The sequence below is a fragment of the Battus philenor genome, unplaced genomic scaffold (assembly GCF_028537555.1).
Source record: "Battus philenor isolate CCGP_79_NKW_IND1 unplaced genomic scaffold, ilBatPhil1.0.hap1 SCAF_19, whole genome shotgun sequence".
Classification (NCBI taxonomy): Eukaryota; Metazoa; Arthropoda; class Insecta; order Lepidoptera; family Papilionidae; genus Battus; species Battus philenor.
This window is the reverse complement of record NW_027181681.1, coordinates 13,721,504-13,789,086: the sequence shown is the minus strand read 5'-3', so window position 1 is coordinate 13,789,086 and position 67,583 is coordinate 13,721,504. Positions and strand designations below refer to the sequence as shown.

The window sequence follows — 67,583 nt, the reverse complement described above, 5'->3', positions numbered from 1 at the left end:
ACGCGAGCGCTCAAGATGGCGCTCGGGGAGTGAATATTAAGCGAGTGACAGTTTACGGAACAATGTTAATGCAATGGAATGAAGGAACGAGTTCAACGAATGAATAAAGAAAATGTTGCTATCAAAGAATTACGATAAAAGCGCATATACTCAAAAACATGTTGCCACTTTACGAAAATGTTTGTTCTATCTTTTCAATTAAATCAAATGTTTGTTATATCTATTCTTATTACATTTTGTAAAATAAATAATCTACCAATCTATTGATAACAACACAACACAAAAATAAAAATTTTATGAAGAAGGAAATTATTAATGTTTTTACTCATTGTTAGCAATAAATACCTATCCACATTTTTTTCTAGATTTTATCAAACTTCGAACAATACTTCTTTTACGAACAGAACTTCGTACTTCTTGGATACGTAACTATAAGCTGCCAATAAAACAGATTGTTGATAGAAAAAAATAGTACGTAGTATTAAGATTATAGATAGTATTCCTTTTGGCGTGAGAATGGTATACGAAACTTACTTGCTAAAATACCTATATCCCAATAAAAATATTCTTTAACAACTGCTTAAACACGTTAATCGCACTTCGCCTGTGCATTGGCATCGTCTGCCCCTTGCTGCGTTCTACTTAATCCTAAGTTTAAACTAAGCAGCAGATACCTTAGCGCAGTGAATGGACAGGTTAAGACGCATGGCAGTCAGGAGAACATATCGTATCTCGACTTGTCAATTTAATTTATTTTATGTCATTCAGGTTTAGGGGTCGACAAGTCGGACATGCGCCGCATAAAATTCCTACTTCATCGCTGTACGGTAAGGCGTCGCAAATACCCACGGCCTTAACGACGCAGCTGTTCCGAGGAAACTGCCTCTTGCATTCAAGTAGCTCGTGGTCTGGCTCACTCTTGAATGGTCTGCAAAACGTTTTAATTTGAACGCGTTCACGCCGGAGCTGTACGTCTCACCGCAATGGGGAGGAGATTCAAACGCTTTGGGCTGCCTCAATATTCAGTTAGCATTATGAAGCACCGAGACCGGCGCGAGCGTGTTATATAAAAAGGAAGTAGGTTCTGGAACTTTTTCACTCGTAGGGCGGAGCGCCAGTGAAACTACAAACACAATTTAACATCAATTTATTGTAAGTGCGACGCAGAGCGCAGCGAATTCAACTTCCGTTGCATATAATTTATTAAGGTGTTCTATTAAATAGTTATTAGTACAATAAAGTTAAAACGTAAACAAATCAATGATTAAACATATTTTTTTCATGTTTCTACATAAATAACATTGTGAAATAAATATGAGTGCGTGGCGTGTCCGCGCGGGACACGGCAGACTTACAAACAAAACATACTAACAATAATATAAATAAACAAATCTTTGGGATCGCGACCGGGTCCTGCTTCTGCTCCTAATTAAAATTAAATTAAGAATATTATTGTAAAACACACAGGAGAGGAGTCGGCGCCGTGGAGACACGTTTACGGGGGTAACATTCTTAATTATTTTGTCAATCCGCTCAAACGAGCGTGGAGGCTCGGGGGCTTCCGGCTGTCGAGTTCGTGTGCCATTTGCGACCTCAGCATATACTTCCCCAGCGCGTGAACTTGCGGTGAAATGTCGGCGAGTGCGGTGTAACGTCGCACGCGCCGCACGCACACGCGCCAGCCGGCGTGGGCACGCGAACAGTCGTTTTGACCGGAACTCTAAACTTATCAACCTTCAGCTATAACACTACGCTACGGCGGACTTCTAGATTATCGAACGCATCTCGGCATAAAATCTTACAACCTATCAAATCCTATTTGCGTGACGTAACACCGGTCATTATGCGAGTTCCTTTTCAAATGCAAGGAGCTGCGGCCGGGAGCGGTGTCTGCGGGGGCGTGGCTGCACTCAGCGTGCCTACGCCCAGATCTAAAACAAGAAAAATTGAATGCTGTAGTATATACGGCATATTTTCGTTGGCGCTACTAGTTCGCCACTGCAGCGGCTCCAGCAACGAAAGACGAACACAATGATGTTGATGAGGTGGTCGGTAGGAGGACGGAAGGACAGCAAATCACGCACCCGCAGCGTGGCGTCCCAGGAGGCGGTGGCGAGCGCGGTGCCGTCGGGCGCCAAGCGAACGCTGGTGACGCGGTGCTCGTGGCCGCACAGCACGCACACGCGCACGGCGCGCAGGGCGTCCCACGCGCACGCTGTGTAGTTGCTGTACCCGGCGAACAGCAGCCGGCCGCTCACCGACCACTCCACCGAGTTCACGCCGAATATTATGTTCTCCTTCGTGTAACGCGCCACCTGCCCGACACAAATCAGCAGCCTGTGTACTCGCAGCGCTCGGCACGACACCGGGGCGTGGGCGCGGCGGCTCACCTCGCGGTCGGCACGCAGGTCGAAGAGGCGGCAGTAGGAGTCGTCGCAGCCTGTGGCCAGCGAGTCGCCGGAGGGGTGGAAGCGCACGCTGGTGACGTCGGAGTCGTGCGTGTCGAAGGCCTGCACAGCGTGGCCGCTGCGCATGTCCCACACGAGCGCCGCGCGGTCGCACCCGCCGGACACGAAGGTGTCACCCATCTCCGACGCGGCTAGGTCCAGGCAGGTTACATCCGCGCCATGCGCCTGCCGAGCGCGCGCCCGTTAGCAGCAGACGCGACAAAATCAACTAATGTTTTTATAATTAACACAAAAGGGTCCAGCAAGAAGCCAATGTTATTACGGTCAGCAGGTGGCATAAAAAGGATTCATTATTAAAATCGACGTATCAAGAGGTTAAGAGGCAGCACGGGCACCTGGAAGCTCTGCAGCAGCTGGCCAGACTCGACGTCCCAGAGCGCGCAGGTGCCGTCGCCGCCGGCCGTGAGCAGCTGCCGGTCGGTGTTGGGGAAGCGGCAGCATGCCATGTAGGAGGTGTATGTGGCAACCGTGCGCTTGCGCGCTGCCGGCTCCTCGTCGCCGCCCAGCGGGAACACCGTCACCTTGTTGTCCAACCCGCTGCAGATCGTTCGCTATTAGTTTTACACCAAAGAAAAGGATGTCCTGTGTTCAAAAATCATGTAAGAGATTGGATCACTTATTATATACGAGTTTGATAAATAGGTCACGCGCAGCACCGCCGGGTTGCCCGCGCTTGCACTAAGAGCAGCTCGTGCAGCGATACTTGCGCCCAGTGCTTGCAAAGTTCCAAAATTGTTGTAATGTGCATCAGGAGAGTTTGGCGAAATCACTTCAATTTAACATATAATAGAATGATTGCAGACTTACCCGGCGGCCACCATGTTTCCTGAAGGAGCATACGCGCACGCCATCACCCATGTGCTGGGCACGGAAATTGTGAGCTCTTTGGTGGCAGTGAATGCATCCCAAATGATAATCTTACCATCCTGAAACCATGGCATTATTAAGCATTATTGATAACAACTAAGAACTTAACCAGCCCGTGATGGTATTCGATGATGGTACAAGTGTGGAGGGATCAAAGACTCTACAGATAACACTTTCACAACCATAGGAGCACATACTTGTCCAAAAGATAAGAGTTCTGGTCTTCTTACCTGTGATGATGAAACTATATGACGCTTGTCAGAGGACCAGTCGCAACACAGGACCTTGGATTGGTGTCCCTTTAGCAGACGCCGCAGCTTCAGATTGAAGAAGTTGATGGCTTCCAACCGTTCAGCAACGCATGATACTGTAAACATACAATTGTTAATGTAATGGTCAAAGTATCACCGCTGACTTCTACAATGCATTATATTAGGTGTCACATTTACTTAGCTAATGAATATTTTAAAATCATGGGTATTATAAAAGCACCTTGGACTTGAGGAACCAATGCTGGTGTAACAATTTGTCATTTTACCACTTATTAAAATCAGTGTTTTAGTACTAATGACTTGTCGACATAAAAGGCACTGTGGTGTCCATTTGGTCATTCTACTTCAAACCAAAAGCCACTGTTGTTAAGCTCATACGAATTCTGTTTTCCCAAAGCATTTTCTTTATCTCAGTATGACTGCAACACCTATAGCAATATGACATTCACCTACTGGCTAATTGCAACATACGGGAAATCTTTGACTCAACTGTGGAGCATGGTTTTGCCTATGGTAAGCTGATGTTGTTTGCATAGCAATCTACCTAAAAATTGAGTTAACTAAAACCTACACTTATACTGCCACACTTATACTAACAAATGCCACAATACAACATCATTATTTAGTTATTGTCGTTAATAATGCAATGGGTATCATATAGCAAAATTACAGACATCTCGGTCATAGGAAAACTGACAACCAAAAGGAAAAATGTGGTGAATTATGATGAACGCAACATAGCCTAGGTAAACACAGAGGCACATTCTCTTGATTGATGAACAGCGGTGAGCTATTGTTATGTCGGTCTACATATACATCCTATTGTCTAATGCGGGCTTTGAAGCATCCGCAGTGGCGCGGTGTCGTGAGCGCGGCACTCACAGGTCACGTCGTTCAGCTTCTGCCGCTCCTCTTCAAGTTTCTGTTTGAGCGCCTCCGCCTCTCGCAGCAGCGACTGCAGAGTCTCCTCGGGGTTGGCTGCAACCGCCGTGTCGGCCGCCATGGCGCCGCACCGCTCAGGTCCGCGCTTCAACACCACATTATAATAATGGAATGTGTAAATTTCCTAATCAGTTATACGCCTCAAGCAGCGTTGAACCATTCACATCGCGTGAGTCATAATTCAAGTTTAAACGATAAAATCGCCATAAACAACAATCAGTTCAAGGCAGAATCGATAACATTGGGAGTAAAACCCAAACACAGACCATCAATCGACACTTTTGTAGTTTTGATCACAGATCTTACAAATTAACCGTCAAACAATTGTTAGACACAGTTGCCTCAACTAAAAACGTAAGTAAAAGTGCAAGCGGTTAAAATTATTAATATTGGTTTTATAATGTATTAAACGTTGAATATGAAACAGAAAATATCTAATCCGCAGTTAAAAAAGGTGGAGAATTGTCACGCGTCTAAACGTCCGACAACTTTTTAACTTTTTGTGATTGAAGTTGTCGACGGTAAAAAATACTTATGTTTATATTATTACATAAAAATTCCTGCATAATAACGAACACTAATAAGAACAAGAAGAAGTTGGAAAAACAGCGATCGCACAGATCTCTATCGTATAAAAATTTGGTACTGACAACATTTACGTTCAAGTTGTCGAATCGACAGTTGCGATCGTTAAAAAGTTTTAAAGTTTAATTCTCTTTTCATATTTATGTTTATTAGATTTCTTAGTTCTTAAATTAGTCAACCCATACTTCTTGATAAATATGACGCCCCCGCTACATGTGGAAGTAGTGCAAAAAAAAGATAGTTTAATGGACAAAAACTATTTAAAAGAAATTGTACATAAATTTCTGGCAAATTTTACTAGTTTGACTCCTGGTGCTACTATTACTAACCGTGACATGGAGGAAAACGTGCTGCTGTACGAGCACGTGCAATGCATTACCTTCTGCGACGCCGCCCACGACTCCGACGTAGCCACCGTCGACACGGAGCTAGTTTACCATATTTACACGCTGGATTCGTTCGGAGCAGAAACCGATACGATGACTGATAATTCATCCGGTGAAGAGATGGCGGTAGCCGACGTGTGGGCCTTGCCGGCCGAAGAGTTCCACGGACTTTGGGAAAACCTGATATATGATTCAAAAATAAAGGAAGATACGTTGAGGTTCGTTGAAACCGCGTTCGAATTTGCTGATCGCGGTGTGGATCCCAATATCGTCGGATGGAACCGAGTGGTATTGCTGCACGGCCCGCCAGGCACGGGCAAAACCAGTCTATGTCGCGCGCTTGCGCAGAAGCTAGCCGTGCGGCTGTCCGAAAGATTTCCGCGCGCGCGCCTTCTGGAGATTAATGCACACGGCCTTTTTTCCAAGTGGTTCTCAGAAAGCGGCAAGCTGGTGGCCAAACTGTTCGAGCGCATTCGTGAAATAGTGGAGGATCGCAGGCTGCTGGCGTGCGTGTTGGTGGACGAGGTGGAATCGTTGGCGCACGCGCGGCGCGCAGCTCTCGCTGGCCTCGAGCCCTCAGACTCAATCCGCGCAGTGAACGCGATTCTGACGCAGCTGGACCGCTTAAAACGGCACCCTAACGCGCTCGTGTTGACCACGTCCAATGTCACGGGCGCGATCGACGTGGCATTCGTGGATCGCGCAGATATCAAGCGACTCGTGGGCCCGCCAACTGAACGCGCCGCCTACGAGATCCTGCGCGGCTGCTGCGGCGAGTTGATGGGTCGTGGTGTAGTGGCTCCACGTGAGCAGTTGTTTCCGCTGCGTGTGCTGGAGGCGGCGCGTTTCGCCGAAGGTGACGGCTCGCGCGCTAGCCTCCGATTGCGGCGCGTGGCGACCGACGCTGCTGCTGCCGGTCTGTCGGCGCGCGCTCTGCGCCGCTTGCCATTCCTAGCGCGCGCCCTTCACGCTGATTGCGCCCGCGCTCCCTCGCTGCCCACTTTCATAGATGCATTACAGTCCGCGCTCGTCCAGCAGATCCGAGATGCCAGCGATCTCTGCAGCGACGGCGTGGGACCGCCGCCACTCGTGAGAGATCAGTGATCTCCATTGTATATGTGTCATTGGTATAAACTAGCTTTAAGTCTAGCTAATAAAATAAAAAGATATTTTAGTAAATATTATTGGTTACTAATATTAATTAAAATAAATAATACAAAGTGATAATCCACATTTTTTATTCATAGCCTTAGTTTTGGAATTAACAATTTAAATCAATCACTTTGACTAAACAAGTGATGAGTGACCAACCGCAACTCAAGTCAACTTAATGTTTTTGGCACATTATTCCAAGTCTGCTAGAACAACCAGCACAGTACAGAAAAGTTGTACAAAGGAACTTTGTAATTCTTACAGCTAACATTACAAATAAGGTTTATGAAACATTGGTATAAATGATGTTGGTTGTTGATGCGTAAGATGGTGTTGAGTGCGCAGGGAGGGGATGACAGGACCCAGAGCGTGTTGAGGCCGCGGTCAGGACAGGATCCAGAGCATGTTGAGGCCACTGGGACCGAGCGGCGTGCGTGCGAGCGCGGGCGGGTCACGGCGCGCGGCGGCTGCCAGCAGCAGCAGTAGCGCGTGCAGCAGGTTGTTGCGGCCGGGCGCCGCGCTGCCCAGCGCCCCACGCGCCGACACGGCCCACTGCGGCGGGCGCTCGCTTACGCGCTGCAGCGACAGCTCGCCGCCTCCGCCTAGGTACTGCGAGCTAAACGGGCGCGGGTTGCCACTCTGGAGCATCTGCACACATAATAAAGTAGTGTAAACAAGTGCAAGTAAAAGCTTGATGTACAAGTGAGCCTAACAATATGGCTTCGAATTAGTATACTACTTATTTCATCAGATTAGTAAAGTATTAAAAATTCTTAGGTTGCTTGTGTGGTTGGTCACTACACAGAGTCCCAAAGACAGGACCTCTGCATGGTCGAATTAAGTTTAGTGTTGAAATTATATACAAATAATCATTAATTAATATACATATACCGCCATCTATTGGAACATAAATTGTATAGTGTTCCTACCGTCATTGTTATAAAGTGAAATGTAGGTATGTTTCTGAACGTAAATAAAAAGTTAGTTCTGTTCGAATCTCACAACCGGCGTTTTATTATCACATCATTTCATTTTGAATGTAATCTTAAGCTGATAGTATATTACTTTACAACTTCAAAGTGCTTTGAAAATAAGTGATGAAAGAATCTATAACAAAGCTTCTCGTAGTGGTGGTATCGCAGATTCCCACCGGTGACCCGGGAGAGCGACGCGATACCAAAACGCTTTACAATTTTTTCCAAAGGTTTTGAGACAACAGTTATGTTAAGTCATTTTGTTAGTGAGGCTTTAGGGTCAAAATGCCTCATGTGGCTGTCAATCCTCAGCGGAGGGACTGTGTCATGAAAGGATGATTTGTCTTAGCAGCCCACTTGTCTATCCACCTTTACTGAGTGGGCCATTTACATAGCTTGGACTGTGCCGGGGATGAGGGTACCTGTCCGTCGAGGTAGGTGGCGAAGAGGTGCAGGATGATCTCTGCGTCGGTAGGCAGCGAGTCTTCCCAGTCGGCGCCGCCGCCGTTCCAGCGGTAGCTGCTGAGACAGGGAGCTCGCGCCAAGTCGCGTATACGCCGCACCACGTAGCGCTGGTCGGCGAAGGGCTCGAGGTAGGGCAGCAGCGCGCCAAGCGCCGGTATCGTGCCCGACAGAGCACGCAGCCGTTCGCCGCCCAGCCGGCCCAGTTGCGCCTCGCCGCCCGCCAGCCGTGCTAGCGCCGCGTCGGCCGCCGCCATGCCCTCCACCAGCCTCTCCAGGATCGTGATGTGGATCCACTGCGGCACCAACCCGTCACACACGTCAGCCGACAACTATTTTGGCCTAGCTACATCAGCTTAATTGAAGAACTACTAATTCAAAAGTAATAAGTGTCAGCTAACTCAACAAGCCACCCTGATGGAAGAGCACTAAAAGGTCTGCAAAAATTATTAAAACAACAGAACATCATGAGAAACCAAAATTCGGTATCGAACATATGCAACCTGAATAACAATTGCATCTTTGCATCTCTGATAGAAATGGTATCTTTGCAGTCTTGCTGAGACCATAAAGGTACTATTTCTATTTATACTGCCCTCCATGGCACAAAGTAGCAGACAGTCAGTTAAGTGGTTACTTTGAAAGTATTGGAAGCTATTTTATAGCTAGAGGTGACTGGGATTGCAAACACCTTTACTGGGGGTCCAGCCTTATAACTATGTGTGGAAGAACCATAACACCTAGAACTAAAGAAGTGTTGACAATAATATACTAACAACGATCCCAACTGCAGAACCTACTCGTTGGCCAGCCAACCCTAAAAGATTACTATGTCTTGGATTTCATTATTACTAAGTGGTTGTCAAAGATGTACTTTTAAATCAATTCAAGCTGAAGGATTCTTTGAAACACAATCAGATATTCTTGATAGCCAGCATGACATTGCTCAATGTAGTGATGCGGCCTTGTCTTTACAAGAGGCTAATGAATAGACCGTCATTCAGAGACATAATGGGCAATAAATTACTGCAACAAATAGCACCTTTAGACAGAGTCCCATATATTTGAGGCTGCAATGATCTTTGCAATTACATTTCTGTGTGCATGTTGGAGATATACTGTAACGTTGCAAGTTAACGTCCCATAAATCTTAGTTAAAATTTTAACCAAAAAAATATAATCACGAGAAACGTCTCATAAATCGCAATACAGCAAAAAATTGTTCAACCCTTAGCGGGTAACGGTACATCTCAAGTGGCGTGGGGTCGTGGGAGCATGCTATTGGTTTAACGGATCTTTGTTTTTCTAACAAAAATTCCTATGCCCCGCACAAGCACACAGAGTTTACACCAGTGCTCGGGGACAAGGATCCAGGCCTCGGTCGCGTTCACTAGCTAGGTGTCGTCTCACGCACCGACGCACACTCTTTGTGTCGGTTGCGTACACCAGCTACGTGTCTTCTCACGCGCCGGGGCCAATTAGAATTTACGTTATAAATTCACGCCTTGGTCCTATTCATTCTCTGGGCATCATTTAGTTCACGCCACAACCGTTACATCGCCTCGCACCCCAAAGTGGTAAGTGTTGAGCAAATATTATAAAGACATTAATATTATAAGTAGCATTTATCTATAAGTTAGAGCTCAACATTTTGTCTGTGTCCATAGTTCCATCATTATGTATTCATTATTACTTTTCAATTTGTTTATTTGTTTATCTCTCCTATTATTGTTTTACATGCTTTACATTTTGTAACTCCGTTCTGACAGTAAACAATCACATCAACTGCTTTCGGTTTCTGCCCTTCTTTCATTGTAAGCCATCTCCGGACTTACTGTCAGCGGAGCAAATTGTACATATACTTATATATGTATATCATAACTGTGACATTTATTCACAGGTGCGTGTTTTAGACTGCAAGGTTTACACTGCGACTTTTATGCTGCGACTTTTAGACTGCAAGTTTTAGACTGCAAGTTTTACACTGCAAGTTTTACACTGTTGAAACTATATAACCGTGCACCGGAACCGACACATACTGCAACCTACCGGCGCTCCCTGCTCTCGACTTGCTGCCGCCTGACCAGTCCTGGGAGATCGTGCGGCTGGCTACCACCACCATCAGGGGAGTACCGATCTGCGGTTGAAAATTAGACCAGGCCTTCTGCCCACTACCCTTAGTTAATTAAATATATACATACTTTTCTTCTTGTGCCTTTTTGTTGCCCACTACCCATTTTTATTAAATATATATAATTTTCTTCTAATAACGGCACAATACTCCTGAGCCTAAGGACAGTTTACCAAGGCTTAATAAACTGGTGCAATAGCATCAGTGCAGAAGACTTTACAAGATAAGGGCACTGTAATAGATATCCAGAAGATAGAACTTCTTTACAGAGCGCTAAAATCCTCAAAGATTTGATCATAGAAAGGCACCCCAAGCTCAATATGATTCACAAAAAGTACCTAAAAAGCTGTCATCTGTTTGGTCATGTCTTTCAATAGCATTATGAGAACTGGATGTCGCCCTACTTTCCGAAAAACTTCATAGGTGATAGTGTTACAAAACCTGGGGAGCCAAGTCATCACTTATCAACATCTAGACCACTTGCACTTTCACAATATATGGAATTGGGGAAACAATTACTGCTTATTACCAGTGTGCACCAAAGTTCAAATAAAGCAAAGACCAACTTACGAGTCGCAAATTTAAATTCCACTGCGTGAGCTTGTGCGGGTCGACATCTAGCTGCCAGCAGGCCTCCGGCGCGCGCTGCGGCGAGCCTTCCTCGCGCTTACCGCCCTCTGCTGCGAAGAAACAAAACTGTGTACTAACAAACGGAGGCAGACACGCGCGCGTGCGGTCCGGGCGCGTACCTGCGTCCACGGCCGACAACTGGTAGGTGGGCGGGGGGCCGCGTGCACAGCCAGCGCCCGTCGCGCGCTGCGCCTCCTGCTGCACCGCCTGCTGCGCCTCGTGCTGTCTGCGGGAGTGAAACCAATCCTTTTCAATCAATTGCGGACAGTCATCTCAAGAGTAGCTGTGCGGCGTGTCGTGTCGGGAGAACAAGGGCAACGCCGAAGAGGAGTGAACTCACTGCAGATAGTCGCTGAGCGAGCGTCGGTCCGCGATGAAGCGGTCAAGCGCGGGCGCAGGGCGCGCGTGCTGCGGGGCGGCGGGCGAGGGCGGGCTGGGCGGAGCCGCGCCCCTCCAGCGCAGCGGCGACAGCGACAGCTGCGTGTCCGCGGCCGACAGCTCGTGGTCCGCGACGCACTCGCCACCTGCCTCAGTCTCGCTAGACTCCGACAGTACCAGCGATGAATCTAAACAAATAGCGACACTGTAGGATCATTAACAAAGAACCAGTAAACCACCGCGTGTTCTGCAGTATCGAGGTGGACGCGGTTTTGGTCCAGCTCTTCACGGGGCACGGGGGGTTCTCAGAGTACCTTCACTGGTTTAAGCCCACTGTTCTGCATTCGGAGGACTCCGTGTCGACCCTGAATGCCGGTCAGGCATGAAGATTTGGGAGGAGTTAATGGCCTCGCTAATAAAGGAGGACGAAAAGAGACCAAGTTCTTCGAACCTTGCAGCAAAATTGCAGAAAAGCAATCAGTAGAAATAAAAGTTAAAAATAAGAATATGTGAAATGTATAAAGAATAAAATGTATAAAATAGAGAAATGTAAAACCGAGAAACAAGTTGAGGAATGAATGATATCGAATGAAAGAGAAAGGCAGAAGAAATGTGGAAAGAAAAATGAAGTATGAAAAATTATAAGAAGGATGCAAGAAGAGCACAAAAATAAAAGTAATTACAAAAAAATTGTTAAATGAAATAAAATGACCCCAAAGATAGGAGTAAGAGGGGCTCCTAATAGCAGGGGCCATATAATAAAAAATAAGTAAACCACCTAACAAAGTGAGTTTACAGGCCAATAAATAGCGATCCAGCCAACTATAAAAAATCTGTGAAAATCTGATATTGCATGCATCTTGCCTGTTTTGATCCACAACAAAATAATACCTAACCATGAATTTGGTTTCCAACAGTTTTCTTTAATTGCCAAATTGATTCATAGTGACTGACAGTAAAAAAATGCTCTGCTACATTCCTTGACACACAACAGATGTATGGCAAGGTACGGACTTATGAATTCTATATAAAACAAAGCAATTCCTGCTGCATAGTTTGTAACAACTGGTGCAATCTATCTATTGGATAGACTGTTTTAAGTCTAGCAAGCAATAGTAACATCAATTTTCACAATATCTCTTAAAAACCTTAAGGAGTAACTATTACCACTTTTGCGGATGACACAGCTCTCTCAGCAAGCTACAATATCTCTATTATTGCGAGCAGACCATCATATTTAGAAGAATATGTCATGTCACTTGGTACACAGCCAACTCTTGAAATTCGCAAACACCTAAATATTGCAACAGTCAAAGAAGAGATCAGCCCATTAGTTAAATCCCGCCAATGCTGGCTTGCTAACAGTCAACACTGGTCGGCTATCCAAATTCTTACAACAGCAAATATTGTAAAACTGCCATAACATTTGGAAGTTAATGCAACAGACATAGCTGTGTGTGCAAAAGGGAGTATATAATTGGTAGTCACTGTACACACATCTAGTTACAAACAGTAGTCTGATTGTGGACTGCAAACGAATAAAAAGCACTTTTAGTGGTTGCCTCAATGTAAAGCTATGTAAGGCGCATAGTGCGTAGTGGCTGACGCGGCGGACAGACCCAGGTCGGCCTCAGCGAGCCCCAACAGCCGCAGCTGGCGCCGCGAAAGGCGCGCGGGCGGAGGCGCGCGTCGCACCAGAAGGCGAGCGCCGTGCCGCAACGCGCACGCGCATGCCGCGCCAGCCAGCACCAGCTCAGCCGCGCGCGCCGCCGTCGCGGGGCAGCCGCCCGTGCACGTTCTGCGACCACACCGTTACATACATTGCACACTGTGCAAAGCAAAACTAAAAACAAACAGTGCGTAGCTGAGGTTAAGTTTTCACATCAACTTACAAGTCATAGGTGAAAACGAGAAAAACAGCGGCGTTCACAAGAAACCATTTCATGGAAGCGGCACGTTTTCTTTTTTCATAATTAATGTCTATTGTTCTTTGAACTAAATCAAAATTTGGGCCGAAACACCTAAAACAAATCCAAGTATTATTATTAGTATTGCTTGCTCTTAACAAACATAATAATATTGTAGCACTTACATATTAACATTAAAAAAAACTTTTTTGTGAGATAACATATAATTTCTCTTTATTTCTATAAATTCTTCATTTTGTAAAATAAACTGCAAACAAAAACATAATATCAAGAATTTTGTAACTGTCAACAGCCAAGCCAACAATTTTTTTCATGACGAAAAAGGCAAAGGATATCAAACTCGAATACTTAATGCTTTATAATAGTAACGAGAACAAGCTTCAATGAATTTCATGGCACAAAGTAAATTAATCGTGAAAGTAAACTTAATAAATAATATATGATATCTATGAATTAAAATATATTTATAAATTGGTAAAAAATTCTCAATTCTATTAATTCACTTTTATATTCGCGCTTTGTAATAATAAAACTTGAGTTGTAGAATTTAAATGGAAATACTAGTTAAAGCAGACATTTTAAATAGAAAACGTAACGTATCTTATATATACACAAGTTTTTTGGACGTCGTTAATATTTATTGTAAGTTTAAATCATTATATATTTATAAAAATAAAAAAAAGGTGCTTCATTTTATAAGTCCCAAATCTTAGCAGTAAGGAGAAATTCTATAATATTGAGTGACGCGTTGTGCAGCGTCTGTGACATTGAGACTTAGAGCAACTCCAAGCGTCGATGCGGCGTTGAGCTGCTGTTTAGTATATGTATTTTCATCATAGTGTATAGATAGTCGAAGGTTATTGTTTCTTCATTTGGCCATCACGGCGGGATTATATCGAGGTCTCCACTTTAAGAATCGAGAACCTTATTGGTAAAGCGAGGTTCTCTATCCTATCTGAAATAAAGTACTTTTATATGTAGAGAACCCCAAGCGTAGAGTTTAAGAAAAGAGTACTTAAGGAGTAAAGGTTCTTTAACCGAATTAAAATGAAATGCAATCAAGTGGAAATTTATTATGAAATATTTGTATTTGTCAAAGTTACAGCGCTGTTTTTATAACTGAACGTATAATATCGATGATAATTTTATCGTCCTATTGTGCTTCAGCCGTTGCGCAGAATCCGATGTTTGTCAGCTAGACGATTATTTTGGCGCCGCCCGCGACTTGCGAGTTAGCGCTCGCGTGATGCTTACAGGTCCACGTGTGACGGCCATAAGACCAATAAGCAATGATGGCTCATTGTATAGAGAGCACCAGAATTTTGCTATTGAAGAGGCAGTCTTTTGTGGTTAAAGGTGTGACTATTTCAAAATCTGCGCAACGTTTTTAACAATTGCTTGTACATCTTTTTAAAATATTGAGAGAAATGTTTAGTGGTACTTAAAAAGAAAGTTTTACACGAGAGGAACGAAAAACAGAAGCGATACAATTGCCCACCGGTTCCAACAATTTTTTGAATTTTTTACTCAAATGATTAGCAAGTCTGATTCTGTTAAAGAACCCCTGCCGTGTTTGTCGGACACATTGCACATAGACGTACAGGGTGATTAGTAAAAAGCATCAACGGGGTGAATGGATACCTTTTTTTACACCTAGTTTCACTTTTCGCTCCATATAGTGTCCACTCTAAAACTCTATTGGGATGAGCCAGGCCAATAATTTTTGAAAGTTAAAAGTCTAAAAGAAGTGTTTTATTATTTCAAAAATTATTAATTTTTGGATAGGGCGCACCATACAATAATTGATAGCTAGTGAGGTATACATTGGATTTAAAACATTTACACTAATGTCCATTCACCGCGTGCACAAGCCTCGGCAGCTCCTGCATCGTGTGTGAACTCGTGTTGACGGTGACCAGGCAAATGAACTGCAGCTTAATTTCACGGGGTCGTGTAATAAACTAAGCCAATAATAATAAACAGTTTATTTAACAACGAAGCAGGTTTTAACATGTCAAGAGCGTCGCGGGCCGGGCAGCGGCGCCGCGCTCGGAACCGTCGAGTTTAATTCGCCTCTGAATTTCTCACAGCTTCTTCTCCAGTTGCCGCTGTAACACTTGAGCACCCCACAAATGTCAGATCTTAGGGATCAGTCATTCATGTGGTGGTCCTTTGGCGCAGCGGCGAGGCCGCCCAGACCGCCATGCTGCATGTTGCGCGTGGGCCAACACGTCGTCGCAATCGTTTACATAAAACAACATTGCAAAACTACTAACTAATATTGCTACTATAAAATAAAAACCCGTTCCAATTAAACTATACTACCCGCGTCCCAAAACCGCGCGACCAGCGACACTCCCCCCCCCCCCCCCAAACCATCAATACCGGATCCGTAACATGTCCAATGAAAATAATAGTGTATTGCTGAAAAATAACATTAGCCAATATCCTTAACGGTGCAAATCCTCTGCTCGCACTGCCCGCACGACCGCGACGGTCACGCACCGCCGGGCCGTGGCACCGGCATGGCTAAGGAGCCCTTGAAGGCAAGGGCGATAGGACGATTACCGGGAGATGTTAGTGATCAACACAACTAACACTCTTTTTCCAAAAAGCTTCGAAATGGATGGCTTTGGTTACTAAAATTACTGAGCGATGTGAAACTCTCACCACACTAGGAGACCGACAAGTTCTAAGGTCGATTGAGTCGACATCTGCGGCGTGGCGCCGGGGCCCGCAGTCGTAGCCGCGAGCGGAGGTGAGGGCCACGACGGCTCCGTCGACAACGACATCTAAACACCACACCTTAACAAGCAAACCCTAACGGAACATCAAGTCGGCCCCAATAAATTGCTTACGAGCGCTTTGTCATCAAAAAAGGTCACTACTGTTCGAGCTGCGCCGAGCGTTCAATAAGAGTACTTCCGCGGCTCGTTATTTTGTCTACACGTCAGGAGTCACTAGAGTGAGGGGGCGGCAAGCGGCACCCCTAGAGGGAGTAGAGGTGGAGGTCCACGCCCCAGCCGGTTGGCGATGTCCACGGCGGCAGCTGTTGCAGCAGGCGGCGGTGTTCATCCGACAGGGCCTGCTCGCCAAACAGGCTGTGTCCCGCTACCGACAAGTCCACCCATTTTTCTGGCTCTTTCGTCAGGTCGTGCTGAAAAACGAACATTGTAACTTCAGGTATTGAAATATACACATTCGAACAAATAGCAGGCGCGGGCGTGTCGCACCTGTAAGTGGAATTGAAGGCGCGCGCGGCCGGCTGGTTCAGCGCGGGCGTGGTGCACCGTCACGAAGTAGGTGCGGCGCAGACCCCAGCGCGGCCCCTCCTGCAGTTTTTCTAGCTCCGAGCACCACGACACCCAAGCGCCCTCCACCGGCGATATTACCAAAACCACGTGCTGCGGACCTGCACACGAGAGCGTTTCAGAGACGCGCGCGGTTGGAGCTAGTGGGGCGGGTGCCGAGGGGCGCGCACCTGCGAGGTCGAGCAGCAAAATGCGCGTCGTGCCGTTGAGGCGCTGCAGGCTCGGCGCGGCGCGCAGCAGCGTGCGCGGCGGCCCGGCGGCGGGCAGCGAGTGCCCGCGCGCGATCAGCTGCCGCACCGGCAGGTAGTATGGCGCGCCGCAGTACACCCAGCGAGCGCACTCCTCCACGCTGCTGGCGCGCGCTTCCTCGATGCCCTCCACTGCGTACAGCGATCCACACATAGTGAGAGCGCGCACACATATCAAGACTGAGGTGAAAGTTTCGCTAGATTGTAGCGTACCGTATCCCTCGAGCGAGTGCGGCGTGTTGGCGTCGATCTCCGGGATCCAGAAGAAGTTGTCGACGGAGGCGCGCGCGTGGTCTGTGCGGCGCGTGTGGAACAGCAGCACGCGCTGCGGACGGTCGGCGCTGTAGGCGGCGCGCGGGCCCCCGGTCGCAGCCAGAGCCGCGCCCGCCAGCGCCACGCATGCCAGCCCGCACAGCTGCACGCGGACCGTGCGCGGGATAAAACTTTATCAAACGTATCGTAGCGGCAGAGTACCGTAAGAACAGATTTGTGGGCAAAGCTATGGTCTGGTATTACTCCGCGTGCTATGCAAATCCAGACAGGTCACTGCATGCTCGCGATACCGCCACCAAGTAAATTTTCATTGGATGCGTTACTGGAAATTTTTGACGGACCCTACGCTCATTCTACAGCCTCTGCGTAAGCGATTGTAACATGGTGATTACCCAAATAATAATGCACAATACTGCACTTAGACTAAACTCTTGCAGCGCCTTGTTGCCACGGACGCTATAAAATTGTTAATGCTCCCGGCAAAGCACCCGACCGTGCCGAAACAAATGACAAAGTCGCGTCACTACTATCTGTTAATCCCCGAGCCACGGCACAAAAATAATCGTCATATTATATTTAAAAAAATCCAAAGCCTACCGTTCTCGTTGGTCTCAGGACACCGCCTCTAGAAGCTTTGGGAATAAGGGAAAACGGTTAGTGTGAAGACATTAGCAACCAACCATTTTATTGACATTGTCAGCGGCCACCACTAGCGGCAGCATCCAGCTTAGCGTGGTCAACGTCAGCAGCGCCACCAGTAGCGCCATCAGCACCTGCAACACTCGCCCGGCTATGAATTGCGGCGGTGCCGAACTTCGATACTTTTGTGCTCGTTTGTGTAGACTGCACTAGCGTCTGCCAAGTATTCAAGGAATGTCCCATTTTTGCAATTAAACGTTCTGATGCCGTTTTATTGCCGGGCACTCGGATCAAAGTCAAATCGAATCCGCAAGTAGGAGTCGATAGATTTCGTTGGACTTGAAACAAATTCTGTGTAAAGTACCTACACAGTACTCACGTCGGTCGGCAGCGGCGGAGTGCCGGCGCGCCCCATGATGGGAACAAACATCTCGATCGAGGCCAGCGCGAGGTACGCCGTGTGTGCGGCCGGCAGCGCAGCGCCCAGCGCCCACAGAAGCGCGCGCCGCCCTCCCGTAGTGCGCGCCGCGCTCGCGCACACGTCCGCGCCAGCGCAGCCCGCCACCCACAGCAGCGGCACGAAGCCCGAGCGGAGCCCGCGCGCCGCGCAGACCGCTAGCGCCGCGCCGCTCCACGCGCACGCGGCATCGGCGCAGGCGCGCGCGCGCCACCAGCCGCGCACGCCAGCACCTCGCGCGCCCACGCAGCGCGTCCAAGCCGCTCGTGTGCCCGCCCAGCACCCGCACGCCGCTGCACACAGCCCTCGTGAACGCCGCGTCAGCACGGCGCGCACCTCGCTCCCCGCCACCGGCACTCACCCGGCAGCACGTACAGCGGCACCAGCAGCCACGGCCGAGAGTAGAACGAAAGCCGCGCTCCCGCAGCGTGCAGCACCGCGCCCATCGCCGCGCTGGCCGCCAGCCCTGTCGCCGCTCCCGCGCCCACGGCCGCCATGCCACCGCCCACCACGCGCGCCCACGCGCCACGCTCCAGATACACTGCCGGACACTACGGCTCAGACGCGATAGACAGTGTGCGGCGGCAAGCGTTTAGCGTTTATTGAACTGTTGGCCAATTGGCTTTAGCAATTGCAGCGGAATAACATGACGGTTTACGTTGCTCCCGGGCGTCGCGTGCGGTCAGGTGTAGGCGCAGCAGCAGCAGCGCGCAGGTGAGCGCAGCGGCCATCATCGCGGCGGGCGGGCGCGCCGCCACCACCACCACGCCCAGCACGTCGAAGTATACGGGCGTGCCTGCGCCGCGTTCCGCTTCGCGCTCCAGCTGTGGGCTGCCCAGCAGCCCTGTGCACGCACACGGTTATGCTTCGTCCGGCCTTACGTAACGGTTGCTGTACAGCTGAAGCGGCGCACCTTGCAGCAGCGCGAGCACGTTGTCGCCGGTGCGCTGCAGCGCGGCCAGCGGCACCCGCTCTGCAGTGTCCAACCGTGTGTGATACACGTAGCCGTTGCTGCTCCACGCCAGGTCCACGCCTGTAAGCCGCCGCCGTGTCCCCGCACATGATATGTTTCCGTCGGTACTACGGTCGCTTGCCCCGTGTTCACGAGGCGAGAGCTGCCGTGCACGGACTCACCCGAAAGGCCGCCGAAATCCCTAAAGATGCGGAAGTCTGTGTCAGCGGGGATGAGCCCGCTCTGGAACAGCTCCTGCGCCAGCGACGATGCGAATGGGTGCGGCACGGCGCCCGCGTACACCTGCACAGGCGCGTATTGTATGATGCAGTCAGTGGGAGGAACAGTGGGTGGAAGCTCCGTGGGGCTTACCTCTAGCATCCAGGGGTCGTGTGGGCCAGCCTGGAACAGCACCTCGCGCCCTCCCGCACCGCACGCCTCCAGGTTTACGAACGCACGCACGTCGCGCGCCCACCTGCACGCGACCATTATAAGTATTGCACTGAGTCCGTACGACGCAGCAGTCGCTACACAGGCTTGCATACTTGTGCGTGGTGATGAAAGCGTGCGATGCCTGCAGGATGTTCTCCTCGGCGCCGTTGAACAGGCACACGAGGTCGTGGCGTAGTGGGCGGGGCGCGGCCAGCAGGGCGCGCAGCGCCTCCAGCGCAACCGCGCAGCCCGCGCCGTCGTCGCTCGCGCCTACGTACACACACGCACGCACGTACGTGAGCAACGACAACTTTAAATTATATGTCACGCACAGCGCTGCCACCCCGCGCTCGACGCCGCACGGTCTAAACTCGGCCGATGAAAACAAATGGAATGTTCGGCCGCATGGGCTGTACAAGCACAAGGCACGTGCGGCGCTGGGCGGTGCGGGGCGGTGCGGGGCGGTGCGGCGCGGCGCGGGGTGGCGCGCCGCGGACGGGGCGCGACTCTCACCGGGGCTGTCGGGCACGGTGTCGAAGTGACAGTTGAGCAGCAGCGCGGTGCGTCTGCCGCGCGCGCCCGCGCCGCTCGCCCGCGCCACCACGCTCTGCACGTCGCGGTACACGTTGTTCATGCCTGCCACGCGCACATGGACAATTATTCATAATGTTATACTTCTCGGTGGCAAATTAATGATCAACGGTCGTGTGTTATCACAATAAACGGAGCTCCCCTGGAATACCAATGTTCAGATTAATAATATAATAATAGTAATAATAATACAATAAAGCTACGTTCTAATCGTGTCTTGGTTTGTGAATCACAGTGAAATACAATGAAATTTTATTTCTGTGATCATTTTCACGACTGTCGCCCACGCTGGTCGCTGTGATGACCCGATGCGATTCATTTGAATACCCGTCAGTGAAGGCCGTTCACTCCTGATATTTTTGAAATTCTTCACCAGCTGTGTAAGCGGCATTAAAGCAACAGAGACGGAGAGGCGGCGAAAGAGCTAATTAGGTCATGTGCGCTGGATCTGCGATTATTGCGACTTCCATTAAACTATTGTCTGCTGCCCACGCGCCGCCCACGCTGTGCAGATGTTCATTCTATGTCCGCGCTCGCGCTGACGTCACGCAGGTTACAAATGACGGAAAAAAGAGATGAGGAATTTACAAGCCCGGGGGATTTGAAGAAACTACGAAACGTACATCGTTTGATAGTAATCTATAAACATAATCGTCCTGCGCAGCACGGCGTGTTTGAACAATACAAAGTATCGCGCATGGTGCTGACCGTCCAGGAAGGTGAGCGGGAAGGCGCCGCTGGCTGTGTGCACGTCCACCTGCAGCCGGTTGTGCGGAGAGGCGGCGGCGGCCACGCGGCGCAGCGCCTCCAGCGCCCAGCGCACCGCCAGCACCTCGTTCTCGTAGCTGCCCGCCACCTGACACAACATCACATCCGCACGGGCGATCAGCGCTTCGGCTCATGCCTCTCCTCCATCAAAGAGATTTAATTTACAGATGGACAACTAAATCTGGAGAATTTTGTTTGTGAGAATGAATCCAATGATTGCTGGGGCAAAGAAAAATGGCACCAGTTTGGACAACTTCACCTGGGGCTGTTGCCGTTCCGGGGCCGCAAAGTTAAATGGACTATCCGTACAATTGCGTGTACACGTACGCAAATCCGGACGTGTGTGTACACCCGCTGCTCGTTACTCACATCACATCGTCAACTTTCACTTGTGTTGGGCAGCAGTGAAAGTTCGATCGATGGCAGTATTTGCCGGGTACAAGGCAGGCCAAGGTCTCTTTAAAGGTAGCGAAGCTCGGGGACTCTTGGGGTAAACTCGGCTCGGGTTCCTACAAACTAATAGTTTACCTTATTGGGAGGTCACCGAGCTCTTAGATCGCTTCGTCGGATGTTCCATGGAGTGACTAAGTTCAATGGTTCCCTAGAGGGGACCTCGCCTTGTCCTGTCCGACACGAGAGCGCCCGAGAGGGTCGAACCTCGACTCGGTGGCTTGCTCTAGTCTGGCTCATAACACTAGTATTGAACGCGCTGGAAGGTGCCGCGTACCCTGGGCCCGATAGCGGTGAGGTTGACGAGGTGGGCGTGCGCGCGGAAGGCGCTGAAGGTGTGCGGCGGGCCGGCGCGCGGCAGCGGCAGGCGGTGGCCGGCGTGCGCGGCCAGCAGCAGCAGCAGCGCCGAGCTTAGCGCCGCGCCGCACGCCCAGCGCGCCGCCACGCCGCCGCGCCGCGTCTTCTCCGCGCCACCACCCTGCGACAGCCGCGCCGCTCAAACGACCGAAAGTACTTCAATCCCTTAAACCTTACTTATACTTAACTAGTTTTCAAATAAATAAGTAGTGGCAAATAATGAAGTGCGTAGGTCAGCCCCCTTAGTGCAGCAGAACAGATGGCAGATGGGACCTTAAGGTTCTGAAGTGTACAGTTGCCCACCTAGTGCAGCAGGGGACGTCTGCCCAAAAGATGAACAGATGACTTTATAAAGGTTGTTGGAAGTGACTTTATGCAGGCTGCATCCAATGAGTCCTATTGTAAATCTTTGGGGAAGGCCTATATATCCAGCAGTAAACATTCTATGGCAAAAATGATGATGGAACAGTGTGTGGTTCCAAATCAGATATCAAATAAAACTTTAAGAAAACATTCCTCGCCCCTCAACTAGCTGCTACTGCTCTATTTTAGAGTGATGGGGATTGAGAAATAGGGTTACATGATAAACATCTTGTCAGTGGTATGGCCACCACCAGTTGCGTGAACTATATTAATGTAATTTAATGAATCTTGTTCTTTGTTAGCACTTTGTTTTGTATCTGTGACATGACTACATACAATGAATACAGAGGTCTTGACTACACAACAATACCTATATTTTAAACATACCTATTTGTGTGTTTCATTTTAATTTAAAGAATTAATTTTCGCATCATTTTACATAAAATATATGCTATAGCATAGTGTGTCAAGGCTTGAAATTTCTTCTCGACTTCAAATCCACAACAAATCAAAGTAATTACTGTATTAAAGATCTTTTATGCAGCCGCAGTTTGACTGTTTCAAGTGAATTTAAATCAAAATACTTGTGTGTCAATGCAAATAAACACAATTTATAGAGTGAAAATGAGAAAATCTTCATTGTTCACAATATGTACTGGCAGAAATTTAATAAAGTGAACAATCAATCTCCCTCAAATTTAGATAATTGTGGGGATAGGCAAAGACATGTAATCAATCAATTGGATGTCCTCCATTGGGCCAAAATGTTATAAAAGAAATGGATAAAAACTTTGACAATAAAGCAAATTTTTATTTTCTTTAAGTTATGTTCTGCTTAATTTCTATTTTTGTATATAAGTAAACAAATTTAGATCGATCTTGAGTTTCTTAGGATGTCAGTATTTTGGTTTTAAACTTTGTAATGATGTAGAACATAGGTGCATTAATTAAAAATATTAATGAGTCCTTGATAATTTAAAATGTATAACTTGTTTTTAACTCGTTTAAATAGAAGGTTTTCCTCTTTTAAAAAAACGTTCCAAAGCAATGACAACCTATTTAACCTTACATTCGCCGATTGCCTTCCCGCGCATAAGCCAGTTGTACGTAACTTCAATTTCCTACAACTTCGAGATAGTGAATGTGACCAAAAAAAAAAAGAAATAAAGGATAAGTTTTTTATACAACCTCACCGTTGTTTTAGAATTCATTAGAAGTTTACTAATAAGCGGCAAATTCACAGCATTCAAGGGTGAAACGGGTTTGATACATAGATATCAAAATAATTTTCAAGTGGTGTTATATCATAACTTTTGCCGCATTATTATACTTCAATAAAAATCCGGTTTATTTCATTTCAATGATACTCAGGCGACTACTACTGCACTCTCGACTGTGGCGAGACCACTAGTCGCACAGGCAACTGTCAGACGCGACAGCGACTCGGTGCAGTGATGTAATCGACGACCGCGCTCTGCAATAGACAATACCGTATTACTATTTCGCCAATAAAGGGGTTGAATTTTTTCTTGGTACCATTATTTTAAAGAATAATTTTTATTTTATTTTACATATAAAATGAATATAAATAATATAAAAAAATTCTACTTTATGAATTAGATGTAAGAGTGATGCGATTAACGGTCACGTGGGTAAGAGCTTGGTGTTTGAGTGGCGCGCGATATGCACGCCACAAGACTCTGTTAGAAGAATATTTGAGAAAAAGTAATGATAAAGCTATCCAAGCAGTTTTATAAGTAACAATTTGCTTCAAAAAATTTTAAAGTGTGGTTATAATCATAAAAGCGATTATTATTCCTCTCTATTCGTTAAAGGTCGGTAAACTATAGACAAAAAGCTTTAATTATAATAGCAATAAATTTTATTTCGGAGATATTAAAACAGAGATTATTACAAACACGTCTAAACTCAAAATACTTTAGAAATGTATGTTTAATACCTTTACTTTTCTTTAACGCCTTGAAATGACAGAATTTCATCCGAGATTGGTTAATTTTAATTTTTCTAGTTAACTGAGTCTCATTTTCAGTGTTTCAAGTAGAGTAAGAAATAATATACGTTTACATATCTGCCAAAGTCATGAAATTAGCACAGTGCGTACTTGACTAAATATATTGTTAGGTATATAAACTAGTAGTAAAAAACAAAAAACTATTTTTGACGCCTTTTTAACCTTTGGTTTAATAAGGTGCATTAAATATTTACATCCTAATTATATTCAAAGAGTTTATTTCCAATTTTTTAGCATAATAATTACATTGTGTTATGTCCGGTTTTGAAATATTCTGTTGATGGTTGTGTCAAATAAATTCACCACACGCCTTAACGGTAGTCCAGCGGCTGTCACTGGGCGGTTGTGGTTCTTTGACAGCGGTTGTAAAACTGCGATAGTGTGGCGAGGGCAGCATTGTAGCAAGAAAAACAGTCAGTTATTAATTACACTTTAGGTGTATGTTGTGAATTGAACTCGGTTAGTGCAAAAGGCAAATATGTCAAGTTGGGTCGGTTATGCCGTGTCCGTTAATTGCGGTGAGCCCCTCGGTTGCTACCAAGGAACGATCTTACAGACTGACGGCAATACAATAACGCTCACAAAAGCCTTCAGGAACGGATTCCCATACCCCAAGTGTCGGGTTACTCTCAAGTAAGGCAGTTGATCATGTTTACTATATTTTGGAAATGAGTCGTAGTATTTAAATAGTATTAAATCTTTATTAAGTGCTGCCGACATAAAAGAACTGAAAATCATCGAGGAGTGCCGCGCGGAGCCAGCGCAGCAGACACACAGCACCGTGGCGGTCACTAAGAACAGCAAGAAGGGCCCGCGCGCCACTGTGTGCGAGAATTTGCAGGCGAATCCCTCCAATGTAACAAGTGCAGGTGAAACTGCGATCTATACTACGATAGACTAATGTATAAAAAATTGATGATGATAGGAGTGTATGTTTTGTGTGTTTGTTGCCTAGACTAGTGGATTACTATGAGGTGACATTGTGTATCAGCAAGTTGCTGCATTGATATGCTTGTTGAAAGTCATGAGAGTGAACAGGATCATCCCTTGTTTTGCTTGTGTCATTATCAAACTAGTCTTGTGTATAACAAATCCTGGAATTTAAATTTGTATGCAGAATATTTGAGCCCAGTGGTGCAGCTATTGCTTACTGATTATTTAGTTTAATTGAGTATAATGTGACATATGCAGCCCTTCACATTGCTAACAGTTTGTTTCTTATTCAGATTGAAATTTTCTTTATCAAAGAAGGCATTTACACACTTTTAAATTGTTTATTATTAAAAGTAAGCTACCACCAGTCTGGAGAGCTGATCTGCCAAGAAAAACTTGCCAGAAATTGAAGAACTACACTTTTAAATTAAAATATTTGTACAATAAATATGGTCATATAAAAAAGATTTATTTGACAGTGTACTTGTAGCTTAAGGTTAAAAAGAGAAGAAAAAAAGAAAGGTTCATCATGTCTTGTAGAACTATGACACCTGCCCACACTCAAATTCTTTTGTTAACTTTTTGAGTAAGAAATTTGGGCCTTACAGTATTATGCTTCTTTTATTATTTGTACGAGTATTTCAATTTTGGCATATTAGAAACAACAGGTCATTAAATATATATTGAGTAGCAGAAATAAAAATACCAATTACTTAAAAAGAACTAGAATTTTAGTTATATAGCCCCTGTCTCTTCTTTTGTAAAAAATTAATTTATTAATTTACAGACTGCCCCATATTAAAATACTCCAACATGAAATGCTCTAAATAATTAAACCAATGAGTCAGCTGTATTGACATCTGTTAATTGTCCTACTTTTTTATTAGCCAAAACAATGGCGCTGAGCTTTTTGCATTCTGTGACTAAAACTATTTCATTGGATTACAATTATTTCAACAACTTTTTTGATAAACAATACATGGCATTAGATTTAAAACAAGTTTCTCAAAGATCTTACTTAAGTGGTATTTGTGGTGTGGTGGTTATTGGTAAAATTGAAATAAATTATTAAAGGTTAAAGGCAAAGCAATTTACTATTTTTCATTAAATCTGTAAACATGTTACAATACATTTGTTGAATATTTAGGATTATGGTGGGGCCATATTTTAATTTAAAACTCTAAAGTTTTAATATGGATTAGACTTATTTAATGGATTCAGGCGTTACATTGCGGAAGTCCATCCTAAATAAGAAAGGACCAATATCTAGCCACCTCCGCACATGCAGTGGTTGTCGTGCATGAAAGTGCACCGCCCGCCAGCCCGCTCGTAAATGCGCATGCGACAGACAATGCCAACTACACAACCGCCACCGTAAATTCACTCAACACGTGTTTCACCCCTCCACGGGGCATCTTCAGGAGTTGTTACACAGATTAGTGCTAAACACCGAGTCCAGTGTTTGTGTTGCGGAGGTGGCTAGATATTGGTCCTTTCTTATTTATGGATTAGACTATTTGGCGATTGCAAGATGGTGAAGAACCTATATTACACTTGACTTTTAAGTAATTTCAATTAGAAAAAGAAGTCATAAAAAGCCACTGCATTTATACCTCTGTTTAATTCCATATTATTATTATTTTTACCTTGCTAGTCCATTAGTAGAGCCCTGGTTTGTTAGATAAAACATCTCAATATGCCTTTACATTATTTCCTGAATGTAAAATTTTATTTCTAACAGATATTAACTGGCCTGTACACAAACATTCTTGAATATTTTAGAGAAGTTCCTATCTATACATATGATCATTATTCCATCGCTTGCCATTGTAACTGTTATATTTATGTTTTTCTCTATGTACATATACTCTCCAGCTATATATTCCTATGGATGTCCAATCACTAAATTTGAGATATTATTAAATTCATATAATAAAAAGTCAAATACCTTTATTGTATAAATTGTTTTTAACCAATCTTTTGCCTCTAGTACATGGTATTATGTATAAAAAGGCATAAATGCTTAATTTTTTTATGTCAGTCAATAACCAGGCCAGCACGAGCAGTGCAGGTGTGGCTCATGCACCCAAGTCCGGAACAGCGGCGCGGCACCCGACCCCTGGCTCCACTCGCAGCAAGCCTATTGACATACAAGGAGCTAGAAATAATAAGAATAATACCCATTCAGGTATTCAGAAAATTGGAACCACATCTATCATATTGCCTGTTCACAATATTGTCTTTTTTAATTTCCCATCATGCAGTAGTCTAAGATATTTCAAGTCCTTTTGAAACATTAAGAGATGGTATATTAAGGAGAGGGTGCTGGCTTATATTGGTAGTCTGGATAAAGTTAAGTGCTTAAATTTTCGTCAAAGAAAGCGCCCTTTTCCTATCATTGTTTTCTGTCATTTTTAAACGGTTGCAGCCGACATCTTGGATCATAGACATGTGGAGTCGGCCTCAGAGTATTTTTAATACACTTTGACTATATTGCAAGTGGTCTGTGCAGGGAGCTACGGCGCGGCGGGAACAGGTTCTACGCCCAAGGGGCGCGGCGGCGGCTGCGGGGGCGGTGGGGCGCACGAGAAGGCGCGGCGTCGCAACGAGGCGTGCTTCGGCGACACGGCGGAGCCCGCGCTGCTCGACGACTTCGACTTCGAGGGCAACCTCGCGCTCTTCGACAAGCAGGTGCGCGCTCGCGTTTGCCAGATGTCGTTCGTTTAAATATGAACAGGGTGAATTGTAATTGAATGCGGTGTATGCAGGCGCTGTGGCAGCAGATGCGCAGCGCGGCGCGGCCCGACGTGGTGCGTGCAGCGGACGAGGCAGGCGCGCGGCTGCGGCACGATGAGAGCGTGCTGGGCGAGGCGGCGACGGTCGCCGGCGCCGTCATCCGCGTGCCGGATGAGCTGCGCGCCTGCGAGTACCTCACGGAGAGCGGGTTGCCGGTGCCGGGCGTGACTAGTGCGCTGCGGCGCCGCCTGTGGGCCGGGCTACGTGGCGCGGCGGCGGAGGGAGCGCGCGCGCTGCTGGCGCGTGCGGCGGCCGACGTTGCGCTGCGGCTGGTCGGCGGCGGGCGACGCCTGGAGTCGCGCAACGCGCACCAGGCGCCCGTATGCGTATCGCTGGTGGCGCCGCACCGGATTGGCGCCACGGGCGTTCTAGCGGCGCGCCTGTTTGCGTCGCATGGGGCGCGCGCCTACGTGCTTCTCGCCGGTATGCTTCCCTGCTTCTTCTGGTCTTGTCGTCTGACAGATTCACTTGATCATTCGCTAACCGTGCGTCGGCCGGCAGGCGACTCCAGCGCTGCGGCGAGCTGCGGTGTGCTGCAGAAGGAGCTGAGTGCGTTGGCGCTGGGCGGCGGCACGGCCGTTAGCCGCGCAGAGTTGCTGCCTAGCCCCGATTTGCTGCTGGTGGCGCTGCACGATCCCGAGGAGGCACACGCGCCCGAACTCTACGAGTAAGTTCTTTGATGCTTCCGATATATATTCACGGGTGTGGTCGTATGGCATATGGGGTGACGTTGGCGTCGTGCGCAGGGAGGCGCTGACGTGGGCGCGGGCGTCGCGCGGCGCCGTGGTGGCGCTGGAGCCGCCGGAGCAGGGCTGGGCGGGATTGAGCGCGCGCGCGGCTGTGCTGGGCGTGCTGCCGGCCGCGCTGCCGCCGGCGCTGGGTCGCGTGTACCTGGCCAACGTGGCGCCGCCGCCGCGCCTCTTCCGCGACCTGCACATCACTTACCGGCCGCCCTTCGCCGCCTGCTCCGTACTGCCGCTGCACCCGGCGCTTTAACAACCACACGCCCGCTTCATCAAATTATGACTATTGACGAGGATGGAGTCAACTATGGGACTATGAGCGCCGACCCTTGCACGAGCGTCCGATAAATTCGGAGACACGAGGGTGAGGATGTGCCCTACTGACTGTTGATTTAGAGAAGTTGAAGCAACCTCTGTATTATCTTCAGTTACATACTTCATAGTAATGTAATCGATTTCCCATTTCTGTTGATGAATACAGCTCGCTGGTTGAAAATATCTGCATTAAATAAAAATGACTGACACTACATGTAGGCAGTGTTTTATATTTTTTAAACATAATGTTTATTTAGTGATTTCACTAATAAAGAGGAACAAATTTTAGAAATAATTTAGCGTTAGTTTTGGATGATGTTATTGTAATGAATGTATTGACATGCAGCCAGTGATATTTGTAATTATGTACAGGGATGATTAGCTGCAATTGAATTATTAAGTGTTACGGAGCACGGTGCTTTCGTGCGAGCCGCAATAAATTCGAATACAATCAAATCGGATTTTTATTTGTTGGAATTCATAAAATTTTCTTTGTACAAAAGTTTTTGCACTAGCAGGTCAAAAATTGTTGTAACTATATTTGGTTTGTAGTGCGCAGCTGACTCACAGCTACCGATTTAATTAAACTTCCAGCCCTACCCGAAGGTGCCGAGCGCTCGTTTCCTTACTCCACGGCAATGCAACATGTTATAACGCCTCAGGTGCAAACACGCGCCGGTATGACGGCCGAAGAACAAATGAAACCAATTATACAAAAATCCACAGATTTAATTCCAAATAAAAATATATGTCGATCCACAAAAAGCGAGCGCGGCGGGGGCGGGGCGTGGCCACGCGCGCGCACGCGCACGCGGTCTGTACAAACAACTGCTTACGGGGAACGAATTGGATTTTCCAGTTCGCGCGAGCAGAGCGTTGCTTGCAGAATGAAGGAGGCGGCGGGCCGGCGTTATAACCTACGGGGTGTAAATCATACAATCTAGGTAAACTTGTATAAAAGTACTTAAAAATATTTATAAAAATTGCGCTTAGACGAGCCCCGACCCGGCCGCGCGACGCCGCACAATCACTTGCGGCAGCTGACGCCTTACAGTACTGAGGTGTCTTAGACGAGTAGTAAATTGACTTACAAGAAAATACTTCAATCTGTACCTAAACACGGACACGAACACTAACGCACACGCACGACTCCCTCGACAAGCACACAGACGCAGAAGATATGACGGCATTCACTTAAACACGAACACGGCTACAACAATATCAAAAACAACAATTCCACAGTTTTGTACGCGGGCGGCGCCGCGCTGGCTCCGGCTTCTTGAACGGAGCGCCCATGTCCCACAGGTGGTGCCGGTGTGGACACGCGGCGCGGGATCCTACGCGTCCTTGTCCTTGAGGCGCGCGTCGCGCTCGGCGCCGTTGAGGTGCGGGGCGGGGGTCGCGGCGGGGGGCGCGGGGGCGCAGGGCTCCGCGGCGGGCCGCAGCAGCGCGCGCGCGGCGTCGCGCAGCCGGTGCAGCTCGCACTGGATGTGCTCCGTGATCACGCGCCGCGTCTCCTCCTCCGACGCGTTCGCACTCTTCAGTCTATAAACAAAAAGCAATTAAATATTAGCATCGTGATAAAATGTAATTGCATTTAGTTGTGTATAATAGAAGAATAAAAAAGTAGAGACGGATAGTGCCACCCACGTAAGAGCTGACGCGGCATCCGCCAGGTGTATTCCAGCGGTAGGTGACGCACATACGTACCTATCCAGAAGGGGCAGCAGCGGAATGGGCTCGCCAACGCACAGATGCAGCCGTTTGCGCAGGCGCAAGCGGTAGGGCTCCACGTTAGGCAGCACGCGGTCCAGACCCTCGTGCCACACGGGCACTACCAGCGGTTCGCGACCGCGCGCCCAGCTCTCCGCCACCAGCCGCCCCACGCCCCACTTAAACCTGTGTGAGCGGTAGAGTGCTAGTGTACTGTACAACGCGCGCATAATGATTTAGAAATAATTTTAATTTCTGTTAATAAAGATTGTTCACTTCCGAGCGGCATGCTCCGCAAGAAGAACGGATGTTATTTTGTGGTTTTTAACGAAATTAATTAAAGTAACCCTAAGAAAAACCTATTTAAAGAAAAGCTAAAAAAGCAGTCTTCCACTTTTTGGTTCGTAACTGGAACAGGGGCCCGCCCGTCCCGCGCGAGGTGCGCCCACCTGATGTTCTCCTTGTCGACGTTGACGCGGCCCTCGGGGAAGATGTGCACCCATTCGCCCAGCGCCAGCCGCTCCACGCAAAAGTCCATCGCGGGCTGCAAAACGGTTTAGTTGTAGTGCGATCGCGGTTTGCAACCGTCTGTATGACATCATCGGGGGCGGGGCGCAGTACCTGGTAGACGCCGGCGCCGCGCACCACAGGCACGCATTTGCCGAGCGCGAAGAAGCACGCGTGCAGCGCATTAGTGAAGCAGATGTCGTGCGCGGCCAGCGCCCAACGCATGCGCGCGCGGCTCACCAACGTGCGCGCCTCCAGCACCCCTGCAACACGCGACTTGTCACATTGCTTGCAACTGGCGACGACCGCGCGCCGGCCACGAGACCGCGGCGCGATTTCTCATTTTTTGTGGCGAGATGCCGGCACGCGACTCGGCGCGCGGCCGTCGCGCTGGCAATTTAAACTGGCCTGAGCGTTATACTAATACTAGTAACATTCCCCTCGTGGCGCGAGCTCCGTTGTGTTCAATGGTTACGGTCGGTGGCGACGGCCATCGACGGCGGCGAGGTTTTTTTCCAACCTACGTCGCGTTTCGATATCTGTTTTGGTATTTTCCAGTAAAGAGCTACTTACTAACTCAGCAGCCGACACTTAAAGCCGCGGCGCAGCAGCAGCGCTCTCGTTAGTGGTACTCGTGTGCGCGCAGAATTGCAGCGGAACAGCTTATCTATTCTTCTTTTGTTAGTATTGTCAGTGAGGATTTGGAAATGGAGGCTGATAAAATATCAATCGCTGTTGATATCGCAGCGCCCGCGCCGCTGTGATAAGAGGCGTCGTCACGAGACACGGTCACAACTGCAGTATTTCTAAAGTTTCAACCGTGTGCGAGAAGTACACAAATACACACGCACGTGTTTTAATATTGCAACCAGGTCCAGGCGGCGCAGTGCCGTGTGCGCTTGTGCAACCATCGCTCACTAAATTAGTTTGAGACGTTATTCTTGGACGAGACTGTATCGGGATTGCACGACGCGGTTCGTGCGCGTGTCGTCCCGAGCGGACGAAACCAACAGTTTGCTTCTCCGCGTCAAATATACGAAAGAACGCAGTGAAACGCTTGCCGGCAGTGACCAGCCCGCACAACTGCGTCGTACACCGCTCGGCCCGAGAAACACTTGCCAAGGAGTGCCACAGCGACACTTGCTCCTCGGACAGCTGCGTATCTAACACGTTTCCAACAAGGTTTAAAACGTTTTTAATAAAAAAATGAGGTGTTAGAAAGTAGAACCGTTTTGTTAGCGAGCGAACTCACCCCAAAGGCCAGGGTCGTCGAAGCAGGAGTGGTGATTGGAAACGGTGAGCAGCGGGACGCCGGGCGGGCGGCGCACGGCACGCGCCAGCGCCTCGCGGTTGTGCACCGTCGTCTTGTTCAGGAACTCTGCAACCGCACACGACACGCGTTACACCATGCGGCCTCTTGCCATTGCGACTGACTGCCTGGTGGCCGCCACCACCCCCAAAGGGCTACCTACAACCTTCTGAACTCATGCAGCATCTTGCAAGAGGTTCGCAGGTTTATTACCATTTATATTTATGCCACAGATGGCAGTCACGTATTGTAACGGTGGTGTATTAAGGACTTGGCAAAACTTTCAGCTGATGAAACAGACCCACTGGCACTTCAAAAGGTTTGCACTAGGCTCCAAATTGAATAGTTCTACAACATTAAACTTTGCACAAAGGCTTGCGATATATTTTTAATTTTCAACAGTAATATTTCTGATTGTGTTGATATTTCTTGGCAGCTTGCTTCCAAAATCTATACTTGGCATCTACAATAGTTTCTTTAAACTAACATCTTGTCTCCAACCAATAACTGTCGACCTTCTTGAGAAGAGCTAAACATCCACACATTGTCACTGAATGCTTTAAAAATTAATCAATGTAACTTTTCTAGTCAAAATGCCAAGCATAAGCTGTATAGCTAATCAGGTACTTACTAAAAAATTATAGATAGATGTAACATATCCAGAGAGTGCTTGCGCTTCCCTGCCTGATTTATTTTAAAAGCAAAAATTTGACCGTCATTAGTTGTTATTCATAGCATCTTTGACCTCCCGCATTTACATAACAATGTGTATTTGTAATCATGCTCCAAGGTGCTTCCTGTTTACAGACTGGTGTGTGGGATTTCACCAACTCATGTGTCTTCGACATAGAACTGATTACAAATTTAAAAAAAAAAGAAAAATTAATGTCTTGTGGAAGTTAAGAAAATAATGAGCTTCAAAATTAATCAACCAATTAGTGCAAGTGCATGATCAGCACTTTGATGCAATGCAAAGGAAAACAAATATGTGTGTTCAGCACTTTGATTCTACTCTTGCTCTTTATCCCGTTTGTTTGATAAGTATATTAATTTTGTTACAATTCCATATTCCTTTAAAAGTCCATCTTTTTTTTTGTTTGTCTATATTTATTATAATGTGAAGAACCAAAAAGATGTAAAAGTTTTACACATGCTGAAGGCCAGAAGGCTGGCCGTACACTTCTGCCATAAGTACTGCCTTATTATCGAACCCACTAAATATTCTATGATAATGTTAACATATATATAAACATTAAATTTATTTTTTCACTGTCATAATATGACAAGTAGTGCTTGTACTGGTAGGTTTGCCAGGATTAATAAACTTTGTGTTGCTGCACAATACAACATGAAGTTAATTTGTTTGCAACTCAATTCATTAGAAATCTTAAACTTACATTATATTCCAATAAAACTCTCAAACAAGAAAATAAATAATTAAGAGTTGCAATAGCATGTATCAATAGAAAATATTGTGCAAACAAAAACTGCTGTGTATGGAATCTTTCTTTATGATACAAACAACAAGACACAAATACACAGCATGTGTATCATAGTACAATACATTGGTATAAATTTAATAATAATCTTTCTTTGTTTATTCTCAGTATTTTATAATTCTTAACAGTATTTCTAATTTTATTCAAAGGTTGGTGATTAACTGATAATAGTCCATCACAAAGGTCACGTTACTCAATGTATCAAGATATCAAAGACCGAGCGTCCCCTTTGCTGTTCACCTTGACGGACTTTACATAGTAAAGCGAGATTGTAAGCACAGTAACTAGCTTCTTGGCTTTCCATTCCGGCGGACTCGGGAGGAGTCGCGGCAGCCTCTTGCGGTTACCTAATGTGAGTGAGCGCAACTCGGGCGCTTTTCAGGAGGCGGTCAGCTCACCGATTATGATTTTGCTGAAGAGCCCGACGACCGCCACGGTGATGGAGCTGGCGCAGTTCCACAAGACGCCCGGGCTCCGCAAGCGCGGGATGATCCAGCCGATGTCGTAGGCCATGGCTGCGGCGCGGGCCGGCGCTACGTGGTACTGCGCGCGCGGGGCGACGGAGCGCTGCCCGTCGCCGCGGGACCGACTGACATTACTGCTATCTCCTGCTTCGATGACATTGTGATAATTTGGCATTGGGATTGCCGGTGTTGCCTTCGTTGGCCTGTTGTTATCAATTTGTAAGGAAGGTCAACGTACAGTCATCTGCATGTTAAACATTTTCAAAGAAGAAATAAAAATCACTTTAATGATGAAAAAAATAAAGCATGAACAAGTAAGATTTTAATTAACTAACATTTACACAGTTGGTAAAACATTGTTTAATAGATGGCGCTGGATATAGTTCTTGGTAATTGATGTCATTGTGTTGTTTATCCACATTGTAGTTAGGTAGATATAAAACCCTTCCTTCTTCTTCCGCGGCCACCTACAGTGAAGTTTAGAGGATACATAGAGGTAATCATAAGAAACACTTTTGTCATTCTTTTCGAGCAGACTGTCTGGCTGTTGAATTTCGCAGGGCAACTGCAGTGTTCAGGTTTTGAGAGTCTAGTTTCTTAACCCCGCTGCGCTCGCGCCGGAGTGCCCCAAGGATCGGTGCTTAGACCGACTCTAAACAAGCTTTACGCAAGCAAAATTTAAAATTTTTCCCAGTCAGTCAAGAACAACCCGCCGATGGAACAGTTGCTGCAGTTTGTTCCGCTTCTGCTCCTTCTCTCCGCGCTAACGCTTTTCGAAGCGGTGCTAATGATAGTCATGTCAATCGCTGACCAAGTCGAGGTTCGCTTCTCCCTCGGGCCCTTGAAATGGAATTCTAAAGGCCTTTAGAAAGAGTGCCAAAATCTAGTTCGTCTGTGGAGATCCTTGCGTCGGGTCACTTTTAGAACGTAATAAAATTAGGTTCTCGAGAGCAAAGTTCCCAAAACATTTTTGTGTGGTAGACCCCTTGCCATGTTTTTCCGTGTTGGGTAGACCCCCTACTTACCTGATATTGATTTCCTGTAAATTTCCAACTGTAGTGAAGTTTAGTGTTAAAAACTTTAAGTAAAAACACTTTTTATTTTATACATTTATTAATTGAATTTAAATTAAAACTACACAAAATAACTACACAAATAAACAAATTTTTTACTTCATAGGTACTTTTATAAATAATGTATATAAGATAGTATGATGTAAGTAAATAGGTACTATCAGTGTATGTGTTGAGATCCACTATCGTGGACCCCCAATTTTTTTTTCGTTAACGTAGACCCCTTGCAGGTTGTCATAGACCCCTAGGGGTCGATATAGACCACTTTGGGAATCACTGGTCTAGAGTTTCTGCGCCCTGTCCGTTCTAACAAGCGGAATCTGTAATTGCCCGTAGGACAACAGTGGCCAGAAAAAAAATAGCGACCGCGGCGCCACATTGTCTGGCCAACACGTTCGGTTGGACTCATCGGGTGAAGCGGGTTATTCACGTGTGATAATTCACTTCTTCTCGGCGAGCTCTAGTCATAGCTCGCGCTTCGGAGTGGTAGTAACAAAGCTGCCTTAGCAGCGATGGCGCCAGGGCGGCTTTGGGTAACCCCAGCATGACGTGAAATGCATGCGCCGTGCCGTTAGTGCGGTAACAGTCTGGTTTTGTACGAGTCACTACATCAATCGCTGAGCGTGGGCTTACGGGACGCAGGGTCAGCGAGTAGAAGAGAGCGGGACATGTGCAGTGCGCTGATGTCGATCTCAGCAATGTGTGCGTGTGTTGTAAAAAAAATCATTGCGGGACTAGATAATTGGTGTAGGTAGTTATATTATATTGTGAGCTAATAATATTATATTATATAATACACGAGCCTGCCAGAAAAATTTAAATCAGTATTAACAGTATAAAACAAAAATCCGTTTACGGTATTTCGTCGCTTGTCGGTCAGGGGGCCACTGCTGCAACGTGACGACGTATTGTGTAATATTTACTGTGGCGAGGGTCGGCAATACAAAATTCGTTAACATTGATCACACTCATTTATTCGAGCCAGCACAGGACACCAACAGCCGCGCCGAGCTCACTACGACGTGTACAGTATATGAGCGGCTCAACGGCGGCGGCACGAGCGAGCCAACGCTGACGGCAGTCGGGCGCCGCTCAGCGGTCGTACTCCAGCACGTCGAACTCGTAGAGCACGCGGGCGCCGGGCTCTGCGTCCGGCGCGCGCTGCTCCGGGGACATCACTAGAAATCGCTTTCTGTTGTCCTGCTCCGGGGGCGCGTGTGGCGGCAGCGGGGAGGGCGAGGCGGCGGTCGCGGGGAGCGAGCGGCTCGCACTCGGCAGCAGAAGCAGCAGCAGCGGTAGCAGCAGCAGCGGCACAGCGTGCATGATCACGGGCGCGGCACTGGCGCGGTGTGCGCGTGCGCAGCTTATAAAGGCGAGCGCGGAGTGTACTTTCCTCGTGCGCGGTCGACGGTTCGCGGAATTCGTTTCTATGTTTTGTTTTGATTTTTCCGAGGCGCATCGCCGCGGGGCGCGCCGTGCCTGCGTAACACGCGTAACGTTCATTGTAACCTTATTTAATGATATGCATTTATTATTTGGAATTTGGTGTATATGCAGAGCACACCCGTCGGCGTGCGGAATGGGCGGGTTGCGGTCGCGAGGCGTTAAGGGCAGCTCTCGTTACTTCGCTCTAGATGATTCCACAAAAGATGAATTTCTGGTGCGATGCGAGTTTAAGCACGCTTTTCTCGCGTGTAGTTTAGTAACAAGAGTTACACGCAATAGTGCCCGGGCAAATATTGTATTGTTACTTGAGAGTGCACCGCGCACAAGCGCTCCCAGCAAAAAGTACGCGCTGGGGAATGCCCACCGCGGTGCCGAGGCGTCGCAGCGGCGCGGTGATTCAACGGCGCGGCACAACACGCGGGCCCCGGCCTCGCAGCGGGGCGCGGGGCGCGGGGCGCGGGGTGCGGGTTGTAATCGCACGGGAAATCCTAACTCAAAGCCAATTCGCACGAAGAGCGTTGTAATTTTTATCCTTATTTTGATACAGAGATATTGCACTCTATGCGCCTGAACAGGCGCACGTGCACCCTTAAAATCATTGTTGCCAAAGTCGCCGGGTGCCGTAGGCGCTGCACACGTATTCACAAAACAAACCACGTAATGCCGAGGGCGCCTTAGTCAATGGAGCCAAAAGTTACGCGACCACCTCCGGGCCTCGAGAAGTTTCTCTTTTTCTCCGCTGCGCGACCAGCTAGTTTCATACTCCAGCTTTCGAGTACATGGCCCCACGCACTGTGCGACCACGACCTTAGAGCCTAACTGATAGCACAAAAAAATCTTTCGGGAAATGAAGTTGACACTTTCTCATAGTACTGATGTCCGCGACCGGGCCTTGTCAACAATTTTTAGAGTAAGATATCAGACGTCCAAAGAAACAAGAATGGGCTCACATCAAAGAAGAAACGCCAGCTGTTTCCGCAGACGACCCCTACTACTGCACATTGATGCTGGTTCTGGAAATGGAGGACCGCAATGAGGACCCACGAGAGCCCGACACTCTCGGCCCCCCGCAGGAAGCCTTCATCTTTTAGTCGCTATCCGTCACTTATAAAGAGTCCAGTTCCTCTTGTCGACAAAGTAACTTGGTTAGTTAAGATTCGTCTTTGAGAGTAAACTCGGCATTGGTCCGCGCGACGTTCGAGTTGGGAGCAAGATGGCCTTCATACTGTGCCATTTTTTTTCTTAATTAACAAAAATAACAAAATCTGCCAACAATTTTAATCTATGCGCATGCTCCACAGCGTACCATACACGGACCATCACGATACCATTCAGTATTTATATATATCATTTCAGTAAAAACCTCCAAGAATTTGGGCGTAAATACTTGGTGTTACCGAATTTAAAGCATCCTTTTTTAAAAAGGCATCAGGTCGGTGCTTATTTTTACTGTGACGTCAACCATTGCAATCCTCTGAACGCGGGCGCAACTGCCACAACTCACTCCAGTAAGGCCGCGAGGTTTTCTGGACCTTGCCGACGACGCGACAACTACTTGGCAGTTCTTATGATAATTAGCCAACTGATAAAGTCGACCGTTTGAACTGGTCATATTGAGTTTCGACACTCTTGGACACCCTCGCGCGTGAAGGCTAAGCCGTAGTCGTCTACGTGCAGCGTTTGCCTAAGCGATCTCAAAACTTGGAGATTTCCCAATCTCTTGAAATAAATAATGTGACGCTTTTTTGAGGGAGCTTGAGTATAGTTACTGTAAAAACGTTTAAGCTCAATGCTGCCAACGCGTCGGTCCGTCTTGGCCCGCCTCGAATCGCCTCAGACCGCCTCGGATCTGGTGAGGCCGTGAAAGCCAACGGGTAATCAGCTACCAACGACAAAATTAATTTTACAACATATTGGTGTCGTGAGGCTCACTAGTCTTGTTAGTCTTATTATAGATAAACAGTAGCCGATAGAAACACATGCGGGGTGCTGGCACGGACGGAGGCATTTGGCGCGGGGTCACACTGAGTCGACGGGCTCACATTACATTACATTATAATAAGTTGCAGATTAAATTACGCCGCGGTCTCGCGCCGCTCGTGAGCTGTGAGCTGCGGGTATCATTTCGTAGCGCTTTATCATTATGTCAAAAGATGGCGCTGTCAACTAAAGTATTTAAATAAAAATTGTGTTGTTTTCTTTTGTGTTAATTTACTATTAGATGGAAGTGCATTTTTTATTATTATATTAATTATTTAAATATTTATAATTTATTGTTTATAATATGTTTAGTAAATTTATTAGTTCATGCAACGACTCCGTGGCGCAACGGTAGCGCGTCTGACTCCAGATCAGAAGGTTGCGTGTTCAAATCACGTCGGGGTCAAACTTCCAAGTTTTTTGGTTGAATTTTTTGTCTTAGAAATAATATCCGTCATTCGCAGACCCAGTCACGGACCCATCCGTTCCGTGACCTAATATCCGACGAAGCTGTAAAAACCTTAGCAGCAAAAACATCTTGTACACCATACACGTCAATCGGTTTGCTTGCATACTTTTATGAACAAAAAATTCGTATCTTCAGTAATTCAAATAAATTTTGAATATCACCCGCACTTAAACACCATATTCTCAAGAAATTGAATGAATAAAAATGTCTACTTCGTCGGTTGCCCTTTCGATTATAACTATAATTGAAAATCACGAGGCATACAAAAAAGTTGTCTAAAATTTAAAAAAAAAATGAATTATTCTGTGGAGATGCCGGGGATTGAACCCGGGGCCTTTCACATGCAAAGCGAACGCTCTACCACTGAGCTACATCCCCTAGTACTGGCTAAATGCAAAATTATGTACAAAGCGCAGAGCCGCCGGGCGCAGATATTACTGGAGAACAGAAACATTGCGCCGCATCGAGCTGCCCGGAGCTGCCCGGAGCTGTGGAGAGGAAGCGAGTGGAGCAATGAAACGCTATGAGATGTAACTGTATCATCTATAATGTGCATCCGAGCAGACGCGAAGCGAGTGCAGCTGCGAGCACCTGCGCCCTCCCCCTTCGGACGCCCCCGTGAAGAAAAACCTTAACCTGCGGCCGCAGCCTCGGCGAGCACCACACGCGCTAGGAAATTACTAGAAGAAAGAACACTTTATTGTTTTTGGAGACGAGCAGACAGACGAGGTGTCATCTGCGGATACCTACCGCTGGAACAAGTCGAGCTCCGCCGCTCTTGCGCTCGAGCTCGATGGCAACTCGGCGAACGGAGCTGTGGTCGCGCGGGCGGTGCACGCAGCGGGCAGCGCACATGAATATTTTTGTTATTTGTTGTGGAGGTACGGCTACATAGTGAACACGATTACAATATAAATATTAAAAGTAAGATGGTCGGGGCCGGCGCTGCCACTAGCGCGCAGCGGCCTCCATGATGAACTCGGCCATGAGCTGCTCCATGGTGGGCGCGATGCCACGGTGCTGGCACGCGCCCTTAAAGCACTCGGCGATGCGCAGCACGCGCAGGCAGTGGTCGGGCTCGGCGTCGTGCTGCAGCTCACACTCGTGGATTATGTCTACCATCTGCTGCGACAGCAGTTCACCTGTAAAAGGTGAGCAGTGTCACTCTCTGCGAGGGACGACCGGGTCCGGCGGGGCGGCGGGGCGGCGGGGCGGCGGGGCGGCGGGGCGGCTGGCCGCGCACTCACCGTTGGGGAACGACTTGATGAACCGGTCCGTGTTCTCGTGGTGCATGCGGTGCGAGTCGGTGAGCAGGTCGAAGTAGCGGCTCATGCAAAGCAGCGCGCAGCCCAGTGCGCGCTGCTCGAACTTGAAGTCTTCGCGCCAAAAGTGGAAGAACTCCTCCATCTCGTCCTCGCTCAGTTGACTCTGGCAACACGCGATGAAAGGTATGCAGTGGCCGTCAAGCTTTGCGTTCGTGGCTGCGTGGTGCAGAATTTGAGAAGGTGTACACTTTTACAAATTCTCAAATACGCATTATAGTTGGCTCGCCGCGATCGTAAAATGTTCTAAAAGATTATTGAGGTGTTGCAGGTAGTAAAGCGTTCACCTCCTCGCGGCAGTGCTGCAGCGCCTCGCCGAAGCCGAGCGTGACGTCCTTCATGATATCAGCCGTGGCGCACACGCCGGGCGGCGCGGGCAGCGCGGGCAGCGCGGCCAGGAGCGCCAGCAACGTCGCACACGCCATGCCGCCGCGCTCTGTCCCGCCTCGCCGCGCTGCCTAGCGCTTATGTAGCGCGCGGGCGCGTGCGGTGGGCGGGCGGTGGGCGGGCCGCCTCGTCACGCCGGCCGAGCCCGCGGTCGGCAGGCAGCGGCGCGGCGCGCGGCTTCGTCCGCGACTTGCCGCCTTCGTGAGCGGCGCTGCTCTACGTGCACTAAGGCCCGCGCGCGGTACCTGCGCAACCGCAGCCCTGCTCTGCGCGTGCACGGTAACGGGAGAAGAGAACAATAGCAAAATGTTAGCAGAACGAACTGCAGCGAGCCGTGTGTGCCGCAGTGAACACGCGTCAGCGCCGAGCGAGTGCACCAGTAGTGGGCTTAGTTTACAGTTTCCGCTGCGTCACGGCGGGCGTTGACAGAGTCGTAATTATTGCAGGCCATCGCTGATTACAGTCGCGTAGTGTTTCATTTATCGGTTACCGGATGCAGACTATGCCCGCCGCTCTCCGAGCGCTGGCTGCGCGGGTCCGCAACCACAATATCTAGTGGCGGCACTATGTGACGCACTTCCACAGTTGGGGCGGTTATTGATGCACATGTTTTTACCTAGAAGTGGACAGGTGAGGCCAACTAAGTCGCGCATTGGGAGGAAGGCGGCAGAGCAGACGGGGGTCCAGCCCTGAACAGACGGCTGACGGTGGCGACCGCGGCACGACCCTCTACACAGTGCGAGGTCTGGCGGAAGAGATTGTCTAATTTAACGTCTAATAAATATAAAGGAACCAAGTAGAATTTTCATTTGCAAGATTTACCGTTTACTTAATCGCGACAGAAACAGAAGATACTGCTTTTTAGATGTGGAAATTTATTTTGTTTTTCTCATAAGACAGAGATTGAAGTACATATTTATTTAATTACTTAAACGTATGTCGCCTGGATGTAGGCTGCTTGAAACTGATCTTATGGGAAATCTAAATGAGAGGCATATGTCGACGGAGGACACTTTAACCCTTTCACGACCACGGGGACACCGGTGTCCCAAGCAAAAATCATGGATTAATTAAATATTTACGTAACCATTGTAAATTATTTTTTTGTTTTAATATTTCGGAAAGTACCTTTTTATTATTTTTTACTGGCAATATAGGATAACTAACACCGTTTATTGTTTATCGTCATCGGAACGTTGAGTTCTTATGGCGCGAATGATCTGCTGTTTGGAATAAATAATAGATATTGTAAAAGTGCTTTTCAAGTTTTTACAGTGTCAAATTATCATTACCTGTTAAGTAAATTGTTATTCTAAATATTCAGAAGTAATGTATTTATGTTGTATTCTGTGATAAATCGTTATAAAGATTATGGGACACGGATGTCCCTGTCGGCGTAAAGGGATACTTTTTATACGGAATTTCTTAACTTTTGACCTGGTGATATACCAAAATGCTATCATTTTCTTATTCATATTTTTCTCAGAATATCTTTCGTAAGGGACTTGGAGTTTTTGAACTTCGAAAAAATAAAATTCTTCAAATTTTTGTGGGCGACAATAGCGATGAGGAAGATGACTTAGTGCTTGATGACGAAGACCAAAGACTTCTAGTACAGGATGATGACCAAGGGGTATTTTGATGTCGAGGTTGAAGAGACGACGACTCTTCAACGGCAAGAATCACCTGAACCTTCAACGTCTCAAAAAATCAATCCATGTAATCATTAACCAATCCATCAACAACAGGAATTGTTTCGCCGAGTACCACAAATAACTTGCCCTATTATATTTATATTATTCATAAAAAAGTAAAAAAGAGTACACTAAGTAACAAATGTACATTATTTACAGCAAAACAGACTTACCAACAAGTAAACCAAAATTTAGAGTTTAAGTAGAAAGTAACCCTTAGCGACCACAGGGACATATTTGTCCCATAAATTTCCAAGAAAAATGTAAAACTTTTTTGAATTTTTAGTATAAATTATGTTTTTAGGATGCCTATTAATTCATTACATCTAGCTAAATTAATTAAATAAGGTACCGTAACCTTATGGTCCTGAAAGGGTTAAGCACGTTGTACACTTGGTACATACGTTGAACTTAATATTAAGATGTCTTTTTAAATACATCAGCTAATTCGTGAACTTACAACGCAATACAATTATTGCCGCGTCGTAGAATTAAATCTTTAACGAACCGTCCGGTCGCAGAGGATGATGAAAGTATTTAATTTCGCGAGTCACTAATCTCAATTGCGTATAAAATTTAATAAAACGCCATCTAGTGTCAACAGTATAAACTGCATATACATAGCTTCAACTGGAACCTCCCTCTGCAGTGCGCCGGAACGTCGTGCGAAAGCTTTCTTTGCTTCGGGCGAACGTAAGCGACGAGCGCCTGCGAATGAACTGCGGTTTGATTCTCGCAGGCGCTCGGCGAGGAGCGCAACGAGCGCGGCCTTGAGCCAGGATGAAGTCAGCGTGACGGAACCGGGGAGTTTGATGATGGACATTTAGACATAAGCAAGCTCTTTTGGGAATCGTCTTTTAGTCTTTACAATTTATTTATTTATTTAGTTATACCCGCAGTACTCATAAGTTATATGTTAAATGTTGCCGTATCGATAATGCTTCAGTAATGTGTGCCTTTATATGGCAGGTGACACAACATTTAAAATTTACAACTTGCTACAAAGAAAAAAACATCAAACGGGAAGAGAACAGTATCAGACGCGAGAGCGAACTTGTGGCTTACAACTTCTGACGCACAAAGAGCTGTCAAAACGTTTCCTTCGGACGCAATTTGCTTCAAGAAAAGTGCTTAAATACTCAATAAAAATACTGCTATAGACACACTGCATTATGTAGATGGTTTCTGAAGACATCGATGGCAGACAATTATTCAAATTGTTAGAATTGCACACTCGTGAGATAAGAGAGTGGCTTATAGGGCGCGTCGAAACAAACGATGCGGAACTTGCAGCTAATTAAACTTTAAAAGGTTGCCAAAGTCTATTTTGCCATACAATATTTTATGCAAAAATAGCAGATCATGTACTAAGAGACGGTCTTTGAGAAGCACACATGAGAGGATGCAATTTAGACTTCCGCGCGACGGTGCTCCCGTATCACATCACTTCGAACGCAGCGACCTGGCCGCTGCACAGTATAAGGTTTTTATAATCTAGCAAGACAATAATCAGAAATTTCAAAGTAATACATGATGTTTAGAAAATATTGCATTTATTGTTAACAATCTATTTCACAACAATCAGGTAGGTATTTGCATTTATCGGTACTGCGTGAGCAACAACAAAGCGAAGGAGCGGCTAGTGATGACGACTCGATAGACAACGCGTCAGAAAGCGTGCGCTACCATTAAGCTGTTCACCGTGTTCCCGGTGAACAGCTGCTGTCACTTTTGGGTTAATCATTTATATACTCGAGAACGTTTTGCAGGTAAGTTATATGTGCTCGTAACATAGTAACGTGCACATCATTTACGGCACGAAAATGAAATGCAAAATAAACATGTTTGTTTTTAATAAGCTAGAGATTTTATTTATTATTAAACCTTCTAGGAGTTGTACTTTAAAGTGTTGGTATTTAGAAAACCCAAAAACGTCAACGCTCTTTTGCGCTAACATTTTTTTTTAGGATGAGCTTCCAACTAGCACCGTGTAGAACAATTTTTGATTTCTTGGATTAAAACTGATGAATATAGCACTGATGCTATACTTGGATTGGTTTTAGAGAAAATGTGCCACCAAGATATATCTGACTCAATAAAAAAATGTAACTACAGTTCATGTTAAAAAAATATGCTTTCGAATTGAAAAAAAAAATGTGTAAAAAGTAACAAGTACATTGGTCATTTATTGTCTGTAAATGCAATTTGGTTGGATAACAGTTATGTAATATTCGAAGTTGTTGTCGCGCGGCCTGCGGGGGGTTGCGGGATCAAGGCGATCCATCAGCTCCTGTAGCTGAAACGTCAACAGAACTAGGCAGACCTCCTAAAAACTTTGAATAATGCAGCGATAAATACAAAAAGTGAAAATACAACATGTTTTGAATGTGAATTCCCTCAAGAAATTATTAGGGATAACGAATTAAGCTTTCGAGAGTTGAGGAAAGGTGCCGAAATACCGCCAACGCAGTTAGAGAGCTTCCCCGGGCTTCGACAAGCAGAGGCATGGAAGTGAAGAAGCTTTGTAAACGGAACTGCGCTGAGCCTGCACCATCGACTGCATCCTGTGATGATGCGTTGGCCATGGTAGTTGATGCCGATTTACAGAGACAGCGTTCCATGGTTTATTTTTTTATTAAAACTAAAAGTTAAGCTTGTTTTTCCTACACGTGTTGGGATTTGTTATCGTTATTTATAAATATTTTTCAAATATCTTAAATCACAGAATTTTCATTCAAAACTATTCTTTATTAATAATCGCGTTTCTTTCAACACTTTCATAGTTTTGTCCAGCTAAATTTCTAAGATGTCACTCTGTGCGGCGCAGCGTGTCAGCGATAGTTTTCCGTGTGATGGCCACGTCGGTATTTCATCACCGTAAACGTACTTTAGAAGTGGTTTTGAACAAGTAACGAGCTGCGACCGCTCGAGGCAGGCAGCGGTTTTGGGTGTGTCGGATTTCTGCGCCCCGCGGGCGCGGCGGGCCGGAGTTGTACCGCACCGGACCAGACGTCGACGAATTATTTGTAATGCGGTGTACGTAATTACAGTACATCTTCATATCGGTTAGTTTAATGTGTCAAGCCCCATGCAACGGGCAGCCGGGACAGTAAAGGTGCTCATAATTTTATTATGAATTTAAAAAATATTGCTCTGATTACCTACAGCTGTCAGTCACGCGCATGCAATTATATATAAACAAATCTGTACTCCCGATGATTGGTGAGTGCAAAAGATTTACAAGAGGGAATGCGCAGCTCATTTGCTGTCAATGAAGCAGCGCGCGCTGTACAAACACCAACGCCTACAGAAATAATATACAACTTAATTCAATTCAATTTTATTTATGAAGGACTGCCAAGAAATTTACAATATTATACGCAAAAATAAAGGAAACAAATTAAGGAATTTATAATGATAAAATAGCTAATAAATAATTTTCAAAATTAGAATTAATGAAAATTAAAATGAATTATTGTTTACTATCTGTCCGTGCAGACTTTGTGCTGCCAGAAATCGTCATATTGAGGTATACATCCACCCTTTTTATGCTTTTACACCTATATCCAATCGCAATAAATGTTATCGTTAAATAAAATTTCACAATTAATATGTATATTATCTTTTGTGATTGCTTAATCTGTCTGATCTAATTATTAATCAATTGTGTAAAGTGTTGCAACATCGGGCCAAAGTATAAGTTTGGAGCGCGCAGTCCGCGCCGCACGCGTCCGCGCGTTCGAACCGCGTAAACTGCAAGTGCCACTTGATGGCGGTGCTTGTCCTGTTCAGAAAGAGTGTATTCCATGTCTCCACAATAATAGTTTTACTGGTGTCGTCACCATTCTGTTGCGTGCGATACGATACGTCCCACAACACAGAGAAACTTTTTTTTATAATTTGGGTAGGGAGCGGAACCTCTATATATTTTGTCCAAGGAAGATCTTTACTATTACATAGAAAAGTTAATGAAACGGAAACGTAATAAAATTCTTATTGAATTATAACACACAGCAGACATGCGCACGCGCTTTTCAATCGTCGATTATCTGAACGTTACAAGCAGTAGGCGGCCGTGGGCTCGCTTCGTCAACCTGTCGAAAAGAGCCGCTCGGAAACATTTGACATTTTTTATGTGCACGTTATGATATCAAGCAAGCACATTGCACACGTGTCGATCAGCCAAAAACTCGTTATAATAAGGATTATTTAAATAAATCTTTATTTAAACGTTCAAGAGTTTTTGATAAACTTTTAATCAACAACACTAAGACAAATATTTTTAAATGTTTATGTATCATCATTTTATATACTTAGCACAACAGTTCCTGTACGGAAGTGCTCGCGGTTCAGCCATTTTCGTACAACCGCTTAAGTCGTAACATGACGCCACTACAACGAAATGTAATTAAAGAAGATGCGTAGGGATTGTTAGTAAAAACTTTTAAACGGGCGCAAATTCAACTTGTCTCATATTTGGTTACTTTTAATTACAACAGGCGTGTGTAATGTGTTATAGGTCGTACACATTTTTTCTGAAGACTTTTCTTAGAAAATAAATTATTATCGTATCTTGTAAGATGAAACCTTCTGCACTGCATCACAAGTAAATTTATTAAAAATGAAATGGCCTTTGTATACAGACGTACGACAACATTGCAATGAGATGGCGAGGATTACACGAGAGCTTCTTCTCAACATTAAAATGCTGCAGCAAACGGGTAATCTACACGCGGCTGCGCCGGAGCGATTTGGGCTGGGGCCTATTTTTCTTATTGATATCCTCGTGTTTGATGACCTTTAGGTGCCGATAAAAATAGTAAGATGTATGAGTTTCTGAAGCAAATTGTTTTTCCTGCACCGCGAGTAAACGGACATTGTGTGCTGCCGTTGAGTTTTGTAGCAAGAGTGAAGATGCGACGAACCGGTGACCGACGCCGACAAACGAAATCGTCGGGTGACTCTCGCGCTAATATAACGTTCAACGTTTCCAAACACGAAACTAAACTCCTTCACGCGTAGGCACATGGCCTGCATTGAAAATATAAAAGTCATATATAATATCAATATTAACGAGTTTCATAACACCAAAGCAAAAGACAATATCCGCAGCGTCTTCATATCCTGTCTGTCCTGCAAGATGTCTTTTGTTGCTTGCATGCAGCCCCAGAACAATTTGAAACAGCGTGTCCGTTGGCGCAACGCTGTTGCCTGTCAGTACGTCACTGCTCACACTTTTCTACCATTTGTCATTGAAGTGTCCAGGCGACGAATTACGTATGTAGTTTTAAAAAAAACTAGTTATTGTCACATGCTGTCTTGCATCGGCTGTATCGGCTTTACATGAAAAATCATTCGTCTTACAAGGGGTTGCTCGACTACCGTCGTTGGGATCGAGTCGCTGCAAAATGTTTTTCAAATCTGGACGAGGCGTGTGGCGCTCTTCGTTTCTTTTATTTTTTGTCCAAGGCATTGGTTGTGTAGAGCACGAAACATTGGTCTGGAAATTGGAACGCTTAGAAATTATAAACAGAGCTTTGTAAATATAGCTTTTTTTAAAAAAGGCGGTAGAAGACGCTTTGACTGCATTGTAATGCTTCTAATTCGGAGAGGCCGGCAGCAAACGTGATTACTGTGAAACACAACTATAACCCCCTAGCTGATGGCAGTGTTCGCCGCACGGTCGCGCCGAGCTGCAAGGTGCGGCCTGGCCTCGCGCACGGTGCTGCTCGCTGATCACGTGTTTTGGACTTAGCTTAAATAGCAACTGTCGCCGCCACAATAATATCCGCGGCGTGTAGTGTCTATGCAGACGGGCGCAGGCTGTGCGGGGCGCGCGAGTGCGGGGGAGTGCGGGCGGGCACACCGTGAGAGCCTCGATTTTACTTTTATCCGTGAGCTTTTTAGCGCAAAAAGCTGCGCCGCGGGCGGGGCGGCCGGGCGGGCGGGGCGGCCGCGGCGGCAGTGCGCGCGCGCCTCCCGACCCGCGCGCCCGTGTGCCCGCGCAGCGTGCGACCTGCGCCGGCGCCCGACGCGAGTGCAGTGCCACCGCCACCCAGCAGATAGGTCGCGGTACGTTGACCGCGGCGCCCGCATTGTCCTGCCGTTTTAACGGTAATCGCCGATTGTGCGCAGCCAATTATCCGTCGCGAAAACGCACAGCGAGTGAGCCGCGAGCCGATGGACGTGTCGAGAACCGTTGAAGTTTGAATAGTGCGGCACAGGCGTGCGCCGGGCTGTGCTGCGTCAGCCGGGAGCCCCGAGAGCGCCCGGGGCCGTGTGGTCCCGAGCGGGGCAGCACGACCTGGCTCTGGCCCGATGCCGCGAGTCCGTCCCCAGCGGCCGGTGCAACTGTATGGACTTAACGTAAGTATCCACACTAAGCATGTGCTCAGTGCTCTCAATGTGTAATCAATCCCGTGAACTTCCACGGCCAGGCACGTTTCATGTGCAGGAAGGCTCTGCCGGCCAGGCGGATTTGTCGCGGTCGAAGCCTTTTAAAATTTATCGTTGTTTCATTCCTTGCGTACGCCGACGCGTACATCTCTTCACAAAATGTGCACAGATCGCTACATTCAAAGCCTACCCGAGCAGCGCGCGTGCGAACTGTTCAATGGGTACTCCCGCTTCTAGACCGGACGTGACATTCTTCCACCTTGCTCTGTAGTGCGGTGCCTAAAGTGTCCCGACAATCCGTTACACCAGAAAGTCGACTTGGACATAGCTTTGGTCGACAGGAATACCGATTCCCGTCACAGGTTGCAAAATGAATTTGTTTCTTCACCTAATGGTGCGTACGTGTCGCACAGAGCTTTAACAGTATAGAGACTGCTAAAGCTTCTCAAACTGCAACTTTTTGTCGAATAGCAATTACCAAATGTACGAATGACTTCATTATACACTTACATTAGCCGTTTATTTTCCTGTTCAAAGTTCTTAGCGTCGAATAGAATAAAAAATTCTACATGTTGCTGAAATAGAAATTTTTCTACTTTAGTAGGACCGTCTGCCGCACGGATGCGTTTATTTGACGCGACCTTTATATTCACTTCAGTAAAACTAAATGGATTATTTTTTGGATATCACTTTGGGTAACTCAGCGATAAATGGTGTACGAGCAGCTATGAGATGTAACGTGTATTGTAGTGCACCCACGGGAAAGATATCGTGAAGGGCTCCCTTAGCCCCGCGGCGCGTGTGGCACAACCTTAATGCTCGTGCGCTTTAGAAGAAGACTGTCGTCTGTCAACGAGACGATTGTTGTCAGTCGGGACACGTGGGTTCACAAATGGACAAGAACCTACGTATGTAAGTTCAAATGTGACCGCTGCAATAGCCAACACCGTGAAGGCATTAAGCATGTGCCAACGGCAATCGCCTCAGTATTGAGGGTAAAACCGTACAGGGGTTTTCCCGTTTGCCTGTGGACCGTGGAGATGAACTTGCGAGTCGTTGTGGGAACATAATTAGTGAACGCGAATATAAGAACCTGCGTGTTTAAATATCCTGGAAAAAGTTAAGATGCATCAGTGCGCTGCCCTGCACCGGAGGTCGCTTGCTTTGCGCAGCTCTGTAACAATCGCACGGCTGCGGGTTAATTTCTAAAGCGAGTGTAGAGAAAGCACGCGCGCTAAAATAATTATTACTGCGTCTGCTGCAAAGCGGTGGCGAGTCAACCGACCCCATCGATCTGCCTTCGAGCAGATCTCAAGCAGATCTCGAGGCGACGGGTTCAGAGCTTCAGCCGGCGGGGACGATGCAGACGACTGTCCCCAGCGCGAACGCTTGTAGTGCAGTCGCCTTGTGACCTACAGTATTAACAGAAGGAGGTGGCCATGAGTTTCGTTCGCAACGTTTGAGAGAGCGTTACAATTTTATCTCGGCGTGCTGCCGCTGTGCGATAGCTTGTGGATTCTTGCACCGCAGGCTCTTCGACGGAGTGCCCGGTCCGAACGGCCAACAGTGTAAAATGTTAATGTAAACTGCTGTTGCTGGAGGCTCATTAGTAGAGAATATGTGGAGGTGCTCGGCTAATGTCGGCGCAGGCGTCCGCGCACAGCTGGGCGCTGTGGCCTCTCTTGTATTAGAGACTTGGTAAGTTGCCGGGCACACAAGGCTGCGCGCCTCGGGTCGACGCTCTCCGAATTCCGGTCTAAAGTAAATCAAAGTGTTTTCGATTAATTAACATCTGGTACAGTAACGCGCATCTCGAAAATGTAAACGCTGTAACTAATCGGCCGGAGCCGCGGGCGGGCGCGGGCGGGCGCGGGCTGCGGGGAGCGGGGGTTATTACCGGCGCGATGGCCGCTGATCTCGCGGCCCGTCGGCACTAAGACCGACCGATTCGGCTTTAGTTTTTAGACGGCCGCGCGCATCGCACCCGGGGCCAGCTTTTTGTGACGGCGGCGCACGTGACCTACTGGATTCATTCCTAATGAGGACGCTTCACCTTCTGCCTGCAGGGGCGCATGCTCGCCGTTGCAGCTGTACGCGCACGCTGCGATGCACTGCAGTGGTGAGCGACGGTTTGTACGTTTGAACACACCGTAAAGCGCGTCCCTCTGACATTGTCCACTGAAGGTATCGTTTAAAGAACTAGCGCAACTTTTTATCCGCGCCGCGTGCTGCCAGCAGCTCGGGGGCAAAGGTTTTCGCGCTAATACTTAACAATAAATAAAATTTGTCTGTTTGATTTATACATAATTTGTCTATTTTTCATAGTTATTATATTATTGATAAACTGTAATTAGTAGGTACTTCTTCTAAATTTAAATTAGGAAACCGACTGGATGTTAAAAAGTAGTTACGCTACACGCGTTTCTGTGCAGCTACAAGTGCCAGTAGTGGGAATTCGCCTCCAGGTCTAGACGTCGTCTTGGAGGCTGGGGTCGTGCCGGTCGCGACGTAGCGGCGTCGTGCTGCCGATGGCCTCCGCGTCGCGCACGGTGTCGGGCAGCGGGCAGCGCGCCGTCTCCGGCATCAGCAGGCACAGCGCGCCCGACACCAGCGACGCCGCGCCGAACACCAGCGCGGGCAGCCCCGTCCACAAGCCCATCTGTCGATTTCATTACATTCAAATCAATTAAATCCAAAGCAATGAATGAACTTCAGAGTCAGCTGCTGATGCCATAAAAGTTCTGCCTTAAATGGGCACGGTATCTTTTTCCAACTTAGCACTTCTGAAGAAATAATAAATAATCAAGTAACACAGAGGTGCGGACATTTGCTTGAGAACGCTATCGATGTTTTGATTGACGATGGACGGTTGGAAAATCGCCATCAACACCACATTAGCCGACAGAAGCTCAGCGCGAGGCAAAGGCATCCACAAAAGATTGCCTCGTTGAGCTGTCTCGCGCTGTCCGCATCCCGCGACTTCGCTTGTATTAAACTAAGTCGTCGATCGACCTTGTGCGAGACTAGGGAATACTCCAACTCCAATACTCCGACGGATAATAAAAGGCTGAAATTCCACGAAGTAATTTAGAGTAGTCGTATTTTACGAGGCGATTTAAGATCGTAAAAGTAATAAGCTATAGTTCCGCCGTTTCGAAACAATCCGGTGTATAGACCAAGATCAAAGCGGTCCAGGATCCGGGCTGAGCGTTCGTGCGGGCGATGACACGAGCTGCGGCACAGCAGCAGCGCGGCCCGAGGAGCTTACCAGCAGCGGTGTCTGCGGCGCGAGCAGTGCTCCCCCGCGCCCGGCCGCCGAGCACGCCGCGTGCATGGAGTTGCGCGTGCACGTGGGGAACAACTCCGACGTGTACATGTATACGATGTTGTAGGAGAACGTTGCCAGCATCTCGAAAGCTAGGAACAGCGCCAGCCCGGCAGCGGCGTGCCCTGGAACACATTGCAAAACTATGCTACCCCGCCTTTATGGACCATCATGAAATATACATGGAACATATTTTAAACGACTAGAGTAAACTTTTCTAGTAACTAAAGATCTGACCTTGAGACACGAAAGGCTGCGCGACGCAGAAGAGGCCGCCCAGCACGAAGGAGAAGAGTAACGGCAGGCGGCGGCGGTGGCGCGCTAGTGCCAGCCAGTAGAACACGTTGGCGGGCACGTCCATCAGCATCAGCAGTGCGAAGTTCACGTACTTGTTGCCCGCGATCAGCACCGAGCTGATCATCATGCCGTAGTTGATCAGCGTGATGGTGAACCACCACACTAGGCACACGAGGAACCTCTGCATCATTATCCTAGATTTGAAGGTCTCCCGTAGCGAATTCCAGTCGTTCTTTTTGGACGCAGAGTTCTCATCGACGTAGTCCAAGCGGGCAAGCGTGGTCTTGTCCAGCTGCACTTTGTTCCTGCGAGCTATCTTCTCTATCAGCTGTGTGGCCCTCTCCGTCTTGCCCTTGCTGAACAGCCAGCGTATGCTCTCGTCCAGGAACAGCGCGTAGGTCGCGATGAGCAGCGTAGGGGCATAGATAGCTCTGAGGAAGTGGCGCCAGTAGGGCACGGCCCATGCCACCATCGGCATGACCACCAGCCCGGCGGTGTAGCAGTTTAACAGAATCATTTGGTAGAACACCGCGCGCTTCTTCTCGATTATTTCTATACCTGTGAACATAAGGCTCCAATTGGAACTGTGCGCAAGGGCTCGTTCAACAAGTTGACATCTTGATGGGTTTCACTGTTGAATTATTCCTGTCTCGGTAAAATTAGTGTAACTATTGTACTTACCGTAAATTATTGGTACCGCAAATGTCTTAAAGCGCGAAAGTTTCAATGATGTTCCTCGATGTACGCGCAGATCGCGGCCGTAGAATATATAACACATACCGGGTGTTGAGGCCGCAAACTGTAGTAGCTGCGATAACAATTTATGTGGACTATCTGGAGCGAGTACTAACTCAACATAAACATGGGCGAGAGCGCGTCGCCAACGGCGGCCTCCAGCGCCTCCAGCGCCACGTAGGTCCAGAAGGAGCCCGCGAAGCTCTTGGCCAGGCCCAGCAGCGCGCCGGCCGTGCCCGCGAACACCGCCGCCGCCTTGCGCCCCAGCCTGCAATGTCGAGGCACACTTAGCGGCTTCCAAACATTCTCTTTCTCTGTTTTCCACATAATTTTATGTATTCGTTTTATATTACTATCTGACATCGTTTTGAAGTTCCGCTGCGAGCGCGCGTCTGTAAGCAAGAGGAGACACAGTCCTAAATTTGAATTCAATTCGAAGGATTTTTCTGTGAGCTATGGACACTCACCTGTCGGAGATCTGCCCTTGTAGCAGCAGGCCGAGCATGTTGCCGAGCATGTGCGCCGTGCCCACCAGCGGCGGCTTCCACTCCTCGCACGCCAGCCCGTACTGCAACCGGCAAGCCGTGTACCCGTGAACAGTACGCGCTGCGTCTGCACATACGCGCTCGGCAACGTCGCGCACTGTACTTCATTTTAATGACAAGATCCTCTTGCTCAACAGTTCGGGGGTTACCAAAAACCTCAAGCTCATCTTACGAAACCTGACCCGCATGTGATGGATATAGGTATGCTCTCACGGAAATCACATCAGCGCGCAGATTTTAATCCTAATAGCGCCAAGACACGTAAATGTTATAAATTGTTTCAAATTTTTGGTCCGAGACCACACTGGCTTCGTTATGATGTTTTGCTTGATCGTTTGCGAGCGCGGCAACGTTACACGATCACACTAACTGCGAAGCGAAAGCGAAGCAAACGTCACAATTTGTTGGGCCTTTTTATTGTTCAGTCACTAGTTTATCACGTGCCCGGTGTTTTATTGTGATTAATTTAGTGCAAACAAAAGATTTAAATAAATTCGTAGCTAAATATTGTTGAGGCTGGCCGCGCGTCACTGACGTGTGATAGGGGAAAACGTGTTTGCGTTTCCGAAGTCTTCCACATACACACGCACACGCACGCGCTTGCTGTGTAAAACTTAAAATTATTTGAAAATCAGCCAACATAGGCACCCCGCGGCAGCCTGGCGGTACGTGGGGCCACAAGTTCGTTGCGCGTGCACGCCAGGAGCACCGTGCGCGGGCGGCAAGCTTCTGCTATCGCGCCGCGCAAATAAAAACCGAACACTTTACATTTATTTGCACGATTTTCGTGCACAAGTGCAATTTGTTGCGCTCGGATCATTTCAGTTTTTGATGCAAGTGAGGACGTCGATTGCGCGGCGACAGCGTGCCGATGCGACAGCGGACACGTGAGGCGTTGATACATTTATTCGGTATCTAACGTTGCGAAGCAAATTTATATCATCAATATTCTATTTTACGAAGACTGCTGGAGACCTGCGAGTTCCGGCCTGTCCTCGCATAAAAAGATTTATCAACTCGATAAGATCGCGGTGTCGCTGCCGGCAGCCTCGCACGACCCCTGGCAGAGGCGGTTTGCCTCCCGCCGTCTCAAATGACTTCTCAATAAAAACGCGGGAACTGCTGCCGCCCCGCGCGCGTGCACGGCATTCGTTATGTCGTATGCAGCGGCGCGCCGGGCTCTTATCCGCGGGCATCTCGTTGCTTGTTTTCGGTTACAGACGGACCTCATTTAGTTGACTAATGACCGTCACTCGCCGCGGCACCGAGCGCACGTAACAAGGAGCGACAGGCGTCGGGAGACCTCCTATTGGCGACCAGCTGCTTCGTCACTGACAGTTTAAGACATAAGAACAGAATTTTTATTTTTATTATATATTCCCATGATGGATATGGGGAAGGTTAAGTGGGATATATTGATGAAAAAACTGTTTTCGTGGTCATTGACAGTAGTACATAGGTGTTCCTACTTTCACCATCGACGCCTCCATATGCTGAGAAGAACCCAGTCGTGTTCGGCCCTACAGGCAGCGTACCTCGGCCACGAAGCTGTGTGGCTCGTCGTACTGCCAACGGGCGCACGGCGCAGCGCAGCGCGGCGCGGCCGCGGGCCCCGACGCGTTCAGCTGCAGCGAGGCGCCGCCCGCGGGCTCTGCACACCTGCGCCGCGCGACATGCAATGTGGAACAACTCTGAACGCACACCCTCCGCGAGACCCGTGTGAAGGTGGCGCGGTGCGTGGCCGTAAAGGTCCAAATTCAAGTGTTTCTTTTGACTGATGTTGTCTGAGTGAGCAGCGGGCCGGCCGGCGTCCTCGCCTTACCACAGCCGATGTTGTTCAGTTTGATCAATAGTCGGGCTTGTAAACTGCACCAAAGCAGGAGACGCTGTAGTCAGTGCGGCAACGGGGCGCGAGAGGCCTGCTATCGGCGCCCTATTGTTTAGCCGATAAGGCCTGCGTGCCGGCTTAGTCAAGCTTCGCTCCGTTGCGCCACGTTGATTGGCTTCCGAGTAGAAGTTACCCGGTTAGGCTCACCTGTAGCCAACCTCCTCCGCGACGAACACGTAGTTGACGTTGTACATGGAGTTGGTGGCGTACACGAGCGCCAGCATGCTCATGGTGAGCAGCTGGTGCTTGCCAAACGCGCCCAACTGCTCCAGCACCGCGTCCAGCTGCGGCCGCGGCTCGTCCTCTGCCATGTTGCACTCCGCGCCCCGCACACCTCCCCCGTACAGTCCTGCCGGGTGACCCTCACGCAGCGCGGTTTACACAGAAAACTTTTGTCGACACAGATTGTTGTGTTCGATGTCCCAACAGACGCAGGGCGCGGATATTAATTGTTGAAAAACTTAATCAACTGAAATAAACTTTACGCTGTTTTATAGATTCTTTTAAATATTATTTATCCCAGGTGATCCCGCCGCTCCCCCCATAGCGGGCGACACTTGTATTTATGTATGGAATTACGTGAAGACTGGCACTAGTCAAATGTTTCAGTGAGTAGCTGCGCTTTACAAAATAAAGAAAAACGTGAGCGAGTGCCGGCTGCGGCCGGTTAAATGCACTTCATTTGAATTTGTATCGGACGACAAGCAGGCGGGCGTGCGCGCGGGCGCGCTCGCGGCGCGCGTCTTATCAGATAAGTGCAGTCGCTGCCGCCGCCCCCGCCGCCCGGCCGCACTCGGCGGCACTCGGCGGCGCCAGGCAGTGCCCGGGCCCGCAGCGGGACGCGCCTTTCGTTTCTGCTGGACTCTTCTGGCAGACTTCGTTATTGTCACGTCAGCGGACGCGCGCTGCTGACTGCGGGCCGTGGGCTTCCTGCAAGGATGGCCTCGATGAGCGTTCTTCCGCTTCCCGCATCCAGCGACTTGCCACCCCCTAAAAGGAGACCACCCACCCCGCGTTGACGGGCTCGCGGTTGCTACTCGGGTACCTTTCGTCCTCAAAGACAGTCAAATGTAGTAACGCTAATCTAATAACAGAAACCGACGAATTCGTGTTGGAGCCTTCTGGGTCGATCATAGGTAAGGATGTTAAACTCATATCTAGCGACAGGTCTCATATCTAGTCAAGTCTCCCGTCGGGAGCCCTGCGCCTAGTCATGTCATTACGTCTCCGTCCATGCGAAATTAGACCTCAGCGGCGTACCAATCCGGTAAAAGAACAGTGTTACGGCTAGATCTACTGGGCCTAATTAATAAACACGAGGATTGAGCAAGGCGCTCGTAGTACCTACATTTACAAATGGCGTATCCTGTAAGGCCCCAAGGCTGATGAAACTGATGAAAGACAGATAAAATGCCAAAATGGCCAACAGCATTGCGTGTCGCGCAAAGTCAGTATTATCAAAATAATGTATCGTCGCATCCCCAGCTGCGCTTAAAGAACTAGCGCGGAGTTATTTCCTCGTTCCCGCGCCTTGATATTTTTGATGATTCATCGCCCGCTCGCCCGCAGCAAGAGACGCATGCGCAACTGTCGACGCAGCCATGTATTCGATTTTTTGTTAAACGCACTCTTGGTCTTCTTTACTGCGCGAGCGCACGCAACGGTCTGCTGTCACGAATTCACGGCGATCAAGTGCACCGAGGCCGCGGCGTCCGGATCGCACGATCACCTTTTGAAACGTGAAATCGATTCCACGAACTTTCATACGATGTGCATCTCCGCGAGCAAGTCGAAAAATAAACTAATTTTCGACGAATTAATATCTATTGGCTATTGTGCGCAGCGCTAAAAGTGATATCTGACCTGCTCTGTTTCAAGCCGATTGTGGGGCATACAGATAATCCTAGCACCCGCATCGCACTTGCGCGTGCGCCGGGAGCGTCTCGCTCCGGTCGATGGGCCACTTATACCCGCGACAGTTGTACAGAAGCACCGCAACAGCAAGCCTCCGCGATGCTGCGTGCCCGCACTGCTTCACGAGCTGCATCAATTTCGCTCTCGGCCGCCGTTTATCGCGCGACTTTAACCGCCGGCCGGACGCGGTTACAGACCGGCTCTAATTGGAGTGTACAGTGCAGTGTACAAGTGCACGCACCGTTGTCTGACCTGCGACACTTAGCGCGCGGCTCGCGGCGCTCCGGGCTGTACACTGTTCTACTTTTCCACCCGCTACACGAAATTATCTGCATTGGCAACACCTCCGATTATAGTTAAAAATCGACATGGTTTTTTTAAAGGGACCCATGTAAGGCGCGTGCTATGTTAGTTGGTTGAGAGGTGATTTGAGGGTCTGGGATTCTGGATTCTGGAGAAGTCTGCGACTGTCAGCTGACCTGACCAAATGCTAAAAAGTACTCTTACTTACAGCAAACTTAGACTGTGTTAACACAGCGCTGGGAACAATTTGGATTGGCAATCACTGTTAAATCCAGACTTACAATCAGATGGAGTGCGAAGTCTAAGATGTGAGCGCCCTTTGCTTCACCGCGTGGTATTCGTCCCTTGCTTGTTGCTAAAGGTGACGCACTTAACGCAAGGTGTCATCAGTAGCAGTTAGATAGGTGCACAGCACATGCTGGTGCAGGCTGGAGTAGGCCGCAGAGAGATTTATTTCTGTTTCTCTTCATATAAGTTTCATTGTACGAGTAGGCTCCGCCTGTTATTAATTACTACAAATTGGGCTCTTCTGGCATTCTTCTCGAGACTTGTGATGAGTTAACAAGTCCACGTCGCAGTGACAGCAGGTTATGCTTTAAGCTGGCTCGAAAATGGAATTATTCAGTGAGGAAGTACTCCGTGACCCTGCACCCAGTGCCCCTGAGCGCCTGCTCAGGGAATATCCTGGCTAGGACTTCAGGGCATCGGTGTTGGTGCCGCGTGCATGGTAGCGAGTGCACTTGTTGGTTGGAGCCGCCGGGGCGCTGCAGGCGCGGCTGCTCGCTGTGGGCACATACTTCGCGTGTACTCGCCGGGCACCGCCGTTGAGCGGTCGTGCACACAATAATAAATGTTAATACAAAAGCTTAAGGTCCACATTAGAGTTGCCTTTAATTGTCATACACAGACACTAATGCATAGTCCCGTTATTTCGACCACGACTGTATCTTTATGACTTTCAAATACGAATGAAGTGTGAAAAGCTAAAAGCGAGGACCCGGGGGCGCCCGCATGTGAGTGTCAACTTTTTACACGCATTATTGAGTATTTCGTACGAACTATTCCGATAGACCTTGGAGGATTTGCTTCATTAGTGTCATCGACTGCAGTAGTCCGGTGACTTGTCTGTTGGTCCTGAGTGACCAGAGTGCTTGTCGGAGCCAACCTTTGCGACCAATAAATAAATGTATGAGACGTGCTCTTGCTGAGTGCTGTCGGCCGAGTGTACCAGGACTCATTAAGTTGTATTGTTTGTTGCAGGCGCAGGCGCAGCGCGGCGCGGCGCGGCCTCAAAGTCTCCGTGCGCGCACAGCTCGCCGCCCGTGCGTGTTCTGGCCGCTGGAGATTTGGTAGCCTCTCAACACTCATACGCTCTCCACTTTAGGTACCACTGCGTAGTTACCTGTGCGATAGCCAGTGGCGTATGTGCGTAGGTGTCAATGTATGCTAAACACTGGCAGGCTGTTCGCGGAGGCCAGATGTAATAGAAAGTTAGGGTCCTGCGGCGTCGAGGTGTCCGCGCGGCCACCGCGCTCCAGTTGCGGTTTAGACACCAAGCGGTGTAGTATCTACAACATCTTCAACATACGTTCATAGCTGTTAGCGTAGATCTATGTGCGACGCCAATCGCGTTTGCGTAACAGAGCTCTTGTTGTAAAGTCCCCGCGGGTACAGCCGGCAGGCGCGCGCGCGTTCCTGTATCCGTTCAAATGTCAATAACCATCAGAAATAAATAAATAAACGACGACACCTCCGCGCCAATTATATCCGATGAGACGCTGATTTGATAAAATGCGTGCTCAGCGCGCGCCGAACTGACCTCTGTTCTCTCGAGCTAACGTTCATTATGGAGTGGCGAGTGTCTAGCACCTCCTCTATTGGTACTTGGAAATATTTAAATATCAAACTGAATAGAAGTTCTGTGTGCGCATCTCAACACGACGGCACACGCAGCCGCGGCGGCCGTGCTGGCGGATGTTTGGTCCGAGCGTAAAAAAAGTTACATTTATTATTTACAAGTCTTCCCTTCTTAGTGAGCTGAACTAGTGACAACAGGACCGTGACGGTTAACTATTCTTCCGAAAATAACAGTCTTTTACAATCGCGCATGACGTCATGTAACGCGTTGGCGTTCGGTAGGAGGTGTTTTACGCCTCCAAAAATCTTAGAGCGGTTATTTGAATGCTTTAATAAAAAAATGATTAGCTACAAATTGGCGTGACAGGCGCGTTAGTGGAGGGTGTATGAGTTGTTGAGTGCGCTCACGTTTTGACGATCTTTTCTTGAATTAGAAACTGAAGACGTTCAGCGACCGATAGTGTTTCGACTTCTGCAAGTGTTAAATAGTGTTGCGCCAGGCAGCGCAGTGCGCGAGTGCAGTGCGAGACCTCAGTGTGAGACCTCAGTGCAAAGTAAAAATGTTGACCCGCGCGGAAAAAGCGCGCGCAGCGTGCGGCGGGCGGGCAGTCGCGACATGAAGCGCAGCAAGTCTTACACGTGGCTGTCGGGGCTGCTGAGCGCGCGCGGCGAGCCGCCGGCGGAGCCCCCGCAGCCCTCGCAGCCCCCGCCGCAGCCCCCGCCGCAACCGCCGGAGCCCGAGTGGGGCGCGCCGCCCTGGGTGCGCGCCGACGCTGCGCCCGCCGACAGGTCAGACAACCAATTTGTTCTTACACACACTTGTTCATTGATTCCTTAGGTTTTTTCATAGCAGATGGTCACTGTTTGCTGTATTGACATTCGACAACCACGAGTAATTGAGACATCGGTGAGTAAGCTCGCATTCTTTCCCGACCGACGCAAGAGGCCGCCTAATGAAGCGATCAGGCAAGGGGACTCGAGAACAGCCCTCGGCAGCTTTGGCTGTTCTTATTATGCGTTAAGCATTCCGAATCAAGGCGGGGGCCACTTGATCGGTTGCTGTTTTAAAACATTTTTAAATAATAAAAACTCTTTACTGAAAGGTTTCTGTATTAGCATTAGATAAATCGTGTGCAAAGAATTTCGTCCCCTCCCTTGTTCGCGCCAAAACTGTAGTTTGCTAGGCCTTGACAACATCTATTCTTAATCTCAATTTATTACCAACTGTCAATTATAGTGCAGTAGCCCGGGCAGATCAACGTTTACGTTGTGGCTTTGTCTCCGTACATAAGAAATTTTGGCTTGACGCGTCATAAGACGTGCCAGGCCTACACAGCCGTACGTTGCAAGTTACAAGTCCTGTTTGTTTCCCACGGATGTGAAGTTTGTCGCGATGTGCAAACGTCATCCTGAGCATCAATTCGTTTATAATTTTATCGTCCCTTTGGCGCTTGCATTAGCAGCTCTCCAGTGCGGTTGGATAAGTTCCTTTCTTTCTTTGATAGTTCACATATGTACTTCATGAGTTAGGACGCCGGGGATGTATTACCGTCCACCACTAACCCGCGTCTTGTTTATATCACCATCATCATCATCACGTCGGCCGACAAACGCTCACTGCAAGGCATTGCCCTTCCACAGAGATCACCGCGACGACCGGCCTTGCCCAGCGTCTAGCGGCTTCCCGCGAAGTCGGCCCCGGTTTGTATGACATCGAGTAATTCGTTCAATTCGTTTAATGCATTTGAATCGTCGCGAGCGAGCAGTCGCCGCCGCGGCACCAGCGAGGGCCGCGCGCGCTTTGGGCGGCGTGCGACGCCCTGCTCCTAATGTTTTTCGATGGAAAAATTTGATCGCTTGTACGTCAAGAGAGGGTTACCACAAGAACCCAATTTCATAGAAACTAGAAGCAAGTTAGTGAACAGTAATACCTTGCAATACCAAGTATTGTATGGTATTATTGTGTTTTATATGTTCAATGATCTACTATTTATTTTTATTGGGCGCTGCAGGCGAAGGACTCTCGAGGGAAACCGAAGCAACTTAGCTTGCGGCTCACTCGGAAGCACTTGCAAGTCGCGCCGCACCGGCTTAGCACTAACGGTTCAGCTGACGATTAACACGTGAACACTCGCGACAGCATCAAACGCGACGCAGCCGTGCACTTGTGCGAAGCTATAAAGATACCGGCCAGGTTCAGACATAGTTACAGCCGCCCGCCGTGCTGCGGCCGCTGCGGTCGCCGCGTCCCATTACATAAATACGTTTTCAATTTACACCGAGTTCGTGTTCGAAATCCATTTACCTCAGGAAAAGTAATTGAGATTCAAAACAATTTTCATTGTTGTTTACACTGATTATACAGAACTATAGCAGTGATCAACCAAAGAGGACGGCGCGCCGGCACGGCATGCCCGGCTGCAGCTGCAGAGCGCTTTATTCCTTCTTAAATAACTGTTGCGTCCCGGCGCGGGCAGTATTACTGCGATTCACAAATCGCAACGCCCGCCGGACTGAATCGATCATTAGAGACCAGCATTTAAACCTCGCGCCCAATTAAAGGTGCCCAGGAAGGCCTGTTGCATGAAATATTCCCAGTCGTTATCGACCGGCTCACTGAAATTGAATGCCCCGACCGCAGCGGCCTCGGCGGCTCCGGGGCAATCACATTTCCCGGCGCTCGAACCGCGACGTAATTGAAAACCCATTCACCGAGGCTCCGCGGCCGGTGTCGCCGCACCGCCGTCCCGACTTGTTTTTGAGTAAGAAACGACTCAACGTATTTTAGTTGAACTCAGCCTGCCACGAAGTCCACCGCCATACCCTGCTTCTGGGAGAAGGACAGGGTTGTATGGAATTCCTACTTACCAAAACCTGTAACGTTGCAAGTTAACGTCCCATAAATCTTAGTTAAAATTTTAACCAAAAAAATATTATCACGAGAAACGTCTCATAAATTGCAATACAGCAAAAAATTGTTCAACCCTTAGCGGGTAACGGTACGTCTCAAGTGGCGTGGGGTCGTGGGAGCATGCTATTGGTTTAACGGATCTTTGTTTTTATAACAAAAATTCCAATGCGCCCGCGCACCAGCACACAGAGTTCACAGTGCTCGGGAGAAGGATCCAGGCCTCGGTCGCGTTCACTAGCTAGGTGTCGTCTTACGCACCGACGCACACTCTTTGTGTCGGTTGCGTTCACCAGCTATGTGTCTTCATACGCGCCGGGGCCAATTAGAATTTACGTTATAAATTCACGCCTTGGTCCTATTCATTCTCCGGGCATCATTTAGTTCACGCCACAACCTTTACATCGTCTCGCACCCCAAGGGGTAAGTGTTGAACAAATATTATAAAAACATCATTATCATCTTTATCTATAAGTTAGAGCTCAACATTTTGTCTGTGTCCATAGTTCCATCATTATGTATTCATTATTACTTTTCAATTTGTTTATTTATTTATCTCTTCTATTTTTGTTTTACATGCTTTACATTTTGTAACTCCGTTCTGACAGTAAACAATCACATCAACTGCTTTCGGTTTCTACCCTTCCTTCATCGCAAGCCATCTCCGAGTTTACTGTCAGCGGAGCAAATTGTACATATACTTATATATGTATATCATAACTGTGACATTTATTCACAGGTGCGAGTTTAAGACTGCAAGGTTTATACTGCAAGGTTTATACTGCAAGGTTTATACTGCAAGGTTTATACTGCAAGGTTTACACTGCGAGTCTTATACTGCAAAGTTTATACTACAAGTTTTAGACTGCAAGTTTTACATTGCAAGTTTTAGACTGCAAGTTTTACACTGCAAGTTTTACACTGCAAGTTTTACACTGCAAGTTTTACACTGCAAGTTTTACACCGTTGGAATTATATCACCGTGCACCGGAACCGACACATACTGCAACCTACCGGCGCTCCCTGCTCTCGACTTGCTGCCGCCTGACCAGTCCTGGGAGATCGTGCAGCTGCCTACCACCACCATCAGGGGAGTACCGAGCTGCGATGTAAAATTAGACCAGGCCTTCTGCCCACTACCCTTAGATAATTAAACACATATATATTTTTCTTTGTGTGCCTTTTTATTGCCAGCAACTATTCTCTTAAAACGGCACACTATTTCCCCTTTAAAACGGCACACTGGCGCCCTTAACGTGGTATTAAAAGGTCTGATTTTGCATTGTAGTGTAGTTATGTGATTGTTTTTTTATTTAATTAATTTTGTAAAACGTTATTTTTGCCTTTTCTACTGCCAGCAACTGAAGTGTACATCCTTCACTTAAAAAAGTTTTTGTTTAGTTTAACATACATTTTGTTCTTATGTTGTAACTTTTTTTGCTTCTGCTATTTTTTCATAGGACCGTACACATTAGTTGCAGTTATACGCATCATTTTCATATTTTTTTGTGTTATTTTTTTTTATTCTTATACTAGCAACCATAACGTTCGTTAGTGAATTTGTAACAGAACGGAGTAGATTGAGTAGAATACTTGTTCAACACCTTCCTTATTGTGATGCATTTAATTTTTTCTTCTTTCTCTCATTACCAATTTATAAAAATAGATTAAACATGGCGCTATTGTTAACAACTTACGTAAACAAATCGCTACACTGGGTCCTCTTTTTCCTTCTGGGGATGTTTTATACTAATAGAGTCAATCAAATTTCGGACGATTCCGATAGCGCAGAAGACGTGCTTGTTAAGACATACGTTATTCTTGATTCTTTATGTAAAATGTATAATTAAAAATAATTCTCTCTTAGTGTATGTATTAGAAAAAGACATGGCCGGTAAAAATGTTGGAACATGGCACATAAAGGATTTAAAAAAAATAGGTTTGAATAAATACCAAACATAATGCGATACAACATAAACTAAAGCATTACCATTAACCGCGTAATATTTCGTTTGGGTTATTAGGTAGAATGAATCTATAACCTTCATAATTGTTTGGTCGCGTTAGTAATCCTTATAATGATTACTATTGCTAGTTTGTTTGCGAGAAGTATGAAAGAATGAGTTTAAAAGGATAAAAATGAAATTGTTATCAATAAGTTCGGATTTTATTTCCTTTAAATGAAATAAAATCCTTCGGTGACGCGCGGGGTAATGTAACGTTGCAAGTTAACGTCCCATAAATCTTAGTTAAAATTTTAACCAAAAAAATATTATCACGAGAAACGTCTCATAAATTGCAATACAGCAAAAAATTGTTCAACCCTTAGCGGGTAACGGTACGTCTCAAGTGGCGTGGGGTCGTGGGAGCATGCTATTGGTTTAACGGATCTTTGTTTTTATAACAAAAATTCCAATGCGCCCGCGCACCAGCACACAGAGTTCACAGTGCTCGGGAGAAGGATCCAGGCCTCGGTCGCGTTCACTAGCTAGGTGTCGTCTTACGCACCGACGCACACTCTTTGTGTCGGTTGCGTTCACCAGCTATGTGTCTTCATACGCGCCGGGGCCAATTAGAATTTACGTTATAAATTCACGCCTTGGTCCTATTCATTCTCCGGGCATCATTTAGTTCACGCCACAACCTTTACATCGTCTCGCACCCCAAGGGGTAAGTGTTGAACAAATATTATAAAAACATCATTATCATCTTTATCTATAAGTTAGAGCTCAACATTTTGTCTGTGTCCATAGTTCCATCATTATGTATTCATTATTACTTTTCAATTTGTTTATTTATTTATCTCTTCTATTTTTGTTTTACATGCTTTACATTTTGTAACTCCGTTCTGACAGTAAACAATCACATCAACTGCTTTCGGTTTCTACCCTTCCTTCATCGCAAGCCATCTCCGAGTTTACTGTCAGCGGAGCAAATTGTACATATACTTATATATGTATATCATAACTGTGACATTTATTCACAGGTGCGAGTTTAAGACTGCAAGGTTTATACTGCAAGGTTTATACTGCAAGGTTTATACTGCAAGGTTTATACTGCAAGGTTTACACTGCGAGTCTTATACTGCAAAGTTTATACTACAAGTTTTAGACTGCAAGTTTTACATTGCAAGTTTTAGACTGCAAGTTTTACACTGCAAGTTTTACACTGCAAGTTTTACACTGCAAGTTTTACACTGCAAGTTTTACACCGTTGGAATTATATCACCGTGCACCGGAACCGACACATACTGCAACCTACCGGCGCTCCCTGCTCTCGACTTGCTGCCGCCTGACCAGTCCTGGGAGATCGTGCAGCTGCCTACCACCACCATCAGGGGAGTACCGAGCTGCGATGTAAAATTAGACCAGGCCTTCTGCCCACTACCCTTAGATAATTAAACACATATATATTTTTCTTTGTGTGCTTTTTTTATCGCAATCAACCACTACCCATACTTAATTAAATACTACCATATATTTTTCTTCTTAATAACGGCACAAACCTTGATGGTCACCTTATTCGCGGCGTGTGGGACTCAGGACACTAAATTGGGTATTTTTTTCTTGCTGCAGTCTCTTGCGTTGTTCACGTTACCCCTGAATATTTCGCGGTGTAGTCACACTAGTTCTAGATCACGTCGCTCCTTGATCCTTCATAAAGTCGCACAAGTTTGGTGAAGTCCCGGCGCGCACTGGAAATAGTGTTGTCTGCTTGCGTCCGCCCAGGTTTGTCTTCGTACTTGGCCGAAGATCTTATTCAAGTCCAAAATCACATTTCACTACATCGATTATCTATTCATAAAACGTTTATGATCCCAGCGGAGAGCGCGCCCTCGCTCTAGCTCCGCCAAACTCCGCGCGAGCTTTGAGAACCTTACGGATAACGGATAAAGATAATCAACCTTAATGTAGAACGTTTAAAGTGTAAAATGGTTCGGTGTACATTAAACGCTTTTGTTACGGGGTGACATTATTCAAATAAATGTATTTTGGCAGTTTTATTCTTGAGTGCGGGAGCGCGGGGAACCCACACGGCCCGGGCTGCACAGTCGCGAGTGCTTCCTATGTTGCCGTAAAATTTCCACTCCTTGTAACATGTAAGGTGATTGATTTTAGGTATAAAGGTTTGAATGAATTTCTCACTTGCTGTAAATTTATATACGGTGCACTCTATCTAAAAATCAATGATTTCCGAAGCAATATATAAGGTAAAGGAAATGTACTAGAAGCAACATATTCAAAATTTCATTACTACATATTAAATTTTGTTATTGTTTGCTTATTCTCTGCGCCTTCAAAGTGTGTCCTGCTACAAGTTACCGGTCTGTCGCAGTGCAACAGAAACAATAAAATTCAGCAACACATTTCACAGTTATCATCTAATGCCACCTTATACAGGGTAATTGCAAACAGGGGTAAAAGTTTTAACGCTTTTTGCGACCAAATGTGATAACTGTTATATTTACCACTTTAATACCGTGACACCTAACAAACAAACAAATAAACCACCCTGAATAAATAAAAGTGCAGTACTGATGGCTCTCGCCATTTGGCCGCAGTCTGCGTCTGGTCACCCGCGTGTGTGGTGACCTTCCGGACCGGTTTGTCAAACTGGATTGATGCCGAGCTGCGGGCGTCGCGTGACGTGACGTGGGAACTGATGTGGCTCTACCTATCTGCTTTTAAATAAATAACGAGACACAAAATGTTTTGGT

General features: G+C 47.3%; 9 protein-coding genes and 2 non-coding genes across 12 annotated transcripts in view; 3 read left to right on the top strand and 8 right to left on the bottom strand.

The window, feature by feature from the left end:
• Bsg (immunoglobulin domain-containing protein Bsg) overlaps positions 1–92 on the bottom strand; it is a 3,867-nt gene extending 3,775 nt beyond the window's left edge. Inside the window, exon 1 of the mRNA XM_068764563.1 lies at positions 1–92. This exon is cut by the window's left edge and continues 10 nt beyond it. The gene's annotated coding sequence lies outside the window, so the exon portion shown is untranslated.
• Positions 93–1,132: 1,040 nt separating this feature from the next.
• Gbeta5 (guanine nucleotide-binding protein subunit beta-5) lies at positions 1,133–4,821 on the bottom strand. The gene is made up of 7 exons (XM_068764197.1): positions 4,490–4,821; positions 3,566–3,702; positions 3,276–3,394; positions 2,804–3,005; positions 2,391–2,633; positions 2,085–2,315; positions 1,133–1,931 (listed from the first exon to the last, which is right to left on the bottom strand). The coding sequence occupies exons 1-7, from the start codon at positions 4,608–4,610 to the stop codon at positions 1,920–1,922; spliced, it is 1,065 nt and encodes a 354-aa protein (XP_068620298.1). The 5' UTR covers positions 4,611–4,821; the 3' UTR covers positions 1,133–1,919.
• Positions 4,822–5,230: 409 nt separating this feature from the next.
• Positions 5,231–6,722, top strand: pch2 (pachytene checkpoint 2 protein). Its single transcript, XM_068764263.1, has one exon. The coding sequence runs from the start codon at positions 5,332–5,334 to the stop codon at positions 6,622–6,624; it is 1,293 nt and encodes a 430-aa protein (XP_068620364.1). The 5' UTR covers positions 5,231–5,331; the 3' UTR covers positions 6,625–6,722.
• A 29-nt stretch (positions 6,723–6,751) lies between these two features.
• LOC137921486 (transmembrane protein 209) lies at positions 6,752–13,452 on the bottom strand. Of its 2 annotated transcripts, none has more exons than XM_068764261.1 (8): positions 13,340–13,452; positions 13,140–13,268; positions 12,867–13,045; positions 11,210–11,435; positions 10,989–11,095; positions 10,810–10,919; positions 8,069–8,404; positions 6,752–7,320 (listed from the first exon to the last, which is right to left on the bottom strand). In XM_068764261.1, the coding sequence occupies exons 1-8, from the start codon at positions 13,375–13,377 to the stop codon at positions 7,057–7,059; spliced, it is 1,389 nt and encodes a 462-aa protein (XP_068620362.1). In that variant the 5' UTR covers positions 13,378–13,452; the 3' UTR covers positions 6,752–7,056. The 2 variants fall into 2 exon arrangements, with proteins under 2 accessions (XP_068620362.1, XP_068620363.1); XM_068764262.1 differs by having other exon boundaries at positions 10,810–10,916.
• Positions 13,453–14,973: 1,521 nt separating this feature from the next.
• On the bottom strand, positions 14,974–21,669 carry LOC137921743 (endoplasmic reticulum metallopeptidase 1-like; the record flags this gene model as incomplete). Its single annotated transcript, XM_068764562.1, has 15 exons — positions 14,974–16,332; positions 16,409–16,587; positions 16,657–16,866; positions 16,948–17,149; positions 17,688–17,780; positions 18,026–18,396; positions 18,465–18,644; positions 18,762–18,947; positions 19,017–19,136; positions 19,238–19,358; positions 19,428–19,530; positions 19,601–19,757; positions 20,001–20,123; positions 20,787–20,934; positions 21,574–21,669. Coding segments are annotated over 15 exons (2,457 nt in total), but the record flags the coding sequence as incomplete, so codon positions are not given.
• A 2,667-nt stretch (positions 21,670–24,336) lies between these two features.
• Positions 24,337–29,275, top strand: Edc3 (Enhancer of mRNA-decapping protein 3). Its single transcript, XM_068764173.1, has 7 exons — positions 24,337–24,681; positions 24,757–24,917; positions 27,023–27,169; positions 27,494–27,672; positions 27,750–28,200; positions 28,279–28,444; positions 28,524–29,275. Exons 1-7 carry the CDS (start codon positions 24,527–24,529, stop codon positions 28,771–28,773), a joined length of 1,509 nt encoding a protein of 502 aa, XP_068620274.1. The 5' UTR covers positions 24,337–24,526; the 3' UTR covers positions 28,774–29,275.
• Positions 29,276–29,543: 268 nt separating this feature from the next.
• Taz (tafazzin, phospholipid-lysophospholipid transacylase) lies at positions 29,544–34,517 on the bottom strand. Its single transcript, XM_068764011.1, has 6 exons — positions 34,262–34,517; positions 32,308–32,433; positions 31,170–31,318; positions 30,998–31,092; positions 30,546–30,734; positions 29,544–30,380 (listed from the first exon to the last, which is right to left on the bottom strand). The coding sequence occupies exons 1-6, from the start codon at positions 34,500–34,502 to the stop codon at positions 30,173–30,175; spliced, it is 1,008 nt and encodes a 335-aa protein (XP_068620112.1). The 5' UTR covers positions 34,503–34,517; the 3' UTR covers positions 29,544–30,172.
• Positions 34,518–39,160: 4,643 nt separating this feature from the next.
• On the top strand, positions 39,161–39,232 carry TRNAW-CCA (transfer RNA tryptophan (anticodon CCA)). The gene has a single exon. It is a non-coding gene; the product is annotated as a tRNA-Trp (tRNA).
• A 369-nt stretch (positions 39,233–39,601) lies between these two features.
• TRNAA-UGC (transfer RNA alanine (anticodon UGC)) lies at positions 39,602–39,673 on the bottom strand. Its single transcript has one exon. It is a non-coding gene; the product is annotated as a tRNA-Ala (tRNA).
• Positions 39,674–40,228: 555 nt separating this feature from the next.
• Positions 40,229–40,979, bottom strand: LOC137921287 (general odorant-binding protein 1-like). Its single transcript, XM_068763952.1, has 3 exons — positions 40,905–40,979; positions 40,543–40,723; positions 40,229–40,437 (listed from the first exon to the last, which is right to left on the bottom strand). Exons 1-3 carry the CDS (start codon positions 40,956–40,958, stop codon positions 40,247–40,249), a joined length of 426 nt encoding a protein of 141 aa, XP_068620053.1. The 5' UTR covers positions 40,959–40,979; the 3' UTR covers positions 40,229–40,246.
• A 10,411-nt stretch (positions 40,980–51,390) lies between these two features.
• LOC137921485 (solute carrier family 22 member 3-like) lies at positions 51,391–56,608 on the bottom strand. Its single transcript, XM_068764260.1, has 7 exons — positions 56,032–56,608; positions 55,532–55,655; positions 53,919–54,019; positions 53,568–53,719; positions 52,657–53,274; positions 52,363–52,544; positions 51,391–51,753 (listed from the first exon to the last, which is right to left on the bottom strand). Exons 1-7 carry the CDS (start codon positions 56,193–56,195, stop codon positions 51,562–51,564), a joined length of 1,533 nt encoding a protein of 510 aa, XP_068620361.1. The 5' UTR covers positions 56,196–56,608; the 3' UTR covers positions 51,391–51,561.
• Between the last annotated feature and the right edge of the window lie 10,975 nt (positions 56,609–67,583).

What these genes read in the sequence shown, in the direction of transcription:
- Gbeta5 (XM_068764197.1), bottom strand. Translation starts at nt 4,610, where the DNA reads ATGGCGGCCGACACGGCGGTTGCAGCCAACCCCGAGGAGACTCTGCAG. An exon ending in GAAGCTGAACGACGTGACCT is followed by an intron (nt 3,703 to 4,489) that starts GTGAGTGCCGCG and finishes GTATGTTTACAG; the next exon opens with TATCATGCGTTGCTGAACGG. An exon ending in AGCTGCTGCAGAGCTTCCAG is followed by an intron (nt 2,634 to 2,803) that starts GTGCCCGTGCTG and finishes CGCGCTCGGCAG; the next exon opens with GCGCATGGCGCGGATGTAAC.
- pch2 (XM_068764263.1), top strand. Translation starts at nt 5,332, where the DNA reads ATGACGCCCCCGCTACATGTGGAAGTAGTGCAAAAAAAAGATAGTTTA.
- LOC137921486 (XM_068764261.1), bottom strand. Translation starts at nt 13,377, where the DNA reads ATGTTATCTCACAAAAAAGTTTTTTTTAATGTTAATAT. An exon ending in GTTTTTTTTAATGTTAATAT is followed by an intron (nt 13,269 to 13,339) that starts GTAAGTGCTACA and finishes GATTTGTTTTAG; the next exon opens with GTGTTTCGGCCCAAATTTTG. An exon ending in GGAATTTAAATTTGCGACTC is followed by an intron (nt 8,405 to 10,809) that starts GTAAGTTGGTCT and finishes TTGGTGCCGCAG; the next exon opens with TGGATCCACATCACGATCCT.
- Edc3 (XM_068764173.1), top strand. Translation starts at nt 24,527, where the DNA reads ATGTCAAGTTGGGTCGGTTATGCCGTGTCCGTTAATTGCGGTGAGCCC. An exon ending in TCGCGCTCTTCGACAAGCAG is followed by an intron (nt 27,673 to 27,749) that starts GTGCGCGCTCGC and finishes CGGTGTATGCAG; the next exon opens with GCGCTGTGGCAGCAGATGCG. An exon ending in CGCCTACGTGCTTCTCGCCG is followed by an intron (nt 28,201 to 28,278) that starts GTATGCTTCCCT and finishes GTCGGCCGGCAG; the next exon opens with GCGACTCCAGCGCTGCGGCG.
- Taz (XM_068764011.1), bottom strand. Translation starts at nt 34,502, where the DNA reads ATGCCAAATTATCACAATGTCATCGAAGCAGGAGATAGCAGTAATGTC. An exon ending in GCGGCGCCGGCGTCTACCAG is followed by an intron (nt 31,093 to 31,169) that starts GTACTGCGCCCC and finishes ACCGTTTTGCAG; the next exon opens with CCCGCGATGGACTTTTGCGT. An exon ending in CTGCTGCCCCTTCTGGATAG is followed by an intron (nt 30,381 to 30,545) that starts GTACGTATGTGC and finishes TTTTGTTTATAG; the next exon opens with ACTGAAGAGTGCGAACGCGT.
- LOC137921287 (XM_068763952.1), bottom strand. Translation starts at nt 40,958, where the DNA reads ATGAAGGACGTCACGCTCGGCTTCGGCGAGGCGCTGCAGCACTGCCGC. An exon ending in TGCAGCACTGCCGCGAGGAG is followed by an intron (nt 40,724 to 40,904) that starts GTGAACGCTTTA and finishes GCGTGTTGCCAG; the next exon opens with AGTCAACTGAGCGAGGACGA. An exon ending in CATCAAGTCGTTCCCCAACG is followed by an intron (nt 40,438 to 40,542) that starts GTGAGTGCGCGG and finishes CACCTTTTACAG; the next exon opens with GTGAACTGCTGTCGCAGCAG.
- LOC137921485 (XM_068764260.1), bottom strand. Translation starts at nt 56,195, where the DNA reads ATGGCAGAGGACGAGCCGCGGCCGCAGCTGGACGCGGTGCTGGAGCAG. An exon ending in CTCGCCCATGTTTATGTTGA is followed by an intron (nt 53,275 to 53,567) that starts GTTAGTACTCGC and finishes TTATGTTCACAG; the next exon opens with GTATAGAAATAATCGAGAAG. An exon ending in GCAGCCTTTCGTGTCTCAAG is followed by an intron (nt 52,545 to 52,656) that starts GTCAGATCTTTA and finishes AATGTGTTCCAG; the next exon opens with GGCACGCCGCTGCCGGGCTG.